Source organism: Lycium ferocissimum, unplaced genomic scaffold (genome assembly GCF_029784015.1).
Source record: "Lycium ferocissimum isolate CSIRO_LF1 unplaced genomic scaffold, AGI_CSIRO_Lferr_CH_V1 ctg1562, whole genome shotgun sequence".
Classification (NCBI taxonomy): domain Eukaryota; kingdom Viridiplantae; phylum Streptophyta; class Magnoliopsida; order Solanales; family Solanaceae; genus Lycium; species Lycium ferocissimum.
In genome coordinates, this window is record NW_026716144.1 from 2,051 (window position 1) to 74,139 (window position 72,089).

The following is a 72,089-nucleotide window of genomic DNA, read 5'->3' on the forward strand; positions in this document are numbered from 1 at the left end:
TGTGGGTTGCACGATAAGTGTGAAGTTTCAAAATGCAGTACCAAATAATCATTGGCTAGCATAAAGTGCACTACAAAAAAAAAATCTAAGAACTATTGGTACAATAAGAAGTTGTTGCATGCATTATCATGTAGATATTGGGATTGGTAAGATGAAAAATATCTAGAAAGAATTATCCAGGTCATCAACAAATTGACAAAAAAAAGATATTATCATTAGTAAAACAAATCTTTTGAAAAGGTAAAATGGTGCTCTTGTTTGTGAAAATAATCTTTAAAAGATGTTGTAATTGCATTTGATCTTTTAGTTGTATAATTTAGATGTAATGTAATGGTGGATGCATGAATGTAATTGCAAATGTTTTTGATGTTTTGGAACGCAGTGATATTTTGTGCCATATTATTGCTTTTGTGCCATAATATATAGGATTTCAGTGGATCAAATATGCCCCTATACTATGCGGAACTGCACAAATTTGCCCTCCAATATTTTTATCAGGTTTCCGTTAACTCAAGGGCATGGGTGACGCAAAACGTAACATTAGGGGCATGGGCGGACTTACCTTTAAACGACAGGCAAATACGTGCAATTTCGTATAGTTGATAGGCATATATGGACCTTTTCCGTATTTTTTAATGGAAGAACTTTAACACCTTTTTACTTCTCCAGTGAAGAAGTAAAGCAATAATACATACTTTGTACTAAAAAATTATGGAGGATTTAAAGTTTGCTGACAATGTGAATTTTGACGATGAATCCTTTCTGGACATTTTCTGAGACTGGTAACATACTGAATCCTTTCTAGACTTGTATTCTATAATGAAAAATTCTCCAACTAAAACATATAATAAAGGGCAAAGGTGCAAATATACTTTTCAACTTTCAGGATTTAGAGCAGATATATCCATGTTAAAAAAGTGGTATATATATACCATTGCCGTTATAAAATGATGCAAATATACCCCTGTCCTTACACAAATAGTGCAAATATACCCTTTTTGCTAACGGGATTTTTTTTTTAAATCATTTAGCTTATTTTTTAATTAAAAAAAATGTCATGTGCTTTAAAAAAAAGCCTACTCATTTTTTTTGAGTAGACATATTTTTCTAACGCCATATAGTAAATTTTTTTCTGGTGGGTCGGGTCTGGTTCGTTTAAAAAAATATCTTCATTGCTTCAAAAAAAAAAAAATCTACCCCTTTTTTTAAACGAATCAGACCCTACTCGCCAGGAAAAAAATTATCATGTGCCTTTAGAAAAATATGTCTACTAAAAAAAAATGGATAGACTTTTTTTAAAAGCCACGTGGTATTTTTTTAATTAAAAAATAAACTAAATGATTTTAAAAAAAACCCATCAGCAAAAAGGATATATTTGCACCATTTTGTAACGGCAGAACTATATTTACACTACTTTTGTAACGGGGTATATCTACTCTAAATCGTAAAATTGATAGGTATATTTGCACCTTTTCCCTATAATAAAAGCAACCATACCTTGCAGCAGTTAGAAATTGGAATATAGCCCATTTACTATGCCGTCACTGCCTTTGCAAATTTTTTTATTTCTAAATTTCCTTTTATTATCATCTAACTAAACATCTTAATTAGGAAAAAGATAAGACTTTTACTGTTGCTTTTTTATAATATGTTTAAAGGAGTTTATTGTGGGACCCATTCATCCACTTATTAAATAATTAACTGTCTCACATAAGCAATGTTTGTTATGCGACTCACAAAGTAAAATTTCTCTAAATTAAATGTCCTGTCATATTTTATTGGTTAAATATTACTTGGGTGACTTTTGAAGTGATATAAAAAAGTTTGGTGACCTTATTATTATAAAAAAAAAAATGCCTTTGAGAAATATTATACATAATTGGTGACCTTATGTGTTACTAGAATTCAGGTACTATAATATTAATTTGACACTCCTGTAAGATTTTCAAATCTAATGCAAGGACAGAAGCAGAGAGTAAACAGTAATCTCTGCATTTGTGTGTATTTGTCTTCTTGCTCTTTATCTTCACCATATATTTAAATCTATTCCCTTTAAAGACGCTTGTTGACTTGGAATTTTCAGTTTTGACCACTTGAGGTAAAAAAAATAAAGAAGGGGGGCCAAAAGAAGTGAGATGTTGATACTTACAAAATGAAGGACTGAACAATCACTGTATCCATTTCACTGTTCATAGAAGACCTTTTATTCTTTAACGGAAAAGGGTAAAAAATGGCCCCAACATATTGGTGACTTAAATTTGCTTTCCTTCCACCTATGGACCCCAATTACCCTTCACGTTAATTTCGGGTTATAGATGCACCCGAAAATCACAAAAGCTTAGATAGATGTTGCGCGGGGACTTTTATTACGATCATCAGACAAGCAACTATTTTAGTATTATAAAATATTTATATTGAAGTGCATGTCTTATTAGTGGCCATAAAATGGAGAAAGTGGTGCCATTATTCTTGTAACTCTTGTAACCACTCTAGCATGTTCTCCCATATTATGTCCTGCTAATTACCCCACTAAACCTCAAATGACCATCCACTTTCTTGACATTTACTTGTGGAAGAAATTCGGCACCTATATAAAGGATGCTTTCATCCTTGTGTTAGGATGAGAAAAAAGTATATGAGGAGTGGATAAAAATATTATGTTGTGTTTGTATTTTAAGGTTGGCATAGAGAAGAAAGAGTTGAGACAAAGAAAACTATTCTATGTCTCCAACTAATTCACTACAAAAGATAGTACTTTTAAGTTGAAGGAAGATGTTCTTGTGGTGGAGCTTTGGACTCTTTAACTGGTTCGGAATTGGCTGAGTAAACTTATTCGTGCTTCGCGCGGTAATATTATCGACATAGTCTCTGATCTTTTTTCTAATACTCGGAGATTAAAAATAAAACTATTGATTTAGTGACTTTTATTTATATTTGATGTGCCGCGAAATTACGGAATATTCGATGCTAATTCCTTAAGCTTTTGTGACTCTTCAAGCACTTTTGTTGTTACTTTTTGTGTATTTATGTCGTTTTGTAGGATAAGATGCCCGGAGAGCATAACGGAGCAAAATAAGGCAAAAATAGAACGATCAAGACTTTCGACAAAGACATGCTAGTAAAGACTTCTAAAGAAGATGTGCATGCAAAAGATCTGCATGAGTAGCACTTGTCGCAAGATGTTGTGCTCGCGAGTAGCACTTGCTGCAGCATGTATTGCACGCAGGGCATTTTTGTTCACAATTTGTTCCCGTTTTGGAATGTTATAAATACTCTTTTAGGGTTTGTAAAACATTATCTTTGGCCATATTTTCAAGCTTGGAGACTAGGGTTCCTACACCACACTTGGGGATTGAAGATTTGAAGTTTTGATAAGAAATTTCTTAACCCTTTACTCATTTCTTCAATTCCTTGCTTTGTATTGTATATCTAAGTGTGTAGAATTTTATTCCATAACTTTAATCTTGTTTATGAAAATATTCATTTGCAAAGTTGGAGGAAACCTCTTGTTATGCTTATGTATTGAATGATTTTTATTGCTATTGAAGTGGGTCTTTATTTTTTTAATTAATCTTATTCTTTAATGTTTCTTAAGGGATTAGCTAACCCTAAGACTCGCCCATTTACTTTGATTGAGCTCGGAAGAGGAAATCTAGGTTGGGAAAGATTAATTAACAAAAATTTGGGTCATTAAACCCATCTAATAACTTGAGCTCGGAAGAGGATAGTTACTTGAGGTCAAATTGATTGTGCCTAATATCACACTCTAAGGCTTGGAAAAGCTTGGAGTGAAATCCATTGATTTGGTTGGAAGACTTTCAACGAGATTTTAGAAATCATTATCTATCAACATAAACCTGCTCTTAGTTGTAAAATCATAATATTCATTGGATAGTTACTTGAGAGTTCCTTGTATCCATGCTTGTGGCCATTGATCATTTTACTCGCTTTCTAGGTTAGTTTTATCTTTGGTAGTTTCAAAATCAAAAACCAAAAATTGAAAAAGTGTTTGTCTTAGCTTAGTTGGTGATAATTCCTTACTTGTTTAAATCGCCTAGTATATTGTTCCCTGTGGGATCGACCCTGACTCATAATTGGGTAAATTATATTGCGATGACCGTGTACAATTTCTCTTTGAGGAGTGGATTTGGACGTTATCAATTTTGGCGCCGTTGCTGGGGAACAATTTGGCGTATTTGGGTTAGTTTGGGATTTAAGCTTACTTGCTTTTGTCCAAACTTGTGAATATTTGTGTAGTTGTTTTCTTTGCTTGATTTTATTTTTTTTATAAAAAAAAAATGGCATCATTCCATGAAAATGGGTCGGATGGAAGTTGTTCATACTTTGATGACCCTTGTCCTTATTGTGGAGGACCCCACTCTTGGCAAAATTGTTTAAAGTCTCTCGGGGGAGGATTGTACGCACAATCTCGAACCCATGAATGGAGCATATGTGATAGATGTGGTGGTCAAAATGGCCATTGGGCTAATTGTGCTTATGTGTCCTTCCTTCCCCGAACCCCCACTATGACGATTCTACTTTTTGTTGTGACAATGATAGGGAAATGGAAGTGGAAGAAGTTGAGAATGGACAAAATGGAGAGTTCAAGCTCATGATGGAATGCCTACTTGAAGGAGGAAATGAAAAGCAAAAAGCCTTAGAGGAGTACTTGGAAACTAGTCTCCAAAATGGCTTGATGAATGAGAACAAAAATTTTCCATGGGCATTTGAACAAAATCAAGAAGAATTCTCAAATGCTCAATATGAGGAGAAAATGCCCATGTTGGAGGCAATCATGAAAAGGAGGAATCAAGAATTGAACATCCTCAACCGAATCCATTTTCATTAGAGATGCCAAAGAAGAAAAGAAATTAGAGTCAACCGTTGTCTTGAGAAAAATGGTGGAAGTTGACTCTAGTTGGGGGGGGGGGGGGGGGGGGGGGAAAATGAGAATGTCAAAATCCGGAAAAATTTGCAAATTGGGAGGTTGAAGTCTCATTCCAAGCATTTTTTCAACATTGGATTTGTATGGTGATATGGGAATTGAGCCACATAAATCCATGTTGGATGGTGAAGAAGAAAGACAAGTGCCTTACATCTTGCAATTCGAAAGAGTAAGAAGGCAAAATGACATTCCTCATTTGAAAGCCCAGAAGTGCAAAATGAAGAAATTAACGTTTGGCTTGTTCATCTACTTACCACCCCCCACCGCTCGTGGTCACAAACTTGAGTCCAAGTTGGGTGCCCAATTCATAAGCTCCAAATGGCGAGAAAAGCGGTAAAGTTGGCAATCGTCGTGCCGCGACGTTAAATTAAGCGCTTGGTGGGAGGCAACCCATCGTTTTCAAAATTTTAAATCGTTTTTGAAATTTTCTTTTTTAGAATAGCTTAGTAGATTATTTTTGACTAATCCACAAAGTTTTAGAATTTTTGGAGTTGTTTTGAGTGTGTCGGGTTTTAGAGCGAGCCCCAAACCAGAAGAGTTGCCGAAAAAAAGTTTTCAGGTGACATCACCTGCGATTCGCAGGTCATGCCTGCGTTTCGCAGGTGCTGACAGTAAAAAAAAAAAAAAAAAAAAAAATCAGGTGACATCACCTGCGAACCGCAGGTCATGCCTGCGAGTCGCAGGTGCTGACAGGAAAAAAAATTATTTGCCCTCAAACTATTTTATGTTTTGTTTTGATTATGTGCAGTGAGGACACTGCAATGTTTGTAGTTGGGGGTGACATGTGGTAGCACATTATATTTTGGTTATGCTTGATTTGTGCCCTTGCCGGGCTTTTGTCTTATGTATGGATATTGTGTGCCCTTGCCGGGCTTGTTTTGTGACTGTTGGTGTGGTTGTGAATAGACGTTGTTGCAAATGGAACTTGCTCAAATTTTTGAAGATTTTGTTTTGTTGGCATATTGTGGATTAGTCACTTTTATTATTTTATTTTCTTTCTTGGCTTCTTTAATTAGTCTTGTAGTTTAGGTGTAGGTGCTCCTTTGAGGAAAAATATGAAAACTCTTGGCTTATTTGATACTAATAGAGTTAGTCTCTTGCATTAGTCTCTTGCATGTGAAATGTTGAAATCCGAATACCCTCCAATTTTTTTGTGAAAGTTAAAAAGCAAGGTGCATAGGAAAGAATGACCTTTGTGACAACTTTTTGGCTCATTTGGTGACTCTTTACCTACTAGTTAGGTTTACTTTGGATTATGAGATTTTCTCTAGTTGTTCTTGCTTAGGAAGTGAAATTGCTCCATCTTGACTAGTTCATATGCCATGTGTGGTGAGTGTTTGTTGAATAATTCTTGTGCTTACTTTTATCATCTAGAACTTTCCCGGTTAGTCTTTCAATGCTAATTTTGATTATGTTGGTTGGAGAGATGACCTTGGGCTATCTTTGTGATTTTTGAAAAAGCCTATTTAGCCTTTCTAGCCTACCATTGCATAAATAATATCACTAGTAATCTCATTTGAGCCTATGACCTTTCCTTTGATTGCCACATTACAAGCCTTTACCCTTCTTGACGAAATTCTCTCTTTTGAACCTTTTCCTCCTTGAACGTTAAATTGTGAATTTGAGACCAAAAGCCTAAGTTGGGGGTATTAGTGTTGCTTGAGAAGTGGTGAAGATTGATGTTGTGGAAAAGTCAAAAGAAATGAAGAAAATTTGAAAAATACAAAAAGGTTGCAAACTTTTTGTGCAAAAAAATGCATCTTTGTGAAAAAAAAAAAAAAATCAAGAAAATGGTTGCACAAAAAGAAGTTGGAATAATTGGGGAAACTAGTATGCAAAGGAAGGAGTGATGTTTTGAAATGAAGAGGAAAGTGGACAAAAGGTATTGTGTAGTGTTCAAGGAGGGCGTAGTCACTTGTATCCCAAATACTTATCCTACCCTTCCCTAAGCCCACATTACAAGCTTAAAAAGTCCCTATGTGATCTCCAACCGAAGGTTCTTGAGTTAGTGATGATTGAAAATAAGGGCAAGCCTATGGTGTGATATTTGTTAGCACTGGAATTTCTTTGTTGAGTGTGAGTGACTTTGTGTTTATGTCCCCCGTGTTGTTGTTGTTATGAATATAGTGATTTTGGGACTTTCTTTCTTGTGAGGGCATATGAATTAAGATAGATTGGCAATGTTGAAAAGTTCCAAGTTGAGTCAATTGGGCACATCTAGTAAGCTAGTGGTTTTGAGTTACTTATTGAGGCTTGAGTGTTGTTGCTTGATTGTTTTGAATTTCTATTGCATTCTTGAAATTGTATTTTGAAATGAGGGAGTTATTTGGTTGAAGTTTCACATGCTTGTAGCCTAATTGTCGGTACCAACCAAAGTTATGAGGGTTGTGCTTAGTTGAAGAATGTGCTTTGAAAATGATAGTAGCACTACCTAAGCTTGTATTGATGGATCCTCATTGAGATTTTAGTTTTGTTTTGCTTGAAGACAAGCAAAGACTTTAAGTTGGGGGTGTTGATGTGCCGCGAAATTACGGGATATTCGATGCTAATTCCTTAAGCTTTTGTGACTCTTCAAGCACTTTTGTTGTTACTTTTTGTGTATTTATGTCGTTTTGTAGGATAAGATGCCCGGAGAGCATAACGGAGCAAAACGGAGCAAAATAGAGCAAAAATAGAACAATCAGCACTTTCTGGCAGCACATGCTAGCAGCACTTGCTGCAGCATGTTGTGCATGCAGCATCTGCGAGTAGCACTTGCTGCAGCATGTTGTGCATGCAGCATCTGCGAGTAGCACTTGCTGCAGCATGTTGTGCCTGCGAGTAGCACTTGCTGCAGCATGTGCTGCACGCAGGGCATTTTTGTCCACAATTTGTTCCCGTTTTGGAATGTTATAAATACTCTTTTAGGGTTTGTAAAACATTATCTTTGGCTATATTTTCAAGCTTGGAGACTAGGGTTCCTACACCACACTTGGGGATTGAAAATTTGAAGTTTTGATAAGAAATTTTTTAAACCTTTACTCATTTGTTCAATTCCTTGCTTTGTATTGTATATCTAAGTGTGTAGAATTTTATTCCATAACTTTAATCTTGTTTATGAAAATATTCATTTGCAAAGTTGGATGAAACCTCTTGTTATGCTTATGTATTGAATGATTTTTAATGCTATTGAAGTGGGTCTTTGTTGTTTTAATTAATCTTGTTCTTTAATGTTTCTTAAGGGATTAGCTAATCCTAAAACTCGCCCATTTACTTTGATTGAGCTCGGAAGATGAAATCTAGGTTGGAAAAGATTAATTAACAAGAATTTGGGTCATTAAACCCATCTAATAACTTGAGCTCGGAAGAGGATAGTTACTTGAGGTTAAATTGATTGTGCCTAATATCACACTCTAAGGCTTGGAAAAGCTTAGAGTGAAATTTATTGATTTAGTTGGAAGACTTTCAATGAGATTTTAGAAATCATTATCTATCAACATAAACCTGCTCTTAGTTGTAAAATCATAATATTCATTGGATCATTACTTGAGAGTTCCTTGCATCCATGCTTGTGGCCATTGATCATTTTACTCGCTTTCTAAGTTAGTTTTATCTTTGGTAGTTTCAAAATCAAAAACCAAAAATTGAAAAAGTGTTTGTCTTAGCTTAGTTGGTGATAATTCCTTATTTGTTTAAATCGCCTAGTATATTGTTCCCTGTGGGATCGACCCCGACTCATAGTTGGGTAAATTATATTGCGACGACCGTGTACACTTTCTCTTTGAGGAGTGGATTTGGACGTTATCAATATTTTTCATGCTTTAGGCTCTGTATTAAATTTAAAAATCACCTTTCAAGTTAGAACTATCTCCCTTCTTCTTCTTGTTCTTCTTCTTCTTTCAACAATATCTATTTTTCATTTAGCGAATAAAAATAATGCCAATAAATTGCATAGCAAGACACTTTGTTTTTAACATTCACCCACAAAATAGCCATATAAATTTAGATAGTTCAAACCGCGTCAATTTTTTTTATCATCCTCTTTGTCCAATAAAAATAATTTTGAAACATTTGTTATGAATTACAATCTACCTTTATCAATATAAATCTAATTTTAAGAATAATCTTTAGATATTTAAGAAAACATATTGTATGTTGTAAACCATAATATACATTTTTTGTTTTTATTAAGAAATTAGAGGGACAACCTCTTTAATAAAAAAAAAAAAATAAATAAATAAAAAAAAAACACCATAAAAAGTTCCTGTAGCAAATTTTGAGGAAGTTAAGTCCTTTGTGGTTCCGACTTTTTCTATTGTATGCATATGCATAGGAAAATAATCACATATTTTTCATGTTGTCATTTGTTTGGGAAGCATGTAGAGATAATTATCCTTTCTCAATTGTCGCTCTCTCTTTTTCCTATTGCAAGTAATGAAAAGATAACGAAAATCAATTTGAATTTAGTACAATTAGACCTAAAATTCAAATAGACATTTTAGGGTAACAAAAGGCAAAGTTACTAAATACGAATTAGCCTTTGTACCTATTAAGTTTGGAACAGACTAAAAGAGTAACAACGCATATATATAGACATTTTAGGGTAACAAAAGGCAAAGTTACTAAATACGAATTAGCACTGTACCTATTAAGTTTGGAACAGACTAAAAGAGTAACAATGCATATATATACCCCCTTTTTTTCGAGCTCTTGAGGAGTAAATACCTTTCTCTCTGATGTTGTTGTCACCTATCAAAAACTCAAAATCATTTTAAAAGCAAACACAATAAAGAAAATAAAAGAGAATCTACAACAATGTGCATCACGAAAACAAAATCACCTAATGCATGAAAAAGCTCCTCAATGTGGGTGCATATATATGTGTTGTTACTCTTTTCCTTTTTCTCAACGTGGGTGTTTTTTTGCCAGTCATTTTTTTTCGTACTCCTATTTAACTCTTATGTACAATCGATATTATGCTGAGCTTTTTCATGTATTAGTTGATTTTGTTTTGAAAATAGAAAAAATATGTACTCTTCTGAGGTGAACAAAAAATGATTGTAGGTGAACAAAAAATACGTAGGAGGGTAAATCACACGAGACAATGACATTTGGAACAGAAGAGTTAAATAGGAGTACGAAAAAGAAAATGACTAGCAAAAAAAACACCCACATTGAGAAAAAGGAAAAGAAAAAGATGGAACTTTCTGTGCAAAAATTCCGGAGGAGGAGCTGAATGCAAATGATAAATGAAAACGAAGAGAAAAAAATTGTGCAATGAATTAGATATGTTTTGTATTTATAGTAGCCAATACAATTATAACTTATGAGTAATACAAATTCGCATTGAATACATTAAATGATTGTAATAAAAGTAGTATTACGTGCACTAATATTGATTGCATTATGATCATGGTAATAAAATTAGTAAACGGTGCACTAATTTTCATACAAATAATCTGGGAAGAATGTTCCTTTTTTCAACGGAAATTATGGCTAATTAGAACAAAAATTAGAGAAAGTTAAAAAAAAAAAAAAAAAAAAAAAAAAAAAAAGAAGAATTAACTGAAAAAGTAATATAATTAAGAAGAAAAGATCATATGCAAGATGTCTCTTTGCTAAGACTCGTCATTGTCTTCCATTTACTACAATTCTTAATGGTCTTCATAACTTTTCATTTTCCTTCTCTATTACAACAATAATAACGAATAGAAGAGGAAGAGAGTAAGAGAATTAAGAGGACTATAATTAAGAGAATTAAATGAGTAATGTTTTGTTTTTTTTTAAATATAGAACATTGATTTTTAAATGAGAAAAAAATTAAAAAAAAAAAAAAGAGAAAAAAGATAAACGATTTTCTAGGCCATAGAGAGGTGCCACATCACCTAGTCTATGTCTAACTTTATATTATATATAGATATAGATATAGATATAGATTTCCATTAAATGTTTACTCAATTTATGTGTCATCTCATTAATAACATAATTTTACTAAGGTTCAATGGAAAATAATTAATTGTGCATGAACTTCTAAAAATACAAATAATTTGAGACAACTATTTTAATAACCACGACCGATAAGTGAGACAGATGGAATAATTTTTTTCAACATATTTCCCCCCGGTACTTTCTCTTTTACTTTTTCCGTTCTATTTTGTCCTTTTCTCACGCTTTCCCAAGGTTCTTCCGAAGGCATGATATATAAACAGACACTCAAATTTGGCCTTAGCTAACAAGCATGCCCTCCAACTTTGGGTGTGCACAAATAGACACCTCAACTTGTATAAAGTTGAACACGTAAACAAAAATGATGATGTGGCACTGACGTGACACAAAAATTTGGAGGTGTCCAGTGATCATTTGGTAAGTTGGAATGTTCAATTGACAAAGTGGAGATAAATTGAAGTGCTTACTTGTGCACACTCAAAATTGGAGGACGTACTTGCAAGCTGAGGCCAAATTTGATAGCCTATTTAAGTATTATGCCTATTCCCAAAAAGAAAAATCTCTCTTTGTTCATTTGTACGAATCTTCAATACTTCCTCTTCCTCCTAATTCTTTGGAGAATTCACATATGCTTTTTTTATTCATCATACCCCGCAAAAGCTGGTAAACATAATATTTTAGTGGAACTTAAATTAGAAAAGAGTTGTCAAAAAATAACAGAATAATACCTTGATAGTTTTTTTTTTTTTTTTCCCACCTAGTTTCGATATTTGTATTAGAGCCCGATTATATTCGGATTCGCACTGCGTAGGGCCTCATCCTGTGGAAGCGCTCCCCATCGAGGATTTTTCCATACCCAAGACTTGAACCCAAAATCTCTGGTTACGAGAGGAGCAACCTCATTCGCTGCACCATATACTTTTGTTTGGTCGTTGATAATATTTCCTATCACTCTAAAATGAGAATTCACCCTTTTAATTTCTTTATATCTTCTTATTTAGTAGAGGAATCACCATTCGTAATTCTACCCTATCTAAAATTGTATCACCAGAATCAAAGAACAAATATTAAATATAAACCGGTATAAAAATTTCATTAAAAATGATCAGGGAAAACATGTTAGTAGAACGAAAACTAAAATCAGCAAGAGAAGCTATTCAAGGATAAAAAAGATTGAAATATAATAGTATATGAACAATTCAAAAAGAGTATTAATCAGTTTTCCATTTACCAACTTCATTATCAAATACCGACGTCCAAATAATCATCGAACAAATAAGTAGCGAAAATGGACGGACAAAGGCCGAGTCTCTTCTTTCAATATATATAAAAATATGGCATTAGAAACCAAAAGAAAGGGAAAATGGTCAAACCAAATTAAGAAGTAGATGAAATAGTTATATTTACCGATGAGTAACTGATGCGGCTTTACGGGTTCGTAATTAACGTAGTTTGTGGCTGTTGAACTTTTAAGCACAAATTAGAATTGAAGTGAATGAAACATATGAGGTAAAAATGAAAAAGAAACGACAAAAAAACTGAAGCAGTAATCGTGATACTAAAGTGATGCCATTTTAGCGCAATAAATTAATACGTCTTTTACACAATTTAATCAAACTCAATAAAGGCAGAATACAATTAATCCTTTAATTAGAAAATAAGGAAAAAATAGAGAAAAACTCAAAAAAAAAGGAGAAAAAAGATAAATGCAAATGGAGGCCATAAAGAGGTGCCACATCACCTTATCTATGCCTAGCTTTATCTTATATATAGAAGATTATCCCACTAAACCTCAAATGACCATCCACTTTCTTGACATTTACTTGTGGAAGAAATTCGGCACCTATATAAAGGATGCTTTCATCCTTGTGTTAGGATGAGAAAAAAGTAGATGGGGAGTAGATAAAAATATTATGTTGTGTTTGTATTTTAAGGTTGGCATAGAGAAGAAAGAGTTGAGAAAAAGAAAACTATTCTATGTCTCCAACTAATTCACTACAAAAGATAGTACTTTTAAGTTGAAGGAAGATGTTCTTGTGGTGGAGCTTTGGACACTTTAACTGGTTCGGAATTGGCTGAGTCACACGACGTTGACAGACTGTTGTATTTTGGAGGGGACAAGTCGAGAGCATTACTGCTAGACCGGTGAAGAATATCATACTGCAGTGGGCTTGAATCTTCTTAAAGAAAGCGAGATATCCGCGACTCAGCTTGAATATTTATTTATTCATATTTGTTCATTTTATTGCAATTTTCAGCTGTAGTAATTTGTAGTATATTCACCAACATAGGATTTGTTCTGAGCAACTGACGATAACTAGATGAGCAAAAATGAAAAAACCTAGTTCTATAGTTTACCTGTGGGATTAGAGGAACAAAGAAATTCGTTGTTGCTGTCAGTTAAACATCGACCTCCTCCATAATAACATTTACTACAATCATCAAACAGGCTCCACTGAAGTGTAACATTCGCGGTTAAAAGGCCAAACAAGCTACTATTTTGAGGGTTTAACCTCCCCCATATAATTGGCAATTGAATCACTGAACACTTATCAGGAATGTCTCTCTCTGGTGCACCCGAAATGCCATCCCGTCCTCCAGTACTCGGATGCTTGTAGTATATTCTGAAGCCACTACATCTACTATAGTTCTAATAGTAGCAAAAATGATGATCAATATTCATGCTCCGGTTGATGTCTAGACTGTCATTGCATCTGAACAAGGTAATATTGCGTTCGTTGATTCTAAACAAGACAGAAGGAGAACTTGGAAACGATATTCTTTGATCAAAGAGTGGCAACTGTTTTTTGCCAATAAGTCATCAAGCCTACCGTCAAAAACTCGAAAACCATCAAACGACCATTCTAGAACACTATAAACATTTCCTCCCAAATGAATTCTTGGATTTGGAGTAGCATTACAATCTATGGTGTACAATCCACAAGCAGGTTGTGAGGATAAGGATAAAGGAAAGCTTACATTTCCTAGGCTCCCACACTTGCATTCCTTGGGGCAGCTACTATTTTGGGATTGATTCTGAGCTTGAGCTGAATGAAAGATAAACAACTGATAGAAAATCAAGAAAACTGACAAATAATCTAATGCCACCATTCTGAATTTAGGTACTATGGAGTATTAGTTTGACACTCCTATAAGATACTCAAAACTAAGGCAAGGAAAGAAGTAGAGAGTAAACAGTATATCAATATATCTGCATTTGAGTATATTATCTCTTCTTGCTCTTTATCTTCACTATATATTTACATCTAATCCCTTTAAAGTCACCTGTTGACTTGGTTTTGAGAGTCCAGAACCAAAATACCCCTAAAAAAGTGGAGTTGAACCAAAATATCTTAGAAAAAAAAAACTGTGACAAAAGTATCTTTAACGCAGTATTTTACTGCGTTAAAAGACTTAAACGTAACAGAGTGGTTAAGTCCTTTAAAGCCGTAAAATATTGCGTTAAAGATTTTTTTTCTATAACGCAGTATTTTACTGCGTTATAGAACCCAGTAAAAAAAAAAAATTTGGTCAACTTTTTTTTTTTTTTTTTTTGTAACACTTAGTATTATTTCCATATTTGACCAACGATTAGTCATGTGTCAAGACTCCGAAGCGTTAATATTTTATATAGAACCTGATATTTTTTCTGCGTACTATAATGTAGGCTCAATACATCAAGGATACGGAAACGTTCGGATCATCATTTTAGGGGTTGAAAAGGTGCCCGAAGTAAGTTTTATTTGAAAACTTCAGGTTTAAGTGTTTTATTTTTGTAAGGTTATTTTAGTCAACTTTATATGTCGAGGAAATTAGTCGGCTTTATTTTCGAAAATTGAAACCACAAAATTGAAATTGACATTCACAGCTACATTACCTCGGGATTTTTACATTGAAATCTATTGCGTATCATCATATTATAAGTAAAGAAAACTAAAAACTTCACGCCAATTTGGGGGAAGATTGAAACTGAATATGATAACAGGTGTTTTTTTAAAAATTGGCTGGGCCAATCCGCCTTGCAGCAGTTTGTCCGCATAGATCTCGAAAAAATACGCATAATCAAAAAAAAAAATCGCGTAAAACGGACATCCGAGCGCAAAGTTATGACCATCTAAAGTTTGACCACTTTACAACTAGCTTTTCTTCCTATATTTTTTAAATACGTTTTTATCTAATTGAATTAGATTTATATTTAAAAATAAAGTTATGTCTTGATTAAAAAGTAACACGCTTAAATCAAAACCTTAAAAATAAAACACTTAAACCTAAAGTTTCCAAACAAAACTTACTTCGGGTACCTTTTCAACCCCTAAAACGACGATCCAAACGTTTACGTATCCTTGATGTATTGAGCCTACATTATAGTACTTAAAAAATATCGTGTTCTATATAAAATATTGACATTTCGGAGTCTTGACACACGACTAATCGTTGGTCAAAGTATGAAAAAAACACTAAGTGTTGCAAAAAAAAGATTTATTAAAATAAGATGTTGCGATCTTTTTATGGAAAAAAACACTAAGTGTTCCTTAAGTGTGTTATTTTTTAATGCATAACTTTATTTTGAATATGTTGCAAAAAAAAAATCGCCTAAATCGGACGTCTGAGAGCAAAAAATCGCGTATATTCGAAATAAAGTTACGCATTAAAAAATAACACACTTAAATCTAAACCCTAAAATAAAAAAACATTAAGCTAATGGAATAAGTCTTCAAATAAAAATGGACGTCTATGTATATAGAACACTTAAACCTAAAGTTTTCAAACAAAACTTACTTCGGGCACCTTTTCAACCCCTAAAATGACGATCCGAACGTATCCTTGATGTATTGAGCGTACATTATTGTACGCGTAAAAAAAATATTAGGTTCTATATAAAATCTTGACGTTTTGGAGTCTTAACACACGACTAATCGTTGGTCAAAGTATGAAAAAAATACTAAGTGTTGCAAAAAAAAAAAAAAAAAAGTTGACCAATTTTTTTTTTTTTACTGGGTTCTATAACGCAGTAGGACCTAACCGCGCCGTTACGGTTAAGTCTTTTAATCCAGTAAAATACTGCGTTAAAGGTACTTTTGTCACAGTTTTTTTTTTCTGGGATATTTTAGTTCAACCACACTTTTTTAGGGGTATTTTGATTCTAGACTCTGGCTTTGACGACTTGAGGGAAAAAATACAGAAGGGTGGCCAAAAGAAGTGTACTGTTGATGCTTACAAAATGAAGGACTGACCAACCACTGTATCCATTTCACTGTCCATAGAAGACTATTCAAATGAAAGCTCAAACCTTTTTTACTTTTACGGAAAAGGGTAAAAAATGCCCCTAACATATTGAAATGACTTAAATTTACCCTTCTCTTACCTATTGGACCTCAATTGTCCTTCACGTTAATTTCGAGTTAAAACTATGTGTCATTCCACCTTATTGGATCCAACTGTGCTTAACTTTAATTTTCGGGTTAAAATGCCCCTCCTTGGAATTAGGGTGGCAAAATGATTTTTAAAAATAAGTAACCATCCAATCCGACCCATTAAATATGGGTTGGATAACCGACTTTTTAAAAATGGATCAAATATGGATATTATTCACTAAAAAATTGATATCCAAATGGATAATATGGATATTATCAATACTCACGTGTCTGCTTTTTATGTTTCATGAGGTCCCGATATGTTGGTCAAGTTTATATAGTTTGAATCTTAAAAAACAAAATTGTCACATAAAGTTGGCTAGGGAGTAATAGTCTTTCGGTGGCCCCCTTTATTTTTTAGCCTGAACCGTCTCAGATACCAGAAGAAATCATATATGTCTATATCTATACTATTCTAAAAGTGGAAAGCCTTAAGTTGAAAGTTGAATTATTAAAATGTTCATAAAAATTTGAACGAGTATTTTACCCCTCACTTAAACACTATTTTTATGTTATTTTGTACCACAAATTTACCATTTAATAAAAAATAAAGTTGGACAATAATGAATCGGGCAAATGGGTACGGTTAATTTCCTAGCCTTGCCACTTACTGCAGCCTATTCGATGCCTTAAATTTGCTTTTTCATCTTTCTCTAATTCAATGTTTTGGTTTCTTTTCAACTTCCTCATACAGTCAAACCTTTCTTATAACAGCATTATTGCGTCCGAAATTCTTCAGTTGTTATAGAGAATGGTTGTTATACACCTATAACAGCATTAACATTTAAATAATATTTCTATATTATAGGTAAAAACATGCATAAAATCTAATTTTCATTTTTAACTGCCAAATTCTAAGTTTAATAATACTTTGTACAATGAAGGAAAATCGTTTAATGATGAAAATATATATATTCATATAATATTTTTTTATTGTAATAGTGTATTAAATGATCAAATATTCGGTCAAAATTTCTACACGTATTTGTAACATCCCGTAAATCCGAATTAGGTATGAATGTATGAATCTAGTATAAAGGTGATATTTTAGCTATACGAATCTATTGGGGATGAACTCGGGTGATAAACAATCGTTTTGAAGTCAAACCAAAAAGTGAAGTTCTTAAGGCCTTCTAAATTCGTCTAAGTCTAGGACAATCTGTACTTATGGTCTGTTTTCGGGTACTTGCGTTAGGAATTTGTGAGAATTTCCTTCTTGAAAGTTGTAGCCCTTTGAAATACCTTTCCAACGGTATATTATGGGGGTCAAGGAGACATCTGTACAAAAAGTTATGGCCATTTTACTGAAGGATTATAGAGCAGTCCGTTCACTGGTCATGTTATACGAACTTGTTATACGGCCCATATAATTTTATACGGACCGTATAACTCATCCGTACTTCATGAAACTTCAAATTGACGTTCTGTTTTCTGCCATGATAAAATATGATCATATTATACGGACCGTATAACTTTATACGGACCGTATAATACGTCCATATAATTTTTGCCTCATTTTTGTATAAATTCAAGCCTTCAGTTCTTTTATTTCATTATTTACAATTTCAAGCCCTAGCAACAATCCAAAACATCAAGGTAAGTCAATCCAAACCCTTCCAACTCAATTCTAACATATACTCTAATAATCTAAGCAAGAAATCATTGTTCCTAAACTAGGGTTTTCAAGAAAACCCATCTCAAGGTTCAAGAATTCAAGATTTTGCAAATCTTCTTCAAAGTTAAAATCTTTAATTCAAGTTTGGAGCATTACCAGGTATGTAGAGTTAATGTCTACGTGTGGGAACACCATTGTTCTTCCCCATGCCTCATAATCCATAAATTATTATTCTTTACGAAAACTAGGGTTTCTATACCATGCTCATGATAACCCTAGGTCCATGTCCATGATTATATTATGTATGAATTGTTATAATTCCATCATTGAGTTCTTAATATTTCTTTATGATTATTAAGAATCTGTCTGTAATCTATGAAAAACTCATATATCCCATTCCATGGGTTCATGCATGCTAGTTTATGATATATTATGCTATTTTCAAGAAAATACTATACATGTTTTACAAGTTCATGCAAGCAAGCTATAATTCATGATATCCATGTACAAGCAAGTTATATTCATGAAAACCATGGGCAGCTAGTGCCACTTATTTTACATGTATATGTTTTTGGGAGTTGCTTTAATTACCGAGGAGGGCTTCAGATAGCCTGAAACTGCGTAGCCACCGTAGGATGAGGATCACTCCACCCATGTCCCGGACGATCTCTCATAATGACTGGATCCTTTCATAATATTATTAAATCTCATGTCTCTGGCAAGGTATGAGTGTTCTGCTGGTAGGACGCAAGTACCAGACCATGTTATTAGTTATATTTACTGCTCTCCCTACTCACGATACTTTACGCATGATATATATGTATATGTACTCATGTTCATGATCATGTTTTCAGTTTCAATTCTTATCATGTTATTCCATGTCCCATGTTATTTCTTCAGTTGCTTTACATACCAGTACATTCAATGTGCTGACGTCCCCTTTTATTTGCCCGGGGGCCTGCATTTCACAATGCAGGTACTGATTTACAGGACGACACATCTACTCAGTAAGACAGCATTCGTATCAGCTTATTGGTGAGCCCCATCTCATTCGAGGTTTAGTCAACTCTTTATTTAATGATTAGCTATGCATCTAAGGTATCTTTTGGGAGCCTTGTCCCAGCGAGTATGTTTTCCATGTTCAGACTTCTGTTAGAGGTTTCATAGACTAGACAAGTCGTTATGTCATGTCACACTTTCGAGTCGTATAGCCATTTTGGCTCATTTATGTTATTTCCGCACTCATGTTTAAACAAGTATTTTGATTAAGTATTACGACTTATTGCATTTTATAAAGGCTCATCATGCATTCACGTTAAATTCTGCTCATGTTATGCCTCATGATGATTCAGCAAGCCATGTGGTTCGCTCGGTCACATGCAGTAAGCACCAAGTGCCGTGTTTCGCCCAGGCCATAGTTCGGGGCGTGACAGTATTATTGGTAATCATAGGTATTTCATTTTTATAGAGATGGTTACTTATTATATTACCATAAAAAGAAGATAGTTGTTATATGAGGGCTAATTTTACAAAGAGCTTACTATTATAAAGTTGGTTGTTGTTATTATAGGTGAAATGTTGTTATAGAGAAGTAAAATATAACATAAAAAATCGGCTCCGAAAAAAGTTGATTGTTATAGAGAGGTATTATTATATGTGGGTGTCATTATAGAGAGGTCTGACTGTAATTGGTTTCAACTTCCTATGCGGCTATACCTATTCAATGTTTTGGTGGTCTTTTCAACTTCAAACACTTGCTAGTTTGGCACGAAGGATAAGGATAAATAATCCCTAGATTATATTTGTGATGAGTTTATTTCACGTTTGGTTGGGATAAAATCACAGTATAACTAATTTCGGGATTTTAGTGTTATTTTATCCCTATAGGAGGGTGATAACTAATCTTGGGATAACTAATCCCAAGATAAGTTATCCTCGGATAACTTGTTTCCAACCAAAGACACATTGGAAATCTTATAAATTTCCAAACTATTAACCATTGCAGATTCATCGCTGTTTTCTATTGGGAGTTTTCATACGTCTCTTCCTCATCTTTTTCATTCCTCCTCTTTTTCTTTACAGCAAATACGCTACTATATTTTTTCACACAAATGCCTATTATTCATTACAATTACAAATAATAGAAATTAGAAAGAGATGATAAGATCAATGTTTGTTAGTTTACCTTTGATATAAATTCTAAGATATTTGTGGAAAAGAGGTTTATGTGTATATATATTTGTTTTTATTTCTCTAAAGGTTTTTATTTCTAGCTTGAAGATTTTTATGCTTGAATTTCATGATCTTTTAGGTCGCTACTTCTGCTTCATTGTGTCGTATTCGTTACATTCTTTAGATATTCTAAAACGGAGAGCATAAATAGATGTCATTGAAAAATTTACTTGAAGATACGATATTGACATTTTGTGCAGTAATGTTGTTTTTTATTCATTGGATTAAGTGCATATACTTATATACTCAGCTCTCATTTTTTATTTTACTTTAAAAAAAAAAAAAACCTCTGCTAATATCATAATATTAATTAAACTAGTGAATTTATCCAAAAGAGTCTCACTAAGTTTAGGACATATTCTTTTTCGAATACCCGAATATTAAAATACTCAAAATTATATGTTTACAAAACTAATTTTATTTTTAAATATTCGTAAACTAATTTTATCTTTAAATATTCGTCCTTTCAAAAGTAATATTCTAAAATAGAAGAAATTATAACTTCAACCAAAAGGTCCTTTTACAAAACTTAAGTTCTCAAATGCTAAAACAAAAGTCACATAAGAGCCTGTTTGGATGGGCTTATGCCTATAAGCTGTTTGCAGCTTATAAGCTAAAAAAAAAAATAAGTTGGGGTAGTCTAACTTATTTTTTTTTTAGCTTATAAGCTGTTTTCAGCTTATATAAGTTCGCTTTAGATAATTTAAGTCAAATGGGCCCAATTATTTTTTTGAGCTTATTTTAAGCACAAAATGATTTTAAATTTGCTTGACAAAAGCATTAAAAACATTTTTTATAAGCAACTTATAAGCAACTTATAAGCCAATCCAAATGGGCTCTAAAACATCATCTGTATATTTGTTTTAAGCAAATAACTGAAAAAATATAGAAAAATAGCCTCCATGGCAGCAAAACTGCAAAAACACTAAAATAAAAAATATATATAATTCACAGCATATTTTGTAGACGTGGAATGGTGGAAGTGCGCAAAGTTCACAATAACCATCAACTTTTTCATTTTATAACTTCTATAGTTACAGAATAAATAAAAATATATGTTCTTTTATTTTTGTAATCTTAATTCTTACCAAACTCGATACCTTACCTTTAAAGTTTGAATAAAAACAATGTGTATTATAGCCAACAATTTAGTAATTTTCTAGATCATCAGAAGCAATACTTTTTGCAGCCTGCTGGCAGGAAATAGCAGTCATTTGGCTTTATATATGTCTACTCAAGTCACCTTTTTATTAATTTTTGCTACTCAAGAGAAATGAGTGAATGAGCAACAGAAATTCAACAATTTCTTTAAGAAATACACCTCATTGTACCATGAAATGCTAGATATTCATTTGGAGCTTGGGTGTGTATATGTAACAGAAAGAATATATTCAGCCTATTTGAAATTTTTAAGGAAGACCGACAAGGTAAGCATACAGGCTGCATTAACAACCCCACGAATATAAGCATTTACCCACTTTAGTAGAGGGGCTTTATGGGCTATTAATAGAGTAAGATTAATTAAATTATAATGATAAAGATAATAAGGGAAAACGCTAAAAAAAGGAGAAAAAACATAAATGAAATCCTTGGCCAAAGAGAGGTGCCACATCATCTCCTTATTGCCTAGTTTTATATTATATAATAGATAGATATAGATTACAATTCAAAAAGTGAGACCGTCTAGAAAACGCAGGGAACTCCTCTTTCCTAAGTTTATGTTTTCTTAAAATTGGCCACCGGTAACTAATAGCATAACAGCTCAAAAACTTTGTATTATAATTATACCTATGTACATGTTTATACAATTGGGTGCTCTGTTGGACTCGGTTCTGTTGATATAACATATTGATTAATTCAAGTGGAGCGGTAAAAAATGTTGATTATTTAATTACTTATTTTAAGATTCTAAGTGTCCATGATAGACAATAACTGGCTTATTTAGGCCTTAAAAGTTTTTTTTTTTCTTGCAAAGTTTAACTTTTATATATTGATAGTATTATATATATTGAATAAGTAGAACGGTGTGTACTTATACTAAGAGTAGGTCTCAAAGTCACGAAATGAACAATATTCCTATAATTTCATTTTAAAATAATTCTCAATACATTTGTATTTTGCAAAATTGATATGGCATACATGTGCAACACACGTGTCTGAGGACTAGTTATACTAAAAGTGTCACGACCCAAGTAGTCGTGAGTGGCACCCACACAAATCCCCTAGTGGGTGAACCATCCCCTTACCCAATTATCAAACCTATTTAAACAATTATAAATTGATAACCAGAATTAAATCATAAAAATGTCTAATCATGCCATCAATAAACAAAAGTGCGGAACTGTAACAATTACATCCCCAAAGATCCGAAAGTCATCGTGCAAGGACTCTAAAACATAAACTGTCTAAGGAAATAACAACTGTCTGAAATAACATAAGTAATGTCTGGAATGAAAGTAGACATCAATAACAGAAGATCTTCAGGCGGGCTGGAATGGATAGGAGCTCACCCTCAAATCTGTCGGAAACTGGCCTCACGCTAAATACGAGGTCTGGTAGATGTCTCTGGATCACAATCTGCACTCAAAGAACGCAGCAAGATAGTATCAATACAAACACTTTGTACCGGTAGATATCATAGGCCGACTAAGATTAGTATCAGGCATAAAATCATAAAACCAATAGGATAGACAGATAGGCACAACAGCACATAACCATATAAAATTATCAACAAGAATCATCCAACACTGAAATAAGATAAGCCCACACAAACATCAATTAATAAAAGTAGCGCAACCTATGTCATCACAACAGCACCGTAACTCACGAATCATCTCAACTCTGTGACATATCCGTACACACATGCTAAATGGTATTGTTTGCCCAAATAGCCATGACCTGCAGGGGACCCATGGTGTCCATATACCACTCGCTCCGGGACTAACCTCGGATCACAAGCCCATAACTAGGCCACATCCTCACCCCATGTCAAATTTGCCTTTTCATATTTTTATGTTCTTTCTCATTTCAATGTATTTCCGTTCCAACAATCAATAAGGAATTTGAACAGTCAATGAATAAATATCAAGGAACTTAAGTCACCGTGCCACAAGTCATATCAAGACTCAAGAACCAATTCATCAATAGCATGAATAAGGGATTACTCCAAGTCAACAAGAAAAGTATTCATTAACTTCTTCTTTATCCTATCATAATAGTTCATCACATAATCAATCAATCAATATCAAACTTAGAAATTTTCAACCACACTTTATGTCCGAAGACCTAATCATGCTTTCTTCTATCAATTTCATAACATATACAATCAACTAATCAAAATCTAACTCAAGTAGACCGTAACCTACCTCAACGCAGAACTGGAACAATTCCACGTGAGCCTTTCCTTTCCACAACACCTCAGAACGTTCAAAGTCTAGAAATATAGCGCTACATGAGTATTCGAATCATCTACTCAAACAATACAATAATGTGGAAAGGGAAACCCACTTATTTCTACTCTTTCCAATGATCACACTATTCTAATTCATGGGTTTCTAATCAATTCAACCCTTTTACAAGCAGTTTTTATGCTAAAGTTACCGTATTTATAGAACCCTAGGTCTCAATACATCATTCTATCCACTAAAACTTGAATTCCCACCCTAGGGAGTGATAATTTATAACCTTAGATGAATAAACAACAATAACATCACTAACCCATTCATTATTCAAGAGTTTCTGAAGTTCTAGGGCTTTAGCCCTTTTATTCACCATTAGAGACCCTTAAACTAATTATGAAACTCAAAATGATGATGGAATGAATAAAGTAAAGGGTTGAGACTTACTTTTCAGGAGAATTTTAGCCCTAACCTTAGAAAATCGCCACAAGTGCTCTTGGGAACTGTTTTGGAGTTATGTGGGGAGTGGGTTCGGAATAAAGAATATAAAATGTTGATTCTGCTTCCCGTCGACCACTGCAGCGGTCAATGTCTTGCTGCAGCAATCACGCTATAGTGGGAAAGGTCCCGCTATGGCGGACCTTATTAACTTTGCCGACTTCCGCGGCGGCGACCACCTACCCGCTACGGCGGACGCTCTGACGGTACCACAAACGCTGCAGCGGTCCATATTGGCTAGTAGCTCGGGTTTTTCACACCAGTTTTCACTCAACATCCCAATTGTTCATCCGAGGCCCTACAGACACAACCCAAGCATGCAGGTCAATGTAAAAACATGCTACGGACTCACCCATGGCCTCGGAATTCCCAACGGAGGTCTAATTTTACTACGTCACCCCCTAGCGGAAACAAAGCAAGTTTTTCAACAAAACACAGCAACAACAAACAATTCAAGTTCCAATTTTTAGACTTCTAAATCTTTGAGTTATTATTAGCTTATTTCTATATTCGGGAAGATACTAGCAAGGGTAAAATGGTCAAAGCCCCTAAACGACCTAGCGGGTCGTTACAAAAAGTGGGAAGCTTCCAAGCCTAAAGTTAGATTACGAAAATACTCATGAAAAATTGATTGACCATTTTGTCCTTCATAGAATAAAAAACACATTTATTAAATAGATAACTTAACTATATTAAATCATATACATGATAAGGCTCTTACATCTTCCACTACTAATTGAACTTTAATTACTTCCTTTTATCTTCCACCATTAAAAGCATTTGTTCACATGCTATTAATCTACTTTTAAAATGAAAGCTTATGAGGGCTAATGGCAGTGCAAATCGTTTGTATATAGTCCATTTATTATGGACAGCTATGGACTCTTTCATTTTCCGGTAAGTGCAGAAATTAACTCCATACTTAGCCATTTTACATTTACTAATAGTAATAACATTTGTTTATGTTAGCCTTTTTACTTACCTCTTTCATTTCAAATTATAACATTTGTCATGAATGAGCAGTAATTACGAAAAGGCGAAGAGCCACTGATCTACAATACTTAAGACAGTTTTGCTTTTACGTCTGTGCACGGACAACTTTTTACCCATTTAAGAACAATTGGTTTCTCCCTATTTATTTAACGGAAAAGGGCCAAATATACCCCTGTCCTATCGAAAAAAGGCCAAATATACCCTTCGTTATACTTTGGGTTCAAATATCTTTTTTTTTGTCGTTATACTTTTGGTTCAAATATACCCCTCCACAGTTAAAGTTGACCCCAATCCTAAGTGGCATTAATATTTTAATAAAATAAACATTATGTGGCATGCCACCTCACTTACAAACCCAATTTTACCCCTCCCCTTCCTATCTTCTTCCACCACCACCTGTCCCTCTACTATTACCGTCCTTATGCCCACCACAATTAATTATTGGGGAATCCCTGCTACTGTATTGTGTTTCCTTGTAAATCTGAAAGCAAAGGTCCATTTTGACAACTTTACTGTTTCATTCCTCTTCTTGTAGAGGGCCACCGAAATAACATTAAAGAAGATCCCGCTTGCTAAGGCCATCTCCAACCTTGCACCATTTTTTACACCAAATGCTATTTTAGTGCAAAAAATTGTGTTTTGGAGCTCTAACCTTGCACCATTTTGGTGCATGAATAGTGGTGCACCAAATTATTCATTGCACCATTACTATTCATTAATAATTTATTATTATTGTTTTATTATATAACACTTTTAATTTAACATATTATAAATTTTAATTTTTACATTTAGATTCCTAATATACCTATTCATCTACACCATTACTATTCATTAATATTTTATTATTATTTTTTATTATATAACACTTTTAATTTAACATTATTATAAATTTTAATTTATAATTTTAGATTCCTAATATACCTACTTATTTTTTATGTAATATCTTGTAATATTAATTTTACATCTTAATTTTGGAGTGTAAGTTTTATAAAATAATTTTCGTATATATTATTTTATATAAAATTGTAAGTTAATTTTATTATAAGTTATAATTGTATTAAAAAATATAACCATCACAAAAATGAAAAGTGCAAATATAAAATATAATATGTTGTTAATAATTAACACAATGTTCAATAACATAATAATTTCGAATATATAACACAATTATAACACAATGTTCAATAACAACACAATGATCAATAACATAACAATGTTCAATACATTAAAATTGAAAATACATTAAACAACATAATAATTTAGAAAGTTATAACAATAATTTAGTACTCTGGCAGGTCGTTTCCAGATCCACCAATATTATTAAAATATTGAGTGTATGGGGCAGAGGATTGTTGTGGTTGTGGCTGTTGAAATTGTTGACTTCTTTTATCGATTATTCATTTTTGTTCTTGTCGAATAAATTCACGAATATTTGGATCACCAATAGAATCTAAATTCGACAATAAAATTTTATTTTCTTCTTTAAATTCTTTTAGTTTCAAAGCTCTATCTTTCATCTCCAAATCTCGCCGCCTCGTACGCACCGACTTTGCCAATAACTCAACAAGCCGATTATTTTTCGATTGGACCATTTGCATAGCGTATGAAAAACCGTCTTCGATTTTCTCTTCAATTTTGCTTTCTTCACCCCAATAGGTCGTTGTGATGATGTGGAATCACCTGCAACATCCTCATTCAAATTTAGTGAAAATGATGATAAGTTAGGAGATGATACTAGAGGTGAATCAGGAGTAGGAGTCTCAGACTCCGATGATATATAAGAAGAGCCTTGCTTTCGAACTTTTTTACTTCCAGCATCGACATCTTTAAAATTCTCAAAATCCTTCATCATATCCCACACATGATCAAATTTAAAACCTTTTTTGTAGTTCGGATCTTGCATAAGTAAACATTTTGCTTGATTAATCTGCAATATTTGTAAAAAAAAAATTGAAGGGAAACTGTAAGTAAATATATACAAATAAAGTATAAAAATTTACAAAATAAATACTCACAATATCTTTATCTGAGCACCACTAGGATGCAAATTTTCAACTTGACGTACACAACCATTTAATTTTCTTATGGCCTTCTCAATAACTTTAATTCGACATTCCAACGATCTTTTGTTGCGATACTCCCAACACTCATCCTTTGCACTATTGTACCCATCTTCTACTCGACCCCAAAAAATATCTCTAGATTGATTTATACCCGTTATTGGATCTTGAGATACATCTAAATAAACTTGGCATAATACCATATCTTCATTGGTAGAGTATCATGTAGATCGGGTAGACATCTTTTGCAAGTGAATAGAGGAAAAGTGGATTATATGGTTAAAGAAAAACTAAAGCCAATTTCGTATGAATGGGTATTTTGGGACTTGAATATATATAGATAAAAGTAGAGCCAAAATAGGATAGATTTCATCTTGATCTCAACCGTTGAATGGATTTCATCCTAATCTCAACCGTCGGATGGATTTCATCCTTATCTCAACCGGATAATAATAGGATAGATTTCATCTTGATCTCAACCGTTGAATGGATTTCATCCTAATCTCAACCGTCGGATGGATTTCATCCTTATCTCAACCGGATAATAATATGATAGATTTCATCCTAATCTCAATCGTCGGATGGATTTCATCCTTATCTCAACCGGATAATAATAGGATTTCATCCTAATCTATAAAAATGAACATCATTTAGGTAAATAACTCAGGATTTCCAATTCATTTCAAAATCAAATCAAACATTCTTATTTGTCTTTTGAAAATGAATTTCTATACTGGAGGTTCTTCTAATAATAATGATGAAAATTCCTCTTCATCATCATCATCTCTAGATTTAGATGATACTATTGCAGAAGAGCAGCAAGTAATCTTGCAAAATATTTGGATGAACAACTATATGTTGCAATATTTGCAAGAATATCAAAATAATGAAGTTTTCAGAGTTGGCTCTGTTCCAGGTCATTTAGTAATCAATCAAGATCGTGAAGCAGCTGATAATAATTTATTTCTCGATTATTTTCATATAATCCACGCTATAATGATGGTATGTTTCGTCGTCGATATCGGATGTCCCGGAATTTGTTTCTTCGTATTGTTGATGCAATTAAAGCTCATGATACATACTTCGAACAACATGCTGATGCGATGGGTAGATTTGGTTTATCTATTGTACAAAAAATCACAGCTGTGTTTAGAATGTTGGCATATGGCTTGCCAGCGGATGCCACTGACGAATATGTGAAAATCAGAGAGTCAACTGCAATTGAAAGCATGAAGAGATTTTGTCGAGCTATCGTAGAGGTTTTTGGCCAGCCGTATCTGAGATCACCAACAGCTAACGATGTTGCAAGGCTTCTTCACATCGGTGAGCAACGTGGTTTTCCAGGAATGCTAGGTAGTCTAGATTGCATGCATTGCAGATGGAAAAATTGTGCAACAGCATGGGCTGGACAATATGCAGGTCGTAGTGGATCCCCAACAATAATTCTTGAAGCTGGAGCTGATTATGACCTTTGGATATGGCATGCATATTTTGGTATGCCCGCACCAATAATGACATTAATGTTTTAGAATCGTCACATCTGTTTTCCAATCTTGCTAAAGGTATTGCTCCTCCCACCCATTATGTTATTCAAGGAAACGAATATGATGTGGGTTATTATTTAGCTGACAGTATATATCCAAAATGGCCTACAATTGTGCAAAGCATTCATGAGCCACAATCTCAAAAGAAGAAATATTTCACGACGAAACAAGAATCATGTTGAAAAGATGTTGAACGTGCATTCGGAGTTTTGCAATCTCGTTTTGCAATTATTGCAGGGCCGTCGCGTTTTTGGAGAAAAGAAGTGCTACATGATATATTAACATCATGTATTATACTGCACAACATGATAATCGAGGATGAGCGTGATCTTAATGCACCAATTCAAGATGCTTGGGAAGGTCCAACTCCAACAGTAGAAATGGTAGTAGATGAAAATTATCGATTTGAACAATTTTTAGCTCGACACAAAAAAATTAAGAACAAAGATGCTCATTTTGCACTTCGTAATGCATTAGTAGAGCATTTATGGGAGCAACGTACTAATCATGGAAGTTGAATATTTATGTAGAAATTAAAATAAATTCTACCTTAATGTAATAGTATTTATTTAATTATATTTTATCAATGATTTTACTTTTATTTGAATTATCCATTAATATGTATAACGTATAATATTTGCTTACAATTTATATTATTTAAAATTTTATGGTATAAAATAAGTTTATAATAAATGATTATATAACAAAAGATTATGAATTACATGGGATGGATATGTAAAAAAGAAAAAAAAAGGATTTTTTTAATGAAATTAAAAATAAAATTTAAGTAAAAGAAAATAATATAATATAAAAGAGAGAGAAGAATATAAAAGGAATATTCTTTTTTGGTGCAAAAAATGCTGCAATTGGTTGGAATTAATTTGCACCATTTTGATGTTTGCACCATTTTGGTGCAAAAAATGCTGCAATGGGTTGGAGATACCCTAAGGCCATGTTTTGGGGGAGGTCTTGCTGACAATTTTACTCTCTTTGTGTCCTCAAGATCTCCTCCTCTTCTTCTTCTTCTCTCTTTCCTTTTGTATAATTGAGTATTTGTACCTGGACCCATTTCATAAGCCATCACGTTCTTTAACAGGGAATTAGTATCCGAAGAATTTTAAAAGGGGATCACTGACAGAACAAAAACTTCATTTTGTCCATATATATTCGTAGTTAATGTAAGAACAGGAATCAAGTTATGAAACATAGATGGTGTGCCTTTTGTTGTCTTTTCATTTTTTGCTTGGGAAATATTGCAAGAGTTTCTTTTGAGTTTGTACTCGATAAACTTTACATAGGTTTGTTACTGTTAATGCTTTAGGCAGGTTGAGATGTGTTTTTTGAGGCAAAATCTATCCGTATGTTCAGTTAATGTTTGCTTTGAAATATTTGAGTATGCAAGAAACTAATATAGATAAATTATAAGTATCATAGTTTGAGCACTAAAACACCCAAATTGAAAAAAAGAACATTTTGAGAAGAATTGTTTCTAAGTTCTAAAGTCTCGTCACTAATGATTTTATCTAGCAAAATACATCACTAGCCTTTCAGTGATTCTTGTCAAATTTGTAAATTAAAGCAAAACGTTGTGTTTCTTCGTTTGCTTTAAAAATTATAACGGACGACGGAGGATTCCCAATAATTAATGGTGGTGGGCATAAGGACGGCGTACTAGAGGGAGGTGGTGGAAGAAGATAGGGAGGGAGGGGTAAAATTGGGTTTGTAAGTGAAGTGGCATACTATAATATTTATTTTATTAAAATATTAATGTCATGTAGGATTGAGGTCAACTTTAACTGTGAAAGGGTAATATTTGAACCCAAAGTATAACGACAGGGGTATATTTAGACCTAAAGTATAATGAAGGGTATATTTGGCCCTTTTTCGATTATACATGGGTATACTTGGCCCTTTTCCGTTTATTTAATCTTGCCACATGCCGGTATGCTAATCGTGCTAGATCAATTGGAGTGGGCTTCAAAATTAAAGGTAGAGTCTTGTTTGAGGAGGATAAGGGCTGTGTAAATTTTGTATGTTAGTTTCCTCTCGGGTTCAATCTTATATATATTTTATTTTGTCCTTTTCATCATATCTATTATTTATAGCAAAATTTCTATATATATAAAGTCTGCTGAAATGGTTTGTTTCTTCGGAGAAGAATTGGGTAGGTAACATTCAAATTGGTCTCATATCTTGAATGGATCTTAACCTATATGATATCTCAGGTAAAGTTACATGTTCTGATTCTTAATCTGTCATAGGTTCGCACACAAATGCTACTCGTGAGTCGTGACGCCAAGAAATGAATCATATCAAAGTACTTTTGATTGGCTGTAACGGATGAGTAAGAGCTTTTTAGCCAATGTCATGACCATGCATCACACATAATAAAGTGAAAATACGTACATGAGTCCCGCCATGATTTAGTGGAATAAAATATACAAATGGTTAATTGTCAAGCCCGACACAGAAATGGACCTATATTTAGGTGTGGGCCTCGGGTGCACTGGCACCTGTGGGATCTGAAAGAAGTTTATATATTATGTTTACTGTTCAGTTCGCTAAAATGTGGCTATATATAGACACCCTCTATTTTTTATCCTGAACCATCTCATATACCAAAAGAAATGTAAAAGAAACATATAGAGTGCTCTGTAATTCTATTAGGATCTATTTGGAAAGCCACCTGTTAATTGGAATTGGTGTAATTACTACAGATAGTAATTACGAGGATCTGTTTATTTGTCATAACGTAATTATAGTGTAATTACAAGCATAATGTTTGGTTGCATATATGTAATTACACGATTAGATTAGTTTAAAAATAAAAATTAATACTTGACAAATATGTGCCTTTACAAATGATATACTCCTCCGTTTCAATTTATGTGAACCTTTTCGGAGTACGAGGGTCAAACTTTATAACTTTGATCATAACTTTTGACATAGAATTTTTAAGTTTATAATAATAAAATTTATATATTTGGAAACTACATAAAAAGTACTATAATTCATGATAATTTATAATTCAAATAATTTGGAAAAAATATAAAGAAAATGTGGTCAAAGAATCACCTCGAAGACTCCCCAAATAATAATAGGTTCACATAAATTGAAACAGATGGAGTATTAGAGGGAGTGTTAAATTAGGTATTTAAGATACATATTGTTTCTTGAAAATATTTTAATTAATAATCACATATTTGTAAATAATATTGTAAAAGTAATTGCATATATTTTTCAAATTAATAATGTTTTAATTTAATTAATTATAAAAATTAAAAGCACACATTTTGTAAGAACATCATGGGTTGGATGTTTGACGAAAAGATTAATATTAATACAACATTATTCAAATGTATGACAAAAAAATAATCTAACAATTGTAAGTGGAAAATGAACAACATGCACCGTAAAACAACAAGTGAATAGTACTGAAGCAAATAAATTGAAGTTGAAAAAATAACCTACATTCAAAATCCAAAAAAAAAAAAAAAGTTTAAAATGATACTTTTATGTCAAATTACAACATAACAGAAAATAAATTCCAACGTAACATAAATAAGTAAATATAATTCAAAAGAAAATGAAAACATATATAAGTCTATAACCTTATTCAACAACAGAATTCTACTTTAATAATATTACTCGTTATATGTCAAGTTTGTTAATGACTCATTCTTTCTAATATTAGGAAGTATATTAAAAAAGTAGAATAATAACGTAGTTACGTTAAATGAAGAAAAAAATCAAACAAAATAAAAAATACGAGCAACTACATGGGATCAAAGGTAGGGAAATGAGAAGGAAGAAAATGAAAGATAAATAATATAAAAAAGAAATCTAAAATGTAAAAATAAAAAAGAAATTAAAATAATAGAAATAAAAAAATTTAAAAGAAAAGAAATTAAAATAAAAAGTAACCTTGTAATTACACTCAATTCTCAACCGAGAATCGGAGAGTGTATTACCCCCTCCCAATTACATGGGTGGCTTTCCAAACAGGCCCTTACAATAATCCAATTCACCAAATGTAGGGTTATGTAATATCTAGATTAATTCAAAATCATGCATACATAAATTCAGCCAAGATTTGATAAGCCTAGATCAAAATCAAACTTAAATTGTCCATTCCTAAACCATATAGGTAGTAATAGGCATGTCTCTGTCTGACCTTGAGGGAGAATATAAGAAAGGCTTGGGAGGCATTTGCAGAGATCTCAGGTTACCTTGTAACATATCTACAACCATACTCATCGATGGCCTGCTAGCCGGAGCGGTTTGGATGCACCATAGGCTCACCAGTATCATCTTTTCTGCAAGTTCTTTATCCTCTTCCTTCACAATGCCAGTTAATCCAAGCTCTAAGTCCTATTCAATTTGTGTGTAAATCCAATATGGAAAGTATATTTTACTGGTATGGTCAACAGCAACATCAATATTTTTCCTTCCTCCAACCATTTCGAGGACCATCATACCGTAGCTGTACACATCTGACTTGTGAGAAACTCCTCCAATGTTTTTACACACAATTTCTGGCGCAATGTACCCAATAGTCCCTCTTGCGCCCAATAAAGATATAATGCTTTCCTTCTTGTTACATAGTTTTGCTAGGCCAAAATCGGATATTTTTGGACAAAAGTCTTCATCGAGAAGAATGTTGTGAGGCTTTATATCGAAATGCAGGATTCAAGTATTGCAACCGCAATGCAAATATTCCAATCCTCTAGCAATACCAAGTGAAATATTGTACAATGTTTGCCATCCTAGTTGACGATTTGCCCCGGATTTCGCATCTAAATGAACTTCTCAAGGGATCCATTGGGCATGAAATCATAGAGGAGAGCTCTGTTTCGATCCTCAAAACAAAATCCGACAAGTGATACAATATTAACGTGAGAAGTTCTGCTGATACTTGCCACCTCATTGATAAACTCTTCTCCCCGGCCCTTCGATTCCTTCAAGACCTTGACAGCCACAAGACTCCCATCATGCAATTTTCCCTTGTACACACAACCGTAGCCTCCTTGACCAAGTTTGTTCTTTAAACACTGAGTCATCTTTTTGACTTCACAAAAACTGTACTTCCTTGGAAGGAGTGATCCATGGTTCTTCAAGAAGGCTTTTACATTTCGGTAATCTTCTCTTTTTGTCAGCTTCCAGTAAATCATGGAAAGGGAGTATTTTGTTCTTAAGTACAGGAGTAGGACAACTAGCACTGCAATTACCCCAACAGAAGTAGCTGCAACTGTCATGACACAAATTGAAATATTGTTGTCAATTTTTGAAGTTGCACCATCTTTGGTAAATTAAAAAGGCACTAGACGTATAAATGATGTTTTTAGAGGATACTGTATTGATCCACTTAATAACCTTTCAATGAAGAATGTACTCTTTGTCTGTATGGGTAAGTGTTTTAATGCAGCAGTAACACATTATTCCCCAGGAGAAAAAAAAAAAAACTAATGATATTTTGCTAATAAAAAAACTGTCATTTCCTTACTTGAAATGTCATATAACTGTTTGTGCTAACCGGAAGGATCAAGCCATTATTTGCAGGTAAAAATGAAGAAAACATGGAGTAAATAAATCAGATTCTTATAACAAATGGCTATGCCAAAAGTGGAAGGAATTTGATGAATTCTCTCAGTAGTTAGGCATAGTAAAATTAAGGAGCATATATGCTTGAAGAAGATAAATGGAAATACAGTGAGAACATCTAGTGATATGAAATGTAAGTATGAGCTATAAACAGTTACCTGAAACTAGAATTCGTTTTGACTTTCTTGCTGCAGCCAAAGAAAATCACTAAAGGTTAGTTAGATGTTGCGCGAGAATGAACGGAAAATAAAGTAATTGTGAAATTAGTGCTATCTTAAGCTGCAATGTTAAATTCACAACAAGAAAAAAAGAGGATCACTGAAACATACAGCACGACTGACAAATCTGTTAGATTTTAAACTTGGTGATGGAGTAGTAAAAATTGATGAATATACAGATGACTTCTCGAAACTACTTTAGTATTCTCTGAGAAAACTGAAATATCATTGGATGAGCGAAAATGATACTTGTATAAAGAAAAAGGAGCTATTGTCATATCTCTAGCAGACGTATTTTGAAAGGAGTTACATTTACACTGACAGTGTAAAGAACCTATTGTAATAGGTTGCATGTCTTATTTTCTAGATTACTTGTTTCACTTATTATGAAGTACCTCTAGTTGTCGTTTAGGTGGAAAAATTATTTATCAGCGTATGTATAGAAAAGCAGTGGCGGAGCCAGGATTTTCAGTAAGGGGTTCTAAAATATGAAGAAGTAAACATACGAAGAAGTCAAGGGGGTTCAACATCTACCATATATACATAAAAAATAATTTTAATCTTCAGTATATACTGTAATTTTCTGTTGAGGGGGTTCGGATGAACCCTCTCGGTTACACTTGGCTCCGCCCCTGTAGAAAAGTAAAATCTCACGAATGCAGTGCATTTTTAGAATTCCAAAAATGAGAAGCAATTATTCACCAAAGATAAAGCGGAAGTGTAGCAGATCAAATTGAAATATCTGATAAATCAGCAATAGTCATGCACTTGTAACTGGAGTTGGTATCAACTTCTCCGCACCAAAAATTACTTTAGAAACGCATGGCAAATACGGCAGTATTGTATGACATGCATAATGACATGCATATTAAAACCATGACAAGAACATCTAAACTATTTTGCAGTGCAGGAAACCTCTGGGATTGGTGGAACAATGAAAGTTGTTGTTACTATCAGTAAGACACCGGCCTCCTTGAGAGTAACATTTATTACAATCATCAGACAGGCTCCACCGAAGTTTAAAATTCGCTGTTAAGAAATCAAACAAGCCACTTTTTTGAGTGTTTGACAGCGAACTCCTTTGAATTGGCATTAATATCTGTGAACAGTTATCAGGAGCACCTCCCTGTGGTGCATCGGAGTGGCCTTCCTCCTTTCTTCTACTCGGATACTTATAGTATATACTGAACCCTCTACATTTAGTATATTTCTCATAGACCCTAAAATAATGATCATTTGTGCTGCTGTTGCTGCATTTGAACAAGGTAAGATTGCGGTTAGTTCTAAATGAGATAGAAGGAGAACTCGGAAATGCTAAACTTCTATCGAAAGAATGACAACTTTTTTTCGCCAATAAGTCATTAAGCCTAAGGTCTAAAACTCGAAAACTATTATCATACGCCCGTTGATTCAGACCAGTGTAAACATCTTCTCCTAAATGTATTTTTGGATTTGGTGTAACATCACAATCTATCGTATACAAACCACAAGCAGGTTGTGAGGAAATTGAAAAAGGAAAGCTCAATTTTCCAAGATTCCCACATTGGAACTCCTTGGGGCAGCTATCTTGGGTTTGATTCTGAGCTTGAGCTGAATGAAACATCAAAAACTGATAGAAAATCAAGAAAACTGAAAAATAATCTAAAGCCACCATTTTCAGCGCTAGTATTAAAAAATACTAGTAATATTTTTTTATCAGTACAAGGGAAAACGTCCATTTAAGTATACTTTTCTTCGTGTTGTTTCCACATATTTGTATCCTTCAACACGTTAGTTGACTTAGATTTTCAACTCTGACTAGTTTAGCAAAGACATCAAAGTATTGAGACTTGCAAAATGGACTGAACCGACATTGTGTCCAGTTGACTAGCCATAGAAGACTTCTCAAAAGTCAAAACTAAATTATTATCTTCAATTTCATCAATTTTGAAGTGGTCCATAAAAAAGACCTTCTAGAAAGAGACTATTAGGTTAACTTAAAAATAACTACAAGTCCTACAATAACTAGAAATTCATCCAAAGGATGTCGGAGACCCAGTACGAAAGGCAAAATCTTTAGAAAATGGATTCCTATTCGAAGAGTGCATAACTCTACGAATAAGCTTACATTGACCCGTCAATTTTGAATTTCAAGTTAGATATTTTCCCAGGGAGATATTGGGCAGGATTGATTCCATTTGTTTTTCAAAATCATTCTGCGTCGTAATTCTAGTCTCAAATAGATATTTCAAAAATTCAAGCACATTGAACTTTGACTGGGCATCAAACTGTTGAAATAAACTTCTCAAAATTTCCTAGCTTTAAAACTTGAATATCAACAAGAAGCTACGCCTAACTAAGGCCTCAAGCTAATCCATTTGAAGTGAAATAACGTCAATTCATAGACCTAAGGCTGTCTAACGGGATGTCATGTCCCGCCCCGGTACCATCCCGTTCCTAAAGCTTAGTGGGATGGGACAGGACTATTGTTTCGTCCGCTATCCTGTCTCACTTCCGTCGTGGACCCCCTATTCCTTTAAGTCCATCCCTTGTTTCGTCCTCTCCGGTTAAATTAGAAAATCATGTTCGTATGTTTTGAATTTGCAATGTTATCAATTTAAGTTCTAAAGGTTATTGTAAATTTGTATTCATTTATTAAATTTATGTTGTCTTGTATCACACTATCATCTTTTTAGTGCTTAAATATTTAAATCAATACAATTTTTTTTTAAAAAAAAAAAAACATTAAGCTTTAGGAACGGGGTGGACTAGTATTTCGTCCCCCCATGGCCAGTCCCGTCCCACTAACGACCTGATCCCCCTACCTCGTTAAGTCTGTATCCTGCCTCGTCCGTTAGACAACCTTAATTCATATCGAAGAAATTGTTCTCTATAGATTCAAAAACTATAATAAAAGGTGGCAGGTTCAATGAATTTGGCACATTAAAATAGGTTGAATTACTAAATAGGGGTTATTCACTCTCTCAAAGTATATTTGGGTTATGAAAATCGAGTTAAAATGGATGCAAGTGCATTCGACGTCCAATTTTCACCTTATCATTTAAGTTATATTTAGTATTTTTCAAATTACTTAACTGGTAGTTAGCGTTGGTAAACTCCATGCAAAAGCTACTATGTGCTTACTGAGCTAAAAGTCCGGGAATGTCGCCTACAACATACACTACCAACTACATTTTCTTTTATTACGAAAATAAGTATCATGAGTGAAATGCAATGGGCAAATAAAGCATATATTGGTTGAAAATGAGTAAATTAAATTGAGGTACAATGAAATGATGTAACATGAGTGAAATGTTTGACGGTTGGGATTGTCAAACTAAAGTTTAAACAAAAATATATGAAGTTTGGGATTGCCATGTCTAAAGTTTGCAACTACCAAACGAAACTTTCGATCTTTTTGTCCGAAGCTTAGGAATATCACGCCAAACTTCAAATATTTTGTTAGAAGTTTGGGACTACCAAATCCAACTTCAGACAAAAGGTCTAAAATTTGCTTGGACAAGCAAATACCAAACTTCATACAAACATATGTCTGAAGTTGGTTCCGCTGCTGCTAAACTTATAAATTTGTATGCATTACGACTATGGCTTAAATGGTAATTTAAAAATTGGCTATCTGTGCACTAGTTATGTTAAAATGAGCTAAATAATAAGTCAAAAGAACGAGTCAAAGCCCAATTTGATCAAACTTTTATACTTTTTGAAGAACTTAAAATACAGTTAAACCTTTCTATAATAGCAGCGTTTGTCAGAAAATTTCATGGTTGTCATAGTGAGGTGTTGTTATGTATGTATACTGCATTTCATGTTTAGATCTCATTTAGCTGTTATAGACAAAAGTATGCAAAAAATTATTTTTCTGTACTTTTTATGTTAATAGTCTCTACGAACGTGCTTTGCACGTTAATAACTGAACGATGATATATAGTCGATTATATATTTTTTGATTTTTCACCTGGTGACCAATACCCACATTGATGTCCAATTAAATCCGCGGGGAAGTACCATATTGGGAGTATCCTAATTGAGTCGACTCCATACCCAGAACTCGAACCCGAGACCTGTAATTAGGAATGAAGGAATTTCACTTAACAATAACAATAGTAGTAGTACATCCAAATAACTTAGCCCTGACAGTTGTCTCCATCAAGTTTATTACCCTCAACTCTTTGAAAAAATCTATAATAAAGAAGAACGACTGTTGGGAAGAAACAAGCAATAATCAAATTGCACGACGAGGTAACAGCGAAAGAAATACCCAAGTCGAAACTTCCCACACTATTTGAACCAAGAGAAGACAATAAACACTAGCACAAATGGAAATCCAGGCAGCAATACCAACAATAAAATAGCAAAGCAAGCAAAAATAAATCGAATGAAAGAGACACCAAATTTACGTGGTAAAACCCCTTCAAGGTGAAGAGGAAACATCCACGGGACCTCCGACCCACAAAAGCTCTACTATAAACAACAAGAGTTACAACAATGTTCTCCAAATGGCTACAACAACAAAGCCAAGCACGGAGCAACAATACATAAAAGATAGCACCAAAACTAGTGAAGAAAGGAGAGAAATCACCCCTAAAAATGAGCTACTGTTCGTACTCGAAAACTGGAGCTACAGACCACAAAATTCGATCTCCACCGTTGCAATCGAAGAACCAGATGTTGAGAAACCCCAGTTCAAATTTCAGCATGATCCAACAGTTAGCGTATCGGGAAACGCAATTTAAAGTGGATTTCTGCCGTAGCAGAAAATTTACGGGACGAAAAAATCGCTTTCTCTCTCACGTTTTTCTCTCTATATGGTCGCTATAAATTCACTCTTGTGTTCTGAAAATAAGATCTAAATCGATCCTATATACAGAAGAAATTTTGGGCAACATTGGCCTAGTCCAAATTGGATTGGGTTTTATTAATCCAATTCCACATAGAAAGAGAAAACCCAAAAACCTAACAATTTTCCCCCTCCTGACTATGTGGAGGAAACCGCCATCCGCCGATCAAGCAACACTCTAAATCTAGACTTGCAGCCAAGCCCAGAACAATCTGAATGGATGACATCTTCATGACTGGAGAAAAGATTTCATCAAAATCAACTCCCTTCCCCGATTAAAGCCTCGACAACCAATCTAGCCTTGCACCGTGGACACGGGTTACCATCTTCATATTTCACCCTAAAAACCCTTCGTTTTTTCAAAACTTTTCTATCTCTAGGAAGCTTAACCAGATCAAATATATGATTATCATGCAAGGATTTAATCTCATCTTGCATAGCATTAAACCACCTTTCTTTTTCTTCACTATCGATGGCCTCATCAAAACTTTCAGGTTCTCCCCCATCAGTCAAGAGTACAAACTCATTGGGAGAATAACGAGATGAAGGTACTTTCTCTCTAATAGATCTTCTGAGAGAACTTTCTGGAGCATCAATAAGAATCGGTTTTGGCCAACCACATCATCTTCCTTTGAAGCATCAACAACATCATGCTGGTCATTATGAACATGATCACTATCTTCATTATCAACTTGATCTTCATTATTTTGAAGATTTTCTTCAGGTGCAATAGTCACAGGAACTGGATCAACATTAACTAAGCTCTCATTGCTCTGAGAATCAACCTTCTCAGCTTTGTCAAAATCTTCAATTGTTTGGTCTTCAAAGAACACAACATCACGGCTTCTAACAAGTTTCTTCTCAACTGGATCATAGAAACGATAGCCAAATTCGTCTTGACCATAACCAATGAAGATACACTGCCTAGTTTTAACTTCCAGCTTTGACCTCTCATCCTTAGGAACATGCACAAAGGCCTTGCACCCGAAGACTCTCAGATGAGCATAAGAGATATCCTTACCAAACCAAACTCTGTCAGGGACATCACCATCCAAAGCAACAGTAGGAGATAAATTGATAACATAAGTAGCAATATTAAGTGCTTCTGCCCAAAATGAATCTGGCAGCTTTGCATCTGAAAGCAAACATCTAACCCTCTCAACTAGAGTTCTGTTCATCCTCTCTGCTAGACCATTTAATTGAGGAGTATTTGGAGGAGTTTTCTAATGTCGAATACCCTGCTGTCTACAATAATTATCAAAGGGACCAATGTATTCACCACCATTGTCTGAGCGGATGCATTTTAGTTTCCCTCCCTGTCTGTCTCTCAACTAAGGCCTGAAAAGTCTTGAACACATCAAGTACTTGATCCTTGGACTTCAAAGGAAATACCTAGAGTTTGCGAGAATCAATAAAAGTCACAAAGTAAAGTGCACCACCACGAGAGCTTACTTTAAAAGGACCACACAAATCAGAATGTACCAACTCCAGCAAATCCAGCTTTCTTGAAGGCAAATGACTGTGAAAAGAAACTCTTTTCTGTTTTTCGGCTAAGCAATGAACACATCTCTTTAACTTTGCTTGTTTCACTCCAGAAAGCAAATTCTTCTTAGCCAAGTTACCAATCCCCTTCTAGCTCATATGACTCGTACCTTCTATGCCATAATTCTGATGAAGTATCATTCTCTACTAAATTTACTGAGTCACCACAAATGGAGCCCCGAAATAAGTACAAGTCAGATATCTTGTAACCTCGAGCCACAATCATTGAACCTCTAATTAGCTTCCACTGGCCACTACCAACGGTTTGATCATAACCCTCATCATCAAGTTTTCCTACAGAAATTAAATTCAGCCGAACATCTGGAGCATGCTTGACATTGTTAAGAACCAACCTCGAACCATTCTTACTTTTCAAGCAAACTGTGCCAATGCCAAGTACCTCAACCTCACTATTATTGCCCATTCGTAAATTTTTAAAATTACCTAGAGTATAAAAAGAAAATAATTCCTTATTTGGCGTGACATGAGAAGTGGCAAACTGTGCCAATGCCAAGTACCTCAACCTCACTATTATTGCCCATTCGTAAATTTTTAAAATTACCTAGAGTATAAAAAGAAAATAATTCCTTATTTGGCGTGACATGAGAAGTGGCACCTGAATCGACAAACCAGGTAGACTCATCACAAACAATATTGATATCATTTTTACCACAAGCAACAAGAAGATCATTTTCAGCAACAACAACAACATGATTTTCATTATCGCCTTCTTTCTTTTGCCTTTTCTGGTCTCTCTTAAACTTGTAGCAATGTTTCTTGATGTGCCCTTTCAAGTGACAATAGTCACATGTAAGATTCTTGTACCTGGAGGATCTTGACTTGCTTCTACTTTTGCCTCTGTCATTCTGACCTCTGAAGTTACTTCTCCCCCTGTCTTCAGTAACCAAAACATCGGAGTGTGAAGTTGAAGAAGACGACACTTGAGATCTTCTTCTCATCTCTTCATTCAAAACACCACTCTTAGCATATTCTATGGTTACACCATCACTGGGAGCAGAATTAATCAAAGAAACTCGAAGAGTTTCCTAAGAGTCTGGCAGAGTATTAAGAAGCCAAAGTCCCTGTATTTCTTCATCAAACTTGACACCCATTCCAGATAGCTGATCAAGGACCCCCTGAAAATCATTGATATGATCAGAAATAGGATTGCCCTCTTTGTATCTAATATTCATCAATTGTTTCAGTAGGAACAACTTATTATTACCAGTCTTCGAAGCATAAAGTGTCTCGAGCTTTTCCCACAAGCTTTTAGCATTTGTCTCATTCACAATATGATTTCGAACATTATCTTCAACCCATTGCCTAATATAGCCACAAACCTGTAAGTGCTCAAATTCCCAATCCTCATCTTTAATAGACTCGGGTTTCTTAGAAGCAAACACAGGTAAATGGAATTTCTTGACAAATAGAAGATCTTTCATCATGCTTTTCCAAATATGGTAATTACTGCCATTTTAACAAACCATCTTGCTCATATTGCCTCCATCATTCAAATAGACGATCAACACAACCAAATACAACCACAAGCTCTGATACCACTTTGTTGGAAGAAACATGCAATAACCAAATTGCACGACGAGGTAACAGCGAAAGAAATACCCAAGTCGAAACTTCCCACACTATTTGAACCAAGAGAAGACAATAAACACTAGCACAAATGGAAATCCAGGCAGCAGCTATACCAACAATAAAATAGCAAAGCAAGCAAAAATAAATCGAATGAAAGAAATACCAAATTTACATGGTAAAACCCCTTCAAGGTGAAGAGGAAACACTCACGGGACCTCCGGCCCACAAAAACTCCACTATAAACAACAAGAGTTACAACAATGTTCTCCAAATGGCTACAACAACAAAGCCAAGCACGGAGCAACAATACATAAAAGATAGCACCAAAATTAGTGAAGAAAGGAGAGAAATCACCCCTGAAAATAAGCTATTGTTCGTACTCGAAAACTGGAGCTACAGACCACAAAATCCGATCTCCACCGTTGAAATCGAAGAACCAGATGTTGAGAACCCCCAGTTCAAAGAATCCTCCCATCATTTCTCGCAAAACCCAAAAACCCAGTAAACATCATCCTCTTCGATCTCCATCATAAAGTTTATTTAGCTATTGCTCAACTATCGATCCCATCTATGCTTGGAACACGAAAGAATACCTGAAAGAGAAAATAAGTTAGACTAAATATTCAACAACAAAATTTACTTCATCTTAATCTTCTCCCAAGTCGCGACAATGGGATTTGGAAGAAAAATCAACCCAGATGAAGAACTAAAAATACCAAACAACAATGTTGAGCACAAAAAATTAGCGAGCCATCTTATTTAGGCGTCAATATCCAGAGGTTGTATTTAATTAGGATTCTATTTCTATTTCTCATGCCAAAATAATCTAATGTTTGACAAAATAATAAATAAAGAAAATTGATCACTAAAATTGTACACATTAGTTATGACATGGCCGTGTGAGGTACATGTTTAGTGTATTTGTTTTAGGATTCTAATTTCAGAATTGTAGTCAAATAACAATTTTTTGAATGGATTCAGAGTTCTAGATATGTGGGAAAATCTTACATATTACTACTTTATCCAATATGAAATAGTTTTACTGAAAAATGTTATAGCTTTTGAAGGGTATAAAAGTCGTTTAATATTTAAAGGATATTTTGGTCAACCAACATTTATATTCATGCTTTTAAAATAATATAGATAGATAGATGGATGGATATAGATATAGACAGATATAGATATGTGACCAGATTTCTTATTATCGAAATTAATATTCCTCTCAAAAATGTAACATAAAGTTGGCCATGCGAGAAAGTATGTTATGATAGATACAATCCAATATTGAGGATATGATTATTTGTTTATGTGTTTTATTTATTGTCAATTGTCATTGCAAAAAATAAACATACGAAAAAGTTATTCAAGGCTATGAGAAAATATACACTAAGAAAAAAAGGAATTTTGGTTAATTCAATCCATAATATATAAGTTCATAATCATCTGGGCTGCATTCTCGGTATACTATTTCCATAAATAAAATCTCCTTTCATGCGTCAACCAATTATATATCACCAACTATCGTGACTTTTTCTTATGTCAAGTATGTTAAAGTTAAATTTCGGGTTGCTATCGAAAAGAGTAAGTTAACAGAGTACTTAAACAGCGTCGCCCTTTTCTTGTACATCGCAATTCAACATCCAAAAACCCAAAAACGACATGTACGCCCATAATAAAACATTTTGTTTCTTCATCCATAAGAAAACGTGCTATGGTAAATTGTATCTTGATCCTTGTTGTGCAGTTTCTTTGATTCATCACTTTGATGTTATCTCTTTAATTAGTAACCCAAACGTCCCATCCTTCATTAATTTGCTTTCTGGTTTACATACTCTTAAAGAAGAAATCAAAAGATAAAGGGATGTAAAGTAGAAAAGTAAAAAGATGTTAGAAATAATTAGTGCCACGTATCAATAATTATCGACTTTCAAGTATATGTTCTTGATCTCTTAAAAGAAATCAAAGCACATGTAAAATATTGCACGAAAGTGAATGCCAATTTTCATATTTCCCATTGGTGACAATAGAACAGTCCTTGCCTATCCGTAACAATAACATTATCTAAAGACAAGTACTCCCTCTATTTCAATTTATGTGAACCTATTATTATTAGGGAGTCTACGAGGTGGTTTTTGATCATATTTTCCTTATCATTTTTCTAAATTATTTGAATTATAAATTACCATAATTTATAGTATTTTTTATGTAGTTGCTAAATATATAAATTTTAGTTTTATAAACTTGCAAAATCTATGTCAAAATTTATGATCAAAGTTATAAAATTTGATCCTCATACTCCGAAAAGGTTCATATAATTTGAAACGGATGGAGTAATATATATAGCAATCCAAATACCTCTTTCAATAGTGCTTTAATTCGCCGCCTTTGGAAAATGGCATGAGTATTGACATCATTGGCAGAGTTGCAACATGTGTTACATATTTGACCAGTGAAAATAATGAAGCAACTCTTCGTGAAACTTCGCAGCCTTTTAGATTATTTTTTTTCAAATTAATCACTACGGCAATTCAATTAGCGGTCGTTTGATAGGTAGCTAAAATTATTCCGGAATTATAATCTGGAGACTAATTTATTCCATCTCTTGAGATAAGAAGGGATACCCCATCTTTCAAGTTGGGATATATTTTATACTTTGTTTGGTACGAGGTATAAATTTATCGCAGAATAAATTTATACCTTCTACCAAACATGATACAAAAAAATAGTGCTGGAATATCCCAGCTTATACCATGGACCAAACGACCCCTTAAGTAATAAAACACCTCGGCAGAATCTTTGTGGCTATTAAATGTTTTTTAAAATTAATAATTATTAAGTAGGAGTATTTAAGTAATTTAACTTTCAAGTTAGGGAGTTCATGTTTTTAATATAATATAGATATAGATATAGATAAACGAAAACAAATACTTGTTAATTTCAAAATCTCATTGATTTCATATTTCATTATTTAAAAATTGAAAAGACTAGTAAACTACTCATAAATCCATAACTAGTTATATCGTACCGATAAAAAGTTAAAATCTAAGGAACATATACATTAAAAATTAATTTTTGTCCAAACTTTCGGGAAAAGGGAATTCATGAGGGTTCCCTTAAATGTTGTCTAAGAGATTTTTTTAATCTAGTAATAATATAAATAAAATATCCCCAAAGCTGATTCAGGCAACTCTTTAAAGAGCCAAATTGAGATTCTTCTGAGGGCAGAAATGAAAATATACATATAGCGTCGGCTCCTGTCTAAGAGTTTAACAATTGACTCTTCTATCTCACCCCAAGTAGCAGCAGGTTTCGGCTCTTTCATTGTCACCTTTTGCATCCATTGTCTCTTGTTCTTCCACTCCAATGACTTGTGAAATAATATCTTCATCAGTGTAAGTTTCAAGAATTGGAAGTATTGCGTCAAACTCCATATAAGTGGCAGCATCCTTTGCTTGATTGGTGTAATGAGGTGGATTTGAACTATAATCTTTCTTCTTTTAGATATTTGTACTTGAAATTTAATATGTGCATGACATCAATGATGATTACCATAAATAAGTTAATATTTTGTATACATAATATATTTCTTACACGATATTTGAGCATGACTGTTATAGAGAGGTAGTTTTATAAAGAGTGTACCGCTATAATGAACGTCACTGTTGTTATAGGTAGAATGTTGTTATAGAGAAGTAAACTATAACATGAAAAATTGGTTCTGGAGAAAATCAAGCCGTTATAGTGAAATGCTGTTATAGCGAATGGTAATTTAGAGAGGTTTGACTGTATTGAGATACTCTCCTATGTTAACAGACTACCAAATTTTTTTCAAATGTCCGCTGCATTCACTTTTCTTTTACATCAATTAATTTTTTTTTTCATATCCTCTCATTAAAACTATGTCACTTAATATTGAGACCAGAAGTGACCAATGTGACCAGACCAATTTGCCCCGTTACGTCGGTGTGTCGGTAAAACTCTACGTCGGTGGAGCCTTATGCTAGTCTAATTGTAATGTCTATTTATAGTGAAATTGTAATTGTCGTAATATACAATGTATAGTTCTATTAGGGTAGGCTTACCTTATTAAACTAGGGTAAGGAGGACTTACTTATATATAAGGAGGTCATTATAATGAAAATAAAGTAGAAAGAATTCTCCTATTATTCTCGTCTCTCACAAATTCTAGTCCTTGTCTCGATTTTAATACGGTATCAGAGCCACGTTAGAAAGAACACAAAAATCCTAAAACAATGGCAGGTGACAGAAAAGAAACGGCGATAACGGCAAAGGAATCGCTGGTGAAGAAAATAAAACCCATAGAAAAACAATCTCTCCCTATGACATTGCGTCAAATGATAACCCTGGAATTCTGTTGACACAAGTCCAATTGAAGGGTGAGAATTATGAAGAATGGGTAGGCTCCATGAGGACAACCCTAAGAGCAAGAAAGAAGTCCGGCTTCATCGACGGTACAATCAATAAGCCGAATGAAGAGTTGCCGGACTTGGAAGATTGGTGGATTATAAACTCACTGTTGGTGTCATGGATTAGCAACACCATAAAACCAATGCTTTGCTCAACAATTTCACATAAAGAGAAAACGGAAGAATTATGGATGAGCATCCCAGAGCGGTTCGCCGTTATTAAGCGGCTCGCCGTCATTAACGGTCCTCGGATGTAACAACTTAAGGCAGAACTTGCGGAGTGCACACAGAAGGGAAGGACCATAGTGGATTACTATGGAAAACTCACTAAGTTATGGGAGGAATTGGCTAATTACGAACATGTTCCAACTTATACGTGCAAAAAGTGCACATGCAGTCTAGGAACGGTCCTAGAAGCTAAAAGAAAAGAAGAAAAAGTGCGTCTTTTCCTTATGGGATTGGATGAGGCAATGTATGGAATGGTGAGGTCGATCATACTGGCCCAAGAACCGTTGCCATCATTGAACAAGGTTTATTTGAAGTTAGTGCAAGAAGAGCGTGTGAGAGGAATCACATGGAAAATGAAGGACCGGAGTGAAACCGTGGCTTTTTTCGTGCAAGGAAGAAACCCTTACAGTGACCAAGGATAAGGGAAAAAAGATGGTGCACTCTACACACATAAGAGATTCGGACATGTCTTGGATGGTTGCTTTCAACTCATTCGCTATCTAGATTGATGGCCAAGAAATAAAAAAGGAAACAAAAAATCGGCGGAAGAGGATGCGAACAGTAACAACAGCAGAGGGTTGGACCGGGATCCATTCATAGAAAAGGCAACTATCGGGCCAATGTCGTGATTGCCAAAAAAGAAACTCAAACGGAGATGGGACCGGTGAACGTAGGTAGGACGGGACCTCACAATTTGAGCGATGAAATCCGGAAGACTATGATTCACATGTTGAATTCCCAAGGAATAAACTCGAATGGCAAGATAGATGGTAAGATCGAAAACTTATCCTAGATTATTGACTCCAGAACTACCAACCATGTGACAGGTAATCCGAAGGAACTGAGCGATTAGCGAGGCATTCCTGAGTGCCTGAAGTGCTCGGTTGGGCCTTTGGATGGAAGTAGCTCGGTGGCCATGAGAGAAAAAACAACCAGGCTAAATAATAGGATATGGTTGAAGGATGTTCTATACATTCCGGATTTAGCATGCAATTTAATTTCTGTGTCATAACTTGTTGATCATTTGGATTGTGATATAAAATTTAATAAAATTATGATACAGGACCCCACCACAAGAAAGCTGATTGGAAAGAGCGTCAAGGTGGACTTTACTATTTTCGGAATGTACTACGGATACGAGTTATGAAGGAAGAGGCAGTCAATTGGTTACATCTTTGGCACAAACAATTAGGTCATCCTTCAGCACAAGTAACAAGTAACGAAGTGCATTACGGCATTAGGCCTAAAAGAGTAAATTAGATTAGATAAAGAATGTGATGTATGCCAAAGGGAAAAGTTAACAAGAAGTGTTTTTCCTTTAAGTGATAATATAGCTTCAGATATTTTTGAACAGATTCGTTGTGATTTATAGGGACCGTATAGAACCCCTTCTTCTTGTGGTGCTTTGTATTTTTTTTTTTATTGTTGTGGATGATCGTTCGCAAGCAGTATGAATTTTTATTTTAGTCGATAAGAAATAAGTGTGCCAAACTTTGAAGAATTTCTTTGCCTTGGTGGATAGGTAGTTTGGTATGAGGGTAAAGACTATAAGAAGTGATAACGGAACTGAGTTCACATGTATGAAGACTTGCTTCTTCGAACATGGAATTCTTCTCTAAACATCTTACACAGGGACACCCCAATAGAATGGAAGAGTCGAAAGAAAACACCGTCATATTCTTAATGTTGTGCAAGCATTGAGATTTCAGGGTCATCTTCCGATCAAATTCTGGAGAATATGTTTTGACTGCGGGGTATTTGATCAATAGAACACCATCCTCGATTTTGATTGGAAACCCCCATTGAAATTACCGAAGTCGAGTATACATACGACGATCTTCGTTTTATACGGGGAGGATCCCCAGTATGATTATTTAAGGGTGATAAGGTCACTATGCTATACACACATAAAGGGAAGAACGAGGGACAAGTTTGAGAGTCGATGTCGTAGGTGTGCCTTCTTGAGATACCCCTACGGAAAGAAGAGTTGGAGATTGTATGACTTAGAGAATAGTGAATATTTAGTCCCAAGAGATGTGGACTTCTACGAGATTAAGTTCCCCTTTGTTGCAGGATCAAGTAACTTGGTCGACAACATAGAAGTTATCCTGGACGAAACAGAGGGGGAAAGAAACTAATACAACTTCGAAGAAGACCAGACTGATGATGTAGGTATGAACGAAACTCGGATGGACGGAGTACGAACAGATATCGAACCTACGAATCAGCCGGAATTAGACCGGACAGATGCCGGTCTAGATAGAGAAAACATGGAAGAAGTACAGACGGAAGGTATCCAAGCCAACGAAATAACCCCGGAAGAACAATTGGGTCGGGATATATGTTAAAAGCATGAATCGATCCGGTTGCGTGACTACGTCACTGAAATATTTCGAAAACAGTCAATTAATGCGTTCGCCCGATCCTTAGCAACCCTCAGGTGCGCCTTATCCTTTAGCTCACTATATATCTTGTGATATTTTTTCCTCGCAACACCAAAGCTTTCTTGCAGCAATTACCACGGGAATCGAGCCAAAAACTTTCGCAAAGGCAATGAAAACGAAACATTGGAGAAAAGCCATGCAACAAGAGATCCAAGCACTGAAGGATAATGGAACGTGGATATTTGAGAAAGCACTCAGATGTAGATGAGTGTACAAGATTAATTAGTACAACTCTGACGGCACAATCGAACGATATAAAGCTCGATTGGCCATTTTCGAAAATAAGCAGGAGAAAGGAAATGATTACAATGAAATGTTTTGTTCCGGCTACTAAGGTAGTAATTGTTCGGACCTTCCTAGCAGTTGCGGCTACGCAAAATTGGGAGTTGCGTCAAATGGATGTTCATAATGCTTTCTTACACGGTGACCTTACGGAGGAAGTTTATATGAAATTTCCACAGGAATTTCGTGTTCCTAGTCCGAGGCAAGTATGTCGACTCTGAAAATCTTTGTATGGTTTGAAACAAGGTCCACAGTGCTGGTTTGCTAAATTATCAAGTGCTTTGATGAAATATACGTCCAAACAATCGTACTCGAATTATTCTCTCTTCCCGGTACACCAGGGAGGTATGCAACTTAACGTCTTAGTCTATGTGAAAGACTTGATTATCTCCTGAAATGACCATAGTGCCATTGAACGATTCAATCACTATCTCCGCATGTTTTCATATGAAGGATTTCGGCCCTCTGAAGTATTTCTAAGAGTTGAAGTTGCACGTGGACCAATCGGGTTATTTCTTTGTCCACAGAAATATGCCTTGGATATAATCTCTGAGTTCAGATTATTGAGAGCTAAACTAATCAATACTCCCATGGAACAAAATCATGGTTTGGCATTAGCCGAAGGAGCTAATTTGGGAGATCTGGAACCATACCGGCGTCTAGTTGGTAGATTGATATACCTCAGTTTTACACAACCTAAGTTGTCATATTACGTGTATGTTCTGTCTCAATTCATGCAGCAACCGAAGGAAGCACACTGGAACACGGCTCTCTGTGTGGTGCGTTACTTGAAGAAGAACCCAGGACAAGGCATTTTGATGAGAAAAGATTGTAAACTCCAGTTGTATGAATGGTGTAATTTGGACTGGGCCGGATGCCCGTTGATTCGAAAATCACTTACCGGTTGGTTTATCTCCCTCGGGAATTTATCATGGAAAACCGTAAAAGCAACACATTGTCTTTCGCTCGTTGGCGGAGGCTGAATATCAATCAATGGCAATGACAGTCTGTGAATTTAAATGGTTAAAGAGAATTTTGCATAGTTTGGGCATTGAACATAAATCTCCGGTGAAAATGTACTATGATAGTCAAGCAGCATTGTATATTACACGAAATTCGGTGTTTCATGAACTGATCAAACACATTGAAGTGGACTGTCACCATGTCCGGGACGCACTCTAATCTGGTATAATACTCCAGTCATGTGTCAACCAATGAGCAATTTGTCGATGTGCATACAAAGGCTTTGGGCAAATAGCAACATGAATATTTGCTTGGCAAGTTGGGCATTCGAGACCCTCATGCTCCAACTTGAGTAGGGTATTGGTACCGGATGAGATCGATGTGACCGGACCAATTTGTCTGGTCACGTCGGTGAAACTTTACGTCGGTGGGACCCTATTCTAGTCTAATTGTAATGTCTATTTATGGTGAAATTGCAATTATGATTATATAGGATGTGTAATTCTATTAGAATAGGATTGCCTTATTAGACTATGGTAAGAAGGATCTACTTATATATAAGGAGGTCATTTGTCACGCCCCGAACCTTGGCCTAGGCGTAACACGACACTCGGTGCCTAACTGCATGTGACCGAGCGAACCCATAGGATGGCTGAATCAACATGGGACATCAAAACATACAACAATAAGGAAATAAGACTAACACATGTTGATCTATTAAAAAGTCTAACTGAATTATATTAAATGCGGAATTTACTGTTTAAGTCTGAAACATCTGAATAAATAGCCAACAAGGCTAATACATCAAAGTCTGCTAATATATGATTGACTGAACTATGTCTATGAATCCTCTAATGAATATTGAAAGATAACTGTCTAAAACTGAAAAGACTGAAAACGGGATAACGCCCTGGAGGAACTGAGGCTCACTAAGTAGTTGATACGAGCAGTCCTAGCTAGTGGAATCGTCAATATGTATATCGTTGCCTACATCGTGAGATGCAAGCCCCCAAACAATAAGAAAAGGGACATCAGGACATTTGAATTGTCTTGGTATGTAAAACAAACCGAATGAAAGGATCGTAAGTAATGAACCGAACCGAAAGCCGATCGAACTAAACATGTGAAGTAAAGATAAGAATACTTCCTGTTTTTTGAATGATGAATCACCTGTATAACTATAAATATAAACTGTGGCCTTAGGTTCAAGTAATACGTATGCATAAAATGTGGCCTAAGGCCCAAAATACAGATACATGTGTTCAACATTAAATAATTCATGATACTGAGACTGAGATATAACTGATAGTATGATAACTATTTTTGATTATAGAACTTAAGCCAATAACTGATTATACACTGACTGAGACTCATATGATGTCAATACACAAGTCCATAATAATTACGTACTGAGTTCATGATAGTCAGAATGATAAAAATGAACGAATTATGAAACTATATCCCTAGAAGATGGAAGTTCTACAATATTTCATGAAACTAGGGCACAACTATATTCCGAGTCAATTTATTGATGAGCATGAATAATGAGGCGTAGGGAGAATCATAAACGTTCCCTAATGTAGATAGTTATCCTCACATACCTGTAATGCTCCAAAACTTGAACAAAAGGTTTGAACTTGTGAAGAAGAAACCCAGAGCTTAGAACTTGAAACTCTGAGAAGAGTTTTCACCGATTTTCATAGCTACTGTTCATAGCTCAAAACACACTACTCCAGACTTCCAAATCCAATCTCTACCATTCACATTTAAGATCTATATGTTTTGGTCATTCCGTTAAAATTTGGGCTCGATCTAACGGTTATATTAGTGGGACACGCCAAAGGAAGCTAGCTGGTCGGAGGGAAATCTACAACAGAATTACTAGGGTTTTGCGTTTGATGGAATGCATCTAAATCAATCTTATTTCATGATTGTACCAACCATTAAATGTTTAAAACATAATAACAAGTCCATATAAACCATTAATTATTGAGGGGCTTACCTTTTTGAAGAAATCCTAAAGCTTCATTCCAAATTCAACCTTGAATGGATTTATTCCAAAATCTAACGATTCCAAATAATTATTCGGTGTTAATCTAGTGTTAACTTAATATAATTGACATAGGGATTTGAATAAGAACTTACCTTAGGCGTTTGGTAGCAGCTCTGGTCGAAAATCCCTATATAAAACATTTTAGGGTTGTATTTATAGGTTATCATAAAGGCTTGGGCTTTAAAACTTAATCCTACAAGAATCGGGATTTCTATTTTACACGTCCTCAGTAAATTGGCCATAACATTTTGTACAGAACTCCGTTTGGCATGGGCCTTATATGGATGGAAAGGTATTTCAATGGGATACAACTTTCATGTTTTGAGTTTGCCTTAATTCTCAACAGATTTTCACGAAATCAGGCTAGAAGACAAATCTACCGTAAACTTAGCCGATTCTATCGAATCTTAAGCACTTACTATTAGCCACCTTGCGACGATCATCTTCCGATCTCCGATTGGCCTGATCCTTATATGCCTGGAAAGGTACTTCTACGCACTACAACTTTCATTAAGGAACCATTTCAAAATTCTCAACTAATTAAGGGGTTATGGTTTCCCGAATTAGGCCCCTCGGCCACTTTTGTAAAGCGTTCAAAGCTTCAAATTTCCACTGAAACTCTAACGATATGAGTCTAACCTTTGTTGTAAGATACGGGGTGTAACATCATTATGATGAATATATACAAAGTAGAAAAAATTCTCTCATTATTCTTGTCTCTCACAAATTCTCGTCCCTGTCTCGATTTTAACACGTAGGTCATTAATAAGCTTCAAAGCTTCAAGAAGAAGAAAGGGTAAAGAAAGAGAGAAGTGCAATAGGAAGAGAGGAGAGAGGTGCAATAGGAAGAGAAGCAAGTGGAGAGAGAAATAAGAAAATCTGTATTGAGATTATTGAATTTGAAAAAGACAAATACAAAGCTATATATTTACAGTTTTTCTAGTTAACTCTGTTAACCGACTAACAACAATTATTCACTAACTAACAATCACCTAATGACTAACTAATCGAGCTTCCAGAAGGGTACAACATAATATCACATTATACCAGCATATACCCTCAAGCTGAAAATGAAATATGTCTTTCATTTTCAATTTGGATAACAAAAAAGTATGTTGCTAATATCCTAAAGCTTTTGCCAGGATGTTTGCAGGTTATTCTTAGCTGGCCACATAAAAAGTTTTGCTTAACCCTTCTTGAATTTTCCCCTAATGAAATTGCAGTCTATTTTTGTATGTTTGATCCTTCCATGATATACAAGATTTGCTGCAATCTATAGAGCAACTTTATTGGCACAGTTAATTCTATAGGCTTTAGTTACTTCAACAAATAAAGTTGCTTTTGCCTTGGAATTCTTGGTTTTCTTTTTTTCTTTAGTGACTCTTGATATTGGCCATGGTGGGATTATTTGCAAGAGGAGTGTAACTTCGTAATCCTCTTCCACAAATCTAAAGCCTTCAAGGAAGTTTCCATTCTCATTGCCAAAGTTGATCATTTTCACCATTGAAGAAATGAGGAGCCATTCATAAGAAAGTATCTTCGAAATCCATCTCTTTCCTCATAGACTTTCTCTCACCCAAACATTATGACGTATCTTTGTTATTCTCTCGAGTGAGCGAACATGGAAGTTGAAATTCATGTGCAATGTCTAAAATAATAAAAATAAAAATTAATATTAATATTAATATAATCAAAGAGTTGGCAAAATCATAAAAGGAGAAAATGACAGGAACCAGAACCAATGTAACCAACTTTTTTATTTTTTGACTCTTTATCATCAATTTGGGGGGCAAGTGCACGCATAATTTTTGGATCACCATTTAAGTCATAGCCATATTATATAAAAAATTATAATTTGGTTGCTTTGAGACCAACTTCAAATATAGGGTGTTTGGGTTTTAGCACAAGCAAATTTTAGACATTTTTGTGTGAAGTTTGATTTGGTCAGTCCCAAACTTCAAACTTTTTTATGACAAAATGCTTGAAGTTTGGCTTGGTAGTGCCAAACTTTAAACGAGAAATTCTGAAGTTTGGTTTGGTAGTTGCAAACTTGAGACAAATGCCATCCCAAATTTCGAACATTTTTGTCTGAAGTTCGTCAAACTCGTATGTCTAAGCATTGTTAATTTTTTTTTTTTAATCGGATGTCCCCAAAGGGATAGCGTTGTTAATTTATTCATTTTATTTCACTCACTCATAGTACATCCATTTCATTGCTTATTCATTCATTTCAATCATGGTTAGCTCATTTCATCCCAGTTCACTTATGGTATCTCATCCATTTCATCCATGGTACCTCAATTGCAACTATTTATTTTCAACCCGCGGTATTTTATTCATCCATTTATTTTACTCGTACCTCATTTCATTTTACCGGCAGTACCTCAATTTGATTTATTCATTTTCAATTAGTAATTGCGTTACTCATGGTACCTCACTTCATTTCACACATGGTACCTCATCAATGATACTCAATTACAACACAAATAACAGAAACACTCACATGCAATCTTTGTTAATCAACATCGAGCAAAGTTTTTAAAGGAGGAAGAGCTGTTTTGTTTAAAGTTTGCATACAAGTTTCATACCGACTATTTGTACACAAAATTTAAAAGGCATAATAGACCCTTAAATTTGGCTTCAGCTGGCAAGTATGCCCTTCAATTTTGGTTGTACACAAGTAGGCACCTCAGCTTGTATAAAATTGAACGCGTAAATACAAATACTGACGTGACACATAAATTTTGAAAATAGTGTCTAGATGATCATTTTGTAAGATAGTGTTTCACTGACAAAATGAAGACAAATTGAGGTGCTTGTTTGTTCAAAAGTTAGATAGCAAACTAGCTAGCTGATGTCAAGTTTAAAGGCATGTTTATATATTATATCGATTTAAAACTTTAGCTGCCTCGTAATGGGAGTGTCTAAATAAGTAATTGAGGGACTTTTAGTGGAGCAAATCTCAAACCTTTCTCATACTCAATTGTTAAATATTTAAATTGTTACTCTCTCCGTTTTAATTTGTTTGTCCATTTTGACTTTGAGACGGAATTTAAGAAATTAAAGAAGTCATTTAAATCAAGTGTATTGAATTAAAGATATGTAAAATGTACCAAAATGCTTTTTAATCTTGTGATCATAAATATATTAGGTGAAAAGTTAAAATTAAAAAATTGCTAAAAAATATTATTTTTTAAACAGATTAAAAAGAAACCTAAGACAAATAAATTGAACGAAATGAAGCAGTAGAATCAAATCTTCTTGTTGTTAAAGGAAAAAAAAAAAAATGGTACAGTTATGAGATTCAAGTGATCTCCAATTGAAGTGACAAATTAGATCTGCTAAATCCGAATTGGAATATCCAACGTGTTAAAAACAGTCGTTTCATCAAAATTGACCCTTTCAAAATTTGTACACAAAATTCAATTTCCCTTTCCAAGAAATCCTTTCAATTAATTTTTCAAATTCAAAAGCAAATCAAAATTGCTTCTTTTAAGCTTTAGCTCTTTCTCTTCCCCAAAAACCCTAATTTTTTTCCCCATTTTCAACGTCATTTAGTAATTCAAAATCCTTCTTTTAGATCTCTTATTGCTATTTCCAATTATTTTTTCCAATTTTTGTTACATTAATTCCAAGAAAAATGAAAAGACGATCCAATTCTTTGAATTCCGTGAAAAATCTTCATTATTCCCCTCAATCTCTTCTCAAACTTTGATGGGTTTTGTGACTTTCCAAAAAAAGAAAGATTTTTTATTGGTGGGTTTGTGAATTCTCAAAAAAAGAAAGATTTTTTATTGGTGGGTTTTTGACTTTTCAAGAAAAGAAAGAATTTTTATTGTTTTTGTGTGTATAAGTTTCCTTTTGCCTGTATATTTGCAGACAAGAAAGCTAATTTGAATGATACACTGCCAAAATCTTAGGGTAATTTGAAATCTAAGATTTTGATTTGGGGTTTTTGTTTAGAGGAAAAAAAGAAGGTTGTTATGGCTGGTTCGAAAATGGAGGGTTCGTCGTTGCCAGCTATAAGGCGAGACCCATATGAGGTATTGTGTGTAACAAAGGATTCATCTGATCAGGAGATTAAAAGTGCTTATAGAAAGCTTGCTCTCAAGTAAGTTATTTTAAAGAATTTGGTTTTATAGTTATTGTTGTTGGTTAAATTATTTGGTTTTGGAATGAAATGGATATAGATAGAGGTGTCGGACGAATAATTTGGTAATGGAATGAAATGGACTTGAATAGAGTGGAATGAGTATCTAGAGGATTCATATAGGTGAACCTGATTAGTTTTGGATGGATGTTTAGTTGATTGATTGAAGTTATACTATCATTGTGTAGTTTCCCAAGTATGTACTTTGAATGTAGTGTTGAAATGGGTTCGATTTAGACCGTTGGGAGAATTATTTGTTGTTGGAATGGAATGGACCTGAATAGAGTGGAATGAGTATGTAGAGGATTCATATAGATGACCCTGATTAGTTTTGGATGGGGACGTAGTTGATTGATGGGAGTTATACTATCACTGCCATAGTTTGCAATGAATTTAGTGTTGAAATGCAGTTGATTGGTTAGTTGAGTTGTGAGAATTTTGCACATATGTACTTAAATATGGTCTATCTAAACTGAAATGTGGCGTATTCCTATGTATTCCCTCTGTCACCTTTCTATAATTAGAAACAACTTAACTTTAACATTCCTCTTCAAGCCTTAATGAAATGATTTATAGCCACTGAAATGTCTTTTTTTTTTTTGAGAAGGTAACAGAATAGCCACTGAAATGTCTAAGGTTTGTTTTAGATCACAAATTTCATAAGTCTTCATTTCTTTCTTAAACTTTGAGCCTAGTCAAATGGTGCCACATAAATTGGGATTGAGGGAGTGTTTAGTTAGGATTTATATTGGATGTATCAAGAGTGTTGAGGCTAAAATTAAGATGTAGCATGAAATTTAATTTAGCCGTCCAAGAATTGAAGTTGGTAGTTTGAAGGTTGATGTGTTTTGGGAATTGGGTTATAGATAGACGATTGCTACTTGCTTGTAAATGGTTTATTGAAGTTATTGTATTGGAACCTAGAATTTCTTACATGAAAGTATTACTCACTCCATCCCAATTTATGTGCACCGTTTGACCAGGCACAAAGTTTAAGAAAGAAAGGAAGACTTTTGAAATTTGTGGCTTAAAACAAACCTTAGACATTTGTGTGGCTATAAGTCATTTAAAGTAAAAGGGGATTTTTAAAGTTAAGTTGTTTCTAATTATGTGAAGATGACATTCTTTTTGGGACTGACTAAAAAGGAAAGTATGTCACATAAATTGGGATGGACGGAGTAATTGCGATGGGAGAATCTAGGTTTGGTTATAGAGGAAAACACTGGCTTTTAAGGAGGGTGCAGGTGTAGGGAAGTTTATTGATTTATTGCCTCTATGCATTAGCCAACTTTTTTTCAATTATAAAAGAAAGATAAGCATTTTGATAAAGAGGGAAAGTTCTTGATGAATTGTCTCTTGTACATTAGCTACTTAGAAAAAAATTATCTCTTATACATTAGCTATACACAACCTAAATTGTTGACAGGTATCATCCTGACAAGAATGCTAACAATCCTGAAGCTTCAGAACTCTTCAAGGAGGTTGCATACTCATATGGTGTTCTATCTGATCCAGAAAAAAGGAGACAATATGATATGGCAGGTTTTGAGGTACTTTGTCCCTATTCGTTGTCAAGTACATAATTTTCATGCAAGGTAGTTTATCACTAGATCAATCACTTCAACTAAACGTAACTTTTTTATGTTTTAAGCTACTTTGTGTATGTATTTTGAACGGTCTCAAACCAATAAAATAAGCTTATGATGTTCGATGTTAGAAAGCAAACCCCATGGGCTTATTTAACAAATCAAATAAAATAAACACTAAATGTCCATTGTATCAAAATCATTTAATGGAGATGTCAAAAATACTTCCTTGCTTCCCTGTACTCTATTGACTAGTCCCTACGTACGTGCGTTGCATGAATACGTTGCAACAACTACAGAAAATTGGACCACATATTCTAAATTTTTTTGTTTAAACTATATACCTTTACAATTCAAGGTATGTTTGAACATGATTTACATAGCATGCCCTTGTGGGATTTAAATGTAGTTGTTGTACTTGTGTATTGTGGGATTACATTAGGAGTGTTTTTTATATGATGAGTTGTATGGATTAAGAATCACAAGTGACCTATAACCTCTCGGGATCCATGAGAAGTAGCTAAGAACAAAATACAATTGAAGCAAAAATACTTTTGAAAAAAAATCTACTAATTAAATTTTACCTTAAAAAAAAAAAAAAAAAAAAAAAAAAAAAAAACACTAATTGAGTTATAAGGCTTAATGATTGTTGGTCATTTATGTTAGGTCCGGCATTTGTCAGCAGTTTTAGTTTGGTTACAGATTTGTATGCCAGTATAGAAATAAGTTTGAGATTCATAGAACTTTTAGTATTAGAGAGGTCTTAGTTTTTTGAGAACACAAATAACTGAGTATTGGAATGAAATAGGTGTAAGTATAATAGAATAGTTATAAAGGATTCATATAGTTAATCCCAACTTTAGGATTGAGGTATAGTTGTTATATCTTATTTTTTTCTTATAAAGAAGTGGAGCAAATGTTTGGGCTCGATTTTTGGTGAAATAGGTCTAAGTATAATAGAATAGTTATAAAGGATTCATATAGTTAATCCCAACTTTAGGATTGAGGTATAGTTGTTATATCTTATTTTTTTCTTATAAAGAAGTGGAGCAAATGTTTGGGCTCGACTTTTGGTGCTGAACAAATCCTCTTCTTTTCTGTGGGGGTCCGGGGTGGGAAGGGTAGTGTTTTTTTTTTTTGGGGGGGGGGGAAGCTCAGTGGAAGAAGTTTAGAAGGTCAAAGAACTAATAAATTTGATGACATTTGTTATCTTCCACTGGTATCATTGTGTATTACAGTAGCCGGATTTTCTGTGGGAGTTCTTTTGCAATGACTTTTCTATGTATGGATGGATTTTAAAAGGTAGTTGCCTCACGCACGGAGACACATATACACACTTTTTCCCTCTTGTGGTACATGTATAGTTTCTTTTCTTATGTTTTTTGCAATTTATCCAAGTTGTGGTGGTTATTTTCTAATTAGGTTTGATGGGCATTATTTATGTAGTAGACAGAATCCCGATTGACTAATACATGTGGCGACCTTTAACTGATTATCGTTCCTAGATAACTGCTCACTAGCATGTGCTATTCGCCTAATCTCTGATGTTTGATTTTGAAAATTGTAAGGCTCTTGATGCTGAAGGAATAGATATGGAAATTGATTTATCCAATCTCGGAACAGTCAACACAATGTTTGCAGCATTGTTCAGGTAATTATCATACCAAACTTTGCATTTATAGTAGATTTGCTATTGGTGTTTGAATTTCTTTATCTCTCTGATAGCAAGTTGGGTGTTCCCATCAAAACGACGGTCTCTGCTAATGTTCTTGAAGAAGCTTTGAATGGAACTGTCACAATCCGCCCTCTTCCAATTGGGACATCACTTAGTGGAAAGGTAGCATTTGATTTTCTTTTTCAATTAGCAGAATAAATATGTCAGCTGTATCAAGGTTTTTACTTTGGTTTTGCTGCAGGTTGAAAAACAAAGTGCCCATTTTTTTGGTGTAACAGTTAGCAATGAACAAGCGGAGGCAGGGCTTGTAGTAAGAGTTACTTCAGCAGCTCAAAGCAAGTTTAAGGTACACTCCGGGTCTATAGAATTTTAATGGTAGCTATTCTTTCTATTTTGCTTGTACTTTGTAAGCAGAGCCTGACTGCCTGTACATCTTTATGTTTTTTGTGTTTTCTACCTTGCCATGGGTTGACATATTAAAACTGAATTTATGTAATTTCAGCTACTGTATTTTGAACAAGATGCGAATGGGGGTTACGGCCTGGCTTTGCAGGTACTGCATTTTACAGTTTTTAATTTCCATTGTTTTCATGATCTCTATGGATTGAATAGGCTTTTCCTGGGATTTAAAGCATAATCTTGAAATTTTCTGCTTTAAACTCAGGTTGAAACATAGCCAGCAATTATTGTTTATTTAAAAGGTTTCCTGGCAATTGCTTTGACAAACATATAACTTTTAACGACAACAACTGCTACTACATCTCAATCCCAAAAAAGGCATAAGACCTAAAGTAAATGTACTAATATGACTAAGACGTAAAATCCCCCAACTAATTGGCATTGCCTATATAGGTCTTTTCCTTCCATTGTGCCCTGTCTTTCAATAAGTCTGTATGAGTTCCAAGTAATTGTAGGTTTTTTGAGACAATTTCTTTTCGTGTAGTTTTAGGTTTACCTCGTCCACTGTTAATACCGTCACTCACCATGGTTTCACACCTACAGACCGATACATCTAGAGGGTGACGCAAGATATGACTAAACATTTCAAGAGACTTATCCTCAATATGTACTACTTGCACCTTTTGGTGAATGTGGTCATCTTTAATCTTGTATGATTGCACATCCATCTTAGCATCCGACATCTTTGCAACATTTATCTTGTGGATGTGTTTGACTTTAACAACCCAACATTCACTCATATAACATTGTTGATGTTAGAACGTTTCTATAGAACTTACATTTCATTATGGCAGGCATCATGCTGTCACGTAACACTCCGGTAGCACTTTTCGGTTTCAATAACCTGATTTTGATTCTATGTGTAACATCTTCATCTATCATTCCATCCTCTTGGAACAAGAACAACAACAACAACATCATACCCAGTATGATCCCACAAACTGGGGTCTGGGGAGGGTAGAGTGTACGCAGACCTTATCCCTATCAGGGGAGGCAGGGGAGGTAGAGAGGTGGTTTCCAATAGACCCCCGGCTCAAAGAAAGAAAGAAAGGTAGGCCAAATTACTCCGGGAAAACAAATAATAGAAGTGAAGAAGCCAATGTAAAATACTAAATAAAATATGACAAAGCAGCGTGAAAATTGAACAATAACGTAGTACCACCAACTCATATGACGATCGAAGTACCCGGCACAACAGCATAAATATCTGAATTGTTTGCATTTAGGCACCATGTTCCGTTGAATCTCACATCAACTTCATTTTAATTATCCTAACTAAACTTGCAGTTCATATATTTAGTTTTACCTCTACTAATCCTAAAATGCTTACTCTTGATAGTGCTTCTGCGTAGTTCAAGCTTGCAGTTGACACCCTTGCTGGTTTTGGTCAATTAGCACAATATTTTTTGCTAACAGCATAGGCCATGGGACTTTGTTGTATGATTCATTTCACTCCTCACCCCTCCCCCTTCTCACACTCAAATTCGAACATGTTCTACTCAAGGTTTTGTTGTCCGGTCTGGAGTGTGCACATTTATAGACTGAAATAATTCCACCCCCACAACTGATTGATATCCTTGGGGCCCACACGGAACGGACCTGACTCTGATACCATTTCAAATTAGGCCTCGAGTCTAATTAACTCACACCTAAAAAACCGCTCAAAGGGGGGACGATTGTCCAAGCCATATAAGAAGTCCAGAATTCTCGTCATTCACCGATGTGGGATTCATTCCATTCATCATAATGAGTTAAAATAACAGGCAAGGACCATTATGTAATGATGTCATTCTATAGCTGAAGTTAATGTAAGGTGGTGAATAAGATATTACCACCACTGACAAGGATGTAGATTTGATGAATGAAACCTCTCCATTATAAATCAGAAATCTCGAGATTAAACTCTGAAAATAAATAAATTTTTGTTAAAGAATGTTTCCTCCAATAACAACATCATACCTAGTGTAATCCCACAAAGAATGTTTCCCCCTTTTATCTTTTATATATTCATATCTAGGTATTATTAATACATAATTTTCTCATTCTTATTTCATAATAAAATATAAAATAAGGAAAATTTTAGAGACCTCTCCTGAAGTTTAGCTCCATAATACTTACATCCCTTGTGATTTACGATATTCCACTTACCTCCCTTATTTTATTTTAACAATCTTTTGACCTATTTATTAATAATATAAAAAAAAAATTATATAATTAAAAAAACATAACTTCAGATATTTTGTTGTGTTATAATACTTCATCCGTCCCAATTTATATGACACCGTTTGACAAAGCAGTGTGAAAATGGGGAACAATAACGTAGTACCACCAACTCATATGACAATCGAAGTACCCGGCACAACAGCACAAATATCTGAATTGTTTGCATTTAGGCACCATGTTCCGTCGAATCTCACATCAAATTCATTTTAATTATCCTAACTAAACTTGCAGTTCATACATTTAGTTTTACCTCTACTAATCCTAAAACGCTTACTCTCGATAGTGTTTCTGCGTGGTTCAAGCTTGCAGTTGACACCCTTGCTGGTTTTGGTCAATTAGCACAATATTGTTTGCTAACAGCATAGGCCATGGGACTTCACGTTATATTGTGTTGGTTAGCTCATTTATAACAAGGGTAAACAAGTATAGGTTCAACGCGTCCCTGGTGCAAATTCACGGTTATGGGTAACTCATATTTTACCTACTACTGTTCTCACTCTACTTACGGTTCCTTTATACATGTCCGTTATGACATTTATATATTTAATATGAATTCGTTTCTTTGACCAACATAACGTTTAATGTATAAAAAGTTGCTCCGCATTTACCGATCAAATGTAATGTCTTAAATAACATCCTCTGATAAAAAGTTGCTCCGCATTTACCTCAGTTCTTTTTGTAATCCAACAGAAATGTTGCTTGCGAAATTTGTTAGAAGTAGAAAATTTGTTGGTCAATTCTACCTTTTAGAAAAATATTTTTGTTAGTTGATTCTAAAAGCTTATGCTGTATCGCGGGAATGAAAATAGTAAGTATTTTCACACTGTGTCCCTAATGTCTTCTTAGTATCCATATCTTCCTACAAGTGCTTATTGGGTTTAATTTCACTTTACAGTTTTCTGTAATAAAGCTTGCTTGGTTAGCTAAGCTTTAAGGCATATGACTCATGAGTCATGAGTATATGCAGGCATAGGAAGTTATGGTCAGGGGCTAGCTGTAACAGATGAGGCTGTATGTTCTTAAGATCTCATTACAGTGAAGTGTTGAGTTGATTGATATGCTTTGGAAAACTAGACCTCATTCTTCAAATTTGCTGATTTTGGAGCTCTTCATGTTCTGCAATCTACATAAGCTGTGAGGCTGCTATATACAATAAATGGGCTCACTTGCACAGAGAATATACCGGACTTCTTATCCTTTATCTTCAGATATATAAGCTCAACATGCTTAGTAATTACCTTAAATCTGCCTGCAAATCTGGTTGCGTTTTCTCACAGTTAATCCTTCGATTAATTTTTTTTGACTGTCAAGTTCTCAAGACGCCTCAATCTTCTGTGACTTGTGAGCAAGTGTACTGTATTTTAGATGGACATGTTTTGCATGTACTGATTAAAATTTTCTTAATGAACCTGATGAATTATAAATGTATACAGGAAGATAGTGAGAAAACAGGTAAGGTAACGTCAGCAGGAATGTATTTCTTGCACTTTCAGGTGTACAGAATGGATTCAACAGTAAATGCGGTACGTGAATATTATCCGCTTGGTCCTTATCCATTAATGCAGTGTTGTCAGAACTAACAAATTAATTGGAAATATTGTAGTTAGCAATGGCTAAGGACCCTGAAGCTGCTTTCTTTAAGAAGCTGGAAGGCCTTCAACCTTGTGAGGTCTTGGAACTAAAAGCTGGCACTCACATATTCGCTGTTTATGGTTGGAGCTACTTATTTTGCTGAATACATGTTTTTGTTGCTGCAAAAAACACCATCTAATTCCAATTGACTGTCAAATGCTAAATCCTTGATCTGATTTATGCAGGAGATAATTTCTTTAAACCTGCTAATTATGTGATTGAGGCTCTTTGTGCCAAGTCATATGAGGATACTACTGTTAAGCTCAAGGATATCGAGGCTCAGATATTGACGAAGAGAAATGAGCTTCGGCAGTTCGAAATAGAATATAGAAAGGTTGCCAATTTGCTTCTAGACACATTTTATCATGGGACATTGATTGTTTTAGATATCCTCATTGTACTACTTTCCATTTGATGTTCACAGGCATTGGCACACTTTCAGGAAGTGACCAACAGATACACCCAAGAGAAGCAGTCTGTAAGTTTCTCTGCTGCAAGTCCCGTGGTTTAGATATCATTTTACGTAAATGTCCTCGTATTGAGATGGTATATTCAACACTTGATTTTCAATTCTTCAAGTTTATTTCTCACAAAATTAGTGGCCCGGGAAGTGTTAATTAGAGCAATAGATTTCCCCAGAGTCGGGTATCATTAATGCATATCTTGATTTTTTAGATGCTACTTATCTTTGTTCCTTCTCTTACCTGATAGTTTCCTTGCACTGATTTAAGTACTATCGTTTGTGAAGGTCGATGAGATGCTGAAACAAAGAGACAGTATCCACTCTTCATTCACAGTTTCAAGGTCAATTGCTAATCTAAGTGGCAGTGGAAGCGGGCATTTCAGTAACGGAAGTAGCAGTAAAGTCCTTGGTGAAGATTATAAAACCGATAGTCCAGGGGAAGATGGCAGCTCAGACTCCAAGGACAAGTCATCGAAGAAAAGATGGTTCAACCTAAACCTCAAAGGATCAGATAAAAAGTAACTGAAAGTGGACGGTAATCTATGCTCTATACTTCGTGCCGAGTCTGGAGTTCTAGCATTGCTAGTCAAAGGCCAAAGGCAGGTGTTGCGCTGCCGGCAGAAGTCTCTTCATATATTCTTTGTTCTATTTGTTAGTGAGGTTTGAAATATATAGGTTTTGTTTCGGTGTTTTGTATCCATGATTCTCGGATGTACCATAAACTAGGCTGATCTTCAGCTGTCAATCCATATAAAATTATAGAATTTAGAGGTGTTGTAATTTCAGTCAATGGGCATGTTCCATTTTGGTTGGCACTGTGAAGTCATAATTTTTCACTGGTGGATATCTCATTGTTTACAAAAATTTGACTCTTGTAAAATTGCCTCAAAATTCTACCAACTTCAGATATGCTTAGAAGGAATGTCTCTTTGCAAATTTGGTGACTCTTCCACCTTTTGCATTCCAGTTACCCTCGCCACCATTTTTAAGAAGTATGGACCCACTGGATTTAGAAACAAGCAACTACTGCTCTTTTATTGGAATTCCTTTTTATTGGGTGGAAAAGACAATGAATGTCTAAATCGTAGGGGTTGTACCAAATTGATAATTTGAATCAAATCGAGAAAAAAATTGATTAATGATTTGATTTGACTTAGTTTGGTTTTAAAAAGAAAAGTCCGATTACTATTGGTTTGGTTGGGTTTTAATTAAAAAAAGTCAAATCGAATCAAATCAATCCGATATTACATGACTTTTTCATAGTTCTTTTGTCTTTTAACATAATATTTCAAGTTTGGAATTAGAGTTTGAATGTTCTAATAAGTTTTATATCTATAAATATTAGTAACTCAAATAAAATCCAACAAAAGTCAAATCCATAATAATGCTAACAAAAGAAATTCAATCCTAACACTAAAACAACAATAATATTGGATATTTATTCTTTAGTTTTATATCGATTTAGACAGTGAAAATGCATAACTTAATTTTATTTTTTCTTTAATATTTAGTCATGTAATTAATACTTATAAGTCATACTTATTTTAGCATGACTTAATACTTTTAGATTATGATCATTTCCTATATGCCTTATAAATTAGCCCTGTTTATTATAACATGACTTAGTACTATTAGATTATAATCATTTTATTCTATGCGATTTCATTATTTTTTTTGTTGAATAATTTAGTACAATGTCATCTCTAATCTAACATTTTGTGTTATTTTCTTAAAAAATATCTTAATTAGATAGTCGCATCTTACTAGGACTAAAAAAATATTTGAAGTACAAGTTATATGTTTTGTATAAGACTTTACCGGAAAAAATCCGACAAACCCGAGCAAACCGAGAGAACCTGAAGTTGAAAAATCTAACTTTTATTGGTTTGATTTAGTTTATAGATTTAAAATCCGATGCAATTGGTTTGATTTGGTATTTGAAAACCCCAAACTAACCCGATCCATGTAAACCCCTATTTAGAAGCAAAGATATAATATAACCTGTCAAATGCCAAATATTTTTGACGTTGGTCAGTTTTTCCTTCTTTTTTTATTTTTTATTCTTTCTGACTTGTTGGTTTAAGGGTATTAGTTGGAGTGGGCAACTTTATTGACCCACTTTACTGATCTACGCAAAAGCTACAGTGCAATAGGGGTCGGGTTCGAACGAACTCAGTAGCTTATGGAGCTACAGTGCAATAGGGGGATTCGAACGAACCCAGTAGCTTTTGCGTAGATCCAGTATTAGTACTAGAAATTCCACTAATATATCAATATTGTATAAGCAAACCTACTAACAAAAATACTGGATGGTTCAGTGGTGCTTGATTGGCTAGCAAAGTCTTTTGTTCCGTGAGACGTGAGTCGTGGGTTCGAAAGCCAGCTCTAGTGAACCAAAAATGCTGTCTTTGGTTTTAAATTGTCTAGTTCTTTGAGTATACATAATCAACCCATTTTAATTTAAAAAGTAGCTCATCAACCCATTTCAATTAAAAGGTAGCTCATTTTACAAGTAGAAAAATAGCTCATTAATCAGGCTCATACCGATAAAATTGAATTAGAAAAATCGAATGGTGTTCGGTACACACATTCGAATAACCGAAGAACCAAACGCCGTGGGTTCCACTAATATATCAATATTGTATAAGCAAACCTACTAACAAAAATATTGGATGGTTCAGTGGTGCTTGATTGGCTAGCAAAGTCTTTTGTTCCATGAGACGTGAGTCGTGGGTTCGAAAGCCAGCTCTAGTGATTTTTTTTCCCTTTTTTGCTATGTGCTCTCTTTAAAAAAAAAAAAAAAAAAAAAAAAATAGAGTCCTCAGTCACGCCTGATGTCCTCCGTCTTCCACCAAAAATGCTGTCTTTGGTTTTAAATTGTCTAGTTCTTTGAGTATACATAATCAACCCATTTTAATTTAAAAAGTAGCTCATCAACCCATTTCAATTAAAAGGTAGCTCATTTTACAAGTAGAAAAATAGCTCATTAATCAGGCTCATACCGATAAAATTGAATTAGAAAAATCGAATGGTGTTCGGTACACACATTCGAATAACCGAAGAACCAAACGTCCATCCGTACTTATTCGTTAGTTTGATAGTTGTTATACATTAGCTAGGTTGTTCTCTTGACTTAAAATTCCGAATCCACAAACCTCCAATTCTGTCTCCGCCTCTGATGACATGATGTTTTCTGAATTATAATGAGTAGTTTTCTTATTTTTTCGTGTTATGTAAGTATGTTGGAGGTGCAGGAATAGATGTAAAACATCACTTATAAAATTTATTTTATTTTTGTCACTAGAAAAAGTCATTTTTCTATTTTTTTTAAATAAATATTTCTCTATTGACCAACCTAGAAGCAATACCAAAACAATTCTTCAATTTCTACTATTTGTGCCTCAGTATTGCCCGTGTACTAAACGATCCCAATGCAGAAATGCTGAATGCATTCTGGTTTAAATTTGACAGTCTTTGAATACTAGCCCATGGACACCATTACATATATAAAAACCACAATGCAGTATCATGAAACAACACTATGACAAATATAAAAGAGAGATTTGCACAAATAAGATACTTTCATGTCGATGATTAACTTTTGACCTCGCAAAAAAATTTATGCAAAATAGCCTTGTTCATATAAGTGATATCAAACGCGAGCATAACTTTGGTACAATTGTTCATAAAGTTCAGCCGAATTGCTTTGTTTCACAAGTTATGACGGATATACATAGTACCAATTGTTCAAGAGATCTTTTGGAACGACATAACTCATGCGTTCAATTTTTCGCCAATAATGAAGTTTCAGCGTAATTAATTTGCCATATTAGAAAAGAATGCATGTGACCCGTCAAGCTTCAACAAGGTCCGTTCATTTGTTTGTACCACTGCAGCTTAAGTGTGAAGATAAGTTTCCTTGGAATTTGCTGTATCACAAGAAATGCAAAAGAACTTGCTATATTTATTTCTTCAGTTTTGTGGTAACTTTGCTTATGTTGTCTCCGATATCGGATTTAGCATTTTCAATTAAGAGATTCAAAATATAAAGAAGTAAATATACGAAAAGACAAGAGGATGTTTTTTGCCAACATCTACCGTATAATAAGAAATAATTTAACCTTTATATATGTGCTTGTATGGTATGCCGTGCTGCGCACGGGGTCTTAAAGTAACAATAAAGCTTCTTCTATACTACTCCTATTAGCTCGTGCTTTTTCACATGTGAAGATATTCTAACATAAACCGTACAATGGTAACGTAAATATGTAATATAATGGGGAAAATTAATTAGCATGTTGTCTTCTCATACTGTTAGAATTAAATTATCAAATAACACGTATCTTTTCTATCTTTCTGAGTTCCTCATTATCAAATACTTCAGTTGATTGGCTACCTGAATTTTCACCTTATTGGTGAGAATTCGAATCCTCACATTGTAATTCCTCCCCATTTCCCTCTCCCCTACCCCCTATGTAACAAAACAAAGTTTTTTAAAAAAGTTTTTTAAAAAATTATTCAAACTCTTTGACAACACATATGCACATGCATATTGCAATCCCCTCATATTTATTCTTGCTATTTATATACATCATCATCATCAATATTCTTTCACTTGCTTAATAAATACATACACATGAATTTCTGTTTCATGCTTATATATAAAGTACATGAATAAGTAGTCATATTTTTTTCATCTATTTCATGCATATAATTTCTATTTCAGAATTAATGCAATATGTTGTAAAATAGAAAGAAGTATTTTTTTTTTCTCTCTTTTTACATTAATCGCTCCGGTTCAAAAAGAGTGTCCACTTAGTCATATGCATACTTTTGAGAAAATATTAATTCCTAGACAAAATAGGTAATTTGATTAAATTATTTCTAATTAAATAGGTATTGAGATTTGATCACTTAACACTTAATATGGGCAAATTTGAAAAAATAAGATTAATTCTTTCTTAATTTGGTAAGTGGACACTCTTTTTTAACAAAAAAATAAAGGAGTGGACACCCTTTTTGAATGAGGGAGTATTAATTTTCTTGTAAGATACTTTCAAATAGTTTATTCTTTCTAGTATGGACTTTAAAGTTCATTTTATTATCATTAACTTATTATATTCTAAAGAATACATTTTAAAAAGGATTAATTATAGAATTTGCACTTGATATGGTAAGTATCATTGTTGAGTCTCTGACTATGTGAGAATGAAATAGTAAATTAGAATTATTGCGATCAAATTTTAATCCGCAAAAGTCTTTCCATCTAACTAAATATTTTAATCTGGTTCCCTGTTTTATTGTAAATTTGAAATTAACTTTATTTTGAAGAATAATCTATATATTATTAAAAAGAGGATAGTTTGCCCTAGGATTTTGACAAGTGGCAGCGTTGGATAATGACACATGGTAGTTTTAGGACAATAAATAGTTAATTAGTTAATAATTAGTTATTAGTTATTATTTTTGAATTTAAAAATAATTAAGACAATGTTAAAAAGAATTTTAAAAAGAAAACAGATTAACATTGAATATTTAGACAACGATGAATTTGAATTAAAAATCAGTTGTTTCGTTGTTAAGAGCTCCGTAAAATTGCACCATTTTGTCTCCTATATATACGTATATTTATCCCATCTTTTAAGCTTTTAAAATTTTTAAAATTATAAAAAACATGTTTTTTTTGGTTCCTTCTTTATAGCAAATGTATTTCCAGAAAATATAGGCAATAAATAACATGCACGTTCTGTGGCTCCTTCTTTGTAGGAACTAAAACACAAGTTACTGTTTTTCCTTTTTACTTTATTTTTTAAATAATATGTACTAATCAAAATCAACTCAAAGCAGTTTTAATTTTTTAACTAGAAATTAATTATAATTGTTCTTAAAATTTATCATTCTCAAGAGATAACCTCAAATTTAGGAATTTGGGTCTCCACGTTTTGATTTTACCTGCCTTCTATTTAAATTTGAATTGAGATATAAAAATTGAAATAACTTACAAACCACTTTTACCTTTACACGTCCGCGCCGATTGTAGTGGCATTATTGTAAATACGTAAATTTAGAAACCACTAACTACACTTCCACTTCCCCAATTCTCTCCGCACTTGACACACCTATATATATATATATATATATATATATATATATATATATATATATATATATATATATATATATATATATATATATATATATATATATATATATATATATTCAAGGATAAAGCACGTTTGTTTCATCAAAAAAAGAAAAAGAAGATACAATACAATGAACAAGGAAAAGAGAAATACAGACATGGAAATACCCACACCAAGCACATATAAAAGAATCACTTGACAAAGAACAAGAAGTTCACCTGCACACACTCATAGCCCCTCACGCCATGTCGCCATAGCTTCGTCCAACAACACCATAAGTCGAGGTCGCCGCTCGAGGTTCATGATTAACGCTTTGGTACCAGTATTGGAAGTTATTTGATATATAAATTATTTACATAACCAGATAAAATTACTTTTGTTGATAGATTATAATTTCACCGAGTTTATTTTCATGTGAATAAGTTAAAATACGTTCTAATGTCCAATTTTTATGAAAACCGAATTTGACAAAAAAAAAAAAAAAAAAAAAAAAAGGAAATCAAACATCTCAAACTTTATTTTCTGTGTAAGCTACGTATTGTTTAGTGTTGGACAAAGGCTCGATCAATGCTGCTATTTTATTCGCAATAAGACAACTGTTCCAGACGTGTTAAGCTTTAGAACATACATGGTTTATTTTCAGTGTTGAAGAAAAAGAAGATTATATTGTTTAAATTGTTTGATTTCTGTGGCTGAATAATTAATCAACTCATTGAGTTTCATCAGGAGTTACGCCTTACGAGGATTTATTTGATGAATAAATGGTTGTCAAAATAATCATCCAGGCCGACAAAAGACTTGTGGCTTTAGTAATTAAAAGACAAATTAATTATAGTTCAAGTAAATAAACTGATCATTATAATTTTCATATGCTTATATCTCAATATAGTCTTTTTGGTCATACAGGATCTTTACAATGGATGAAAAGATTATATGTCATGCACATCAA

At 34.1% G+C, this 72,089-nt stretch overlaps 2 protein-coding genes, 2 long non-coding RNA genes and 1 pseudogene across 4 annotated transcripts; 2 read left to right on the forward strand and 3 right to left on the reverse strand.

Moving 5' to 3' along the window:
• Nucleotides 1-26,842: 26,842 nt before the first annotated feature.
• LOC132042485 (uncharacterized) lies at nt 26,843-27,784 on the reverse strand. Its single transcript, XR_009411492.1, has 2 exons — nt 27,036-27,784; nt 26,843-26,947 (listed from the first exon to the last, which is right to left on the reverse strand). It is a non-coding gene; the product is annotated as an uncharacterized LOC132042485 (long non-coding RNA).
• Nucleotides 27,785-27,800: 16 nt separating this feature from the next.
• On the forward strand, nt 27,801-29,142 carry LOC132042487 (uncharacterized). The gene is made up of 3 exons (XM_059433012.1): nt 27,801-27,996; nt 28,149-28,574; nt 28,862-29,142. The coding sequence occupies exons 1-3, from the start codon at nt 27,801-27,803 to the stop codon at nt 29,140-29,142; spliced, it is 903 nt and encodes a 300-aa protein (XP_059288995.1).
• A 3,505-nt stretch (nt 29,143-32,647) lies between these two features.
• On the reverse strand, nt 32,648-36,131 carry LOC132042486 (rust resistance kinase Lr10-like; annotated as a pseudogene).
• Nucleotides 36,132-56,409: 20,278 nt separating this feature from the next.
• On the reverse strand, nt 56,410-56,773 carry LOC132042489 (uncharacterized). Its single transcript, XR_009411493.1, has 2 exons — nt 56,620-56,773; nt 56,410-56,536 (listed from the first exon to the last, which is right to left on the reverse strand). It is a non-coding gene; the product is annotated as an uncharacterized LOC132042489 (long non-coding RNA).
• A 14-nt stretch (nt 56,774-56,787) lies between these two features.
• LOC132042488 (chaperone protein dnaJ 15-like) lies at nt 56,788-65,861 on the forward strand. The gene is made up of 11 exons (XM_059433013.1): nt 56,788-56,920; nt 58,386-58,509; nt 60,114-60,196; nt 60,271-60,382; nt 60,462-60,566; nt 60,723-60,773; nt 64,336-64,425; nt 64,506-64,614; nt 64,720-64,868; nt 64,959-65,012; nt 65,283-65,861. The coding sequence occupies exons 1-11, from the start codon at nt 56,793-56,795 to the stop codon at nt 65,517-65,519; spliced, it is 1,242 nt and encodes a 413-aa protein (XP_059288996.1). The 5' UTR covers nt 56,788-56,792; the 3' UTR covers nt 65,520-65,861.
• The last annotated feature ends 6,228 nt before the right edge of the window (nt 65,862-72,089 follow it).

Bases quoted from the DNA above. Each gene is read 5' to 3' on its own strand.
- LOC132042487 (XM_059433012.1), top strand. From the start codon at position 27,801: ATGAATTTCTATACTGGAGGTTCTTCTAATAATAATGATGAAAATTCC. The intron at 27,997-28,148 runs GTCATTTAGTAA...ATGCAATTAAAG, and splicing joins CAGAGTTGGCTCTGTTCCAG to CTCATGATACATACTTCGAA. The intron at 28,575-28,861 runs GTATGCCCGCAC...CAATTATTGCAG, and splicing joins GATATGGCATGCATATTTTG to GGCCGTCGCGTTTTTGGAGA.
- LOC132042488 (XM_059433013.1), top strand. From the start codon at position 56,793: ATGGCTGGTTCGAAAATGGAGGGTTCGTCGTTGCCAGCTATAAGGCGA. The intron at 60,774-64,335 runs GTACTGCATTTT...AAATGTATACAG, and splicing joins GTTACGGCCTGGCTTTGCAG to GAAGATAGTGAGAAAACAGG. The intron at 64,869-64,958 runs GTTGCCAATTTG...TGATGTTCACAG, and splicing joins TCGAAATAGAATATAGAAAG to GCATTGGCACACTTTCAGGA.